We start from the raw sequence: 72,089 nt of genomic DNA on the forward strand, positions 1-72,089 counted from the left end.
CTTGATAGAAACTCTGAAAATTCAGATATAAAATCAGAGTACGGTCCAGGAGCGCGGTACACTATAACAAATAGAACTGGCTGCAGTGTTTTCCAGTTTGGGTGAGAAAGACTAAGAACAAGGCTTTCAAATGAATTATAATTTAGTTTAGGTTTAGGGTCCATTAAAACGCTCAAATCATATATGGCTGCCACTCCACCTCCTCGGCCAGTGCCTCGAGGAATGTGAGTATTAATATGACTGGGGGGGGTGGATTCATTTAGGCTAACATACTCCTCGTGGGACAACCAGGTCTCAGTAAGACAAAGTAAATCAATATCATAATCTGATATTAATTCATTCACTAAAACAGCTTTAGAGGACAGAGACCTGATATTTAACAGCCCACATTTCATTCTCTTATTTTGTGCTACTGAGGAGTTGGTTTTAATTTTTATTAGGTTTTTATGTTTAACTCCTTGTTTTTATTTCTTTAAATAATTTAGGTGGTTGGGGGACAGACACAGTCTCTATGGGGTTTTGGGTGGGTGACTGTTCTAAAGAAAGCGCAGAGAAGTGTGTAAGACAGCAGCTCTGCTTCCTGGTCCTAACTCTGGACTGTCAGGTTTTAGAAATAAACTTCGCCATATTCCTAGATAAGAGAGCCGCTCCATCCAAAGTGGGATGGATGCCGTCTCTCCTAATCAGACCAGGTTTTCCCCAAAAAGGCTTCCAGTTATCAATGAAGCCCACATCGTTTGCTGGACACCACCTCGACAGCCAGCGGTGGAATGACGGCATGCGGCTATACATGTCATCACTGGTCACATTGGGCAGGGGGTCCAGAGAAAACTACGGTGTCCGACATTGTCTTAGCATAGTTACACACCGACTCCACATTAATCTTAGTGACCTCCGATTGGCGTAAACGGGTGTCGTTACCGCCGACGTGGATAACAATCTTACTGTATTTACGTTTACCTTTAGCCAGCAGTTTTAGATATGATTCAATGTCGCCCGCTCTGGCCCCAGGGATACATTTAACTATGGCCGCTGGCTTCGCTAACTTCACGTTTCTGACTATGGAGCTGCCAATAACCAGAGTTGGTTCCTCAGCGGGTGTATCGCTGAGTGGGGAAAATGTATTAGAAACGTGAAGCGGTTGGTGGTGACCTGTGGGCTTCGCCGTTCTAGTCTTCCTTCGCTCAGTCACCCAGCCTCCCTGTCTTCCCGGCTGCTCGGGATCTACCGGGGGAACTACCGGAGGAACTACCGGGGGATCTACAGAGCTAACAGAAGCTACCTTCGGTCGGACCGCACAGGCTACCGGGGGCTGGCTAACTATAGCGGCTAAAGATATCTCCGTGGTGCGGTGCCGTTCCTCTAACTCACTAAGCCTCGCCTCCAGCGCAGTAAATAAACTACATTTAATACAGGTACCATTATCTTTAAAGGAGGCAGAGGAATAACTGAACATCTGACACACTGAGCAGGACAGAGGAGAGGGAGAGGGAGAAGCCATAGCTAACTGCTAATGCTAATGAAACTAGAGTGTATGAAAAACTTTGAAAGTAGTGAAAAGTCCCTAAAAGAGGGAGAAACTCCAAGTGTTTAAGTAGAACTAGTCTACGTTTAAATGTTAAGCGGGTAAATAACCGCTGTAACGAGTAAAACTAATTTATATTTAGCGTTCACTGACAGAGCTACAGCACCAAACAGTGTACACAGAGCAGGAAGTAAACCGGAAGTGAGTCAGTACGCTTACCGTAGCACGTCACTTTCTTTATTATCAGGATATGTACCACAGTCCTTTAAAGTAGCTGTAATTAAACCCCTTCTTAAAAAGACCACTCTTGACCCAGGGTTATAGCCAACTATAGACCGATTTCTAACCTCCCTGGAGAAGATTCTGGAGAAAGTAGTCGCCAAACAGTTGTGTGACTTTCTACATAGCAATAGCTTATTTGAGGATTTTCAGTCAGGATTTGGAGTTCATCACAGCACAGAGACAGCTCTGGTTAAATTTAATAATGACCTTTTGATTGCTTCCTACAATGGACTTGTCTCTTTACTTGTATTATTAAATCTTAGTACGGCATTTGACACCACTGACCATAATATTCTTTTATAGAGACTTGAGCATCAAATTGGCATTAAAGGAACTGCACTAAGCTGGTTTAAGTCATACTTAACTTTTAACAAACTGAGAACGATCTGATAACGATGAATCCTCCATAAATACTAAAGTCAGTCATGGAGTTCCACAAGGTTCTGTGCTTGGACCACTTCTATTCACCATATATATGATTTCATTAGGCAAAATTATTAGGAATCACTCCATTAACTTTCACTATTATGCAGATGATTCCCAGTTATAACTATTGATCAAGCCTGATGAAATTAATCAATTATCTAAATTACAAACATGTCTTAAGGACATAAAAACTGGATGAGCTGCAAGTTGTTGTACTGGGCCCCAAATACATCCTAGAGTCACTGTCTAAAGATGTAGTTACTCTACATGGTATCACCTTGGCCTCTAGCACCACTGTCAGGAATCTTGGAATTATCTTTGATCAGGACATGTCCTTTAACTCCATCATAAAGCAAACCTCCAGGGCTGCCTTAAGTTATATTGCAAAATCAGACACATCCTGTCACAGACAGATGCAGAAAAACTTATCCATGAATTTGTTACTTCTCGGCTGCATTACTGCAACTCCTTATTATCAGGCTGCCCAAATAAGTCGATTAAGATGTTACAATTTATTCAGAACGCTGCAGCACAAGTACTGACAGGAACTAGGAAAAGAGATCACATCTCTCCTGTACTAGCTTCTCTGCACTGGCTCCCTGTAAAATGTACAATGTAATTTGATCATCATCATCATCATCATCATCATCATGATCATCATATCATCATCATCATCATCATCATAAATCATTAATACTAGTATAGTTGTTACTACTGTTCTTGCTGTGCACCTTTGTCTCTGTCTCTGTCCTTCTCTCTTTACCCCCTCATTCTGCTGACTGGGACTTAAAATCACCTGCAGTTCCTAGGACTTGGGTTAGCTTTGGGTCAGTGTCAGCACACATTCATCAGGAGTCTTTTACCTTCACGAGCCACTGATGAGTCAACAGGAGTCAACTTAACACAACAAAATATAATGCGGTTGTGTGGATGTGGTAACAATATTTACTGGAACTGGTATGAAAAAGAGGAACCTGAATAAAGTGAAGTTGAAATTTCACTTCTGCATACAGACACAGCCTAACTACAGTTCCTCATTGTTCATTTATTTTCAACTTATTTGACCTGAGTGCAGCAGGTAGACTGTTGGGTGACTGGACCAGGTTCAAATGTTCTCCAAACTCTCACAGTAAAAGTACGGTAAGTAAGTCTTGTGTTTTTCAGTTCATGATGTGCATAACTTTGATACAGTGACTGTTAGCATTTAATGTACTTGAAAAGTAACTATCACCTTAGTTTTCATCCTGCACCATTATCAGATCCACATATTTATTTATTGAATAAATAGCTCTGGTCTACTCTGTTTTCAGACCTCATATGCTGAGAAAGATCTGTCTATTGAATTTGTCTATTGTCTATTTTAAAACAGTTACAAAAATTGAGCTAAACCAGGCTCTCTGTTTATGCCAGTGTGGTAAGTGTGAGCACTATGGTGTCAGCAGTTATGTGGCCTATGTGTGGGGGCATAACTCATACATCAATGATCCGAGATACAACAAGAAGGATTCTGTAGCAATATCAACAGCGCAATGAAAATGCATGTGTCCAGAGTCAAACATATCTGTATCAGCAAAGAGGAGTGCTAACATTGTTGAACACTAACAATTGAACAATCAGTGACGATATTCAGATAAATGTTAATAATCACCCCAGTCTTTCAGCATCTGTGTGTTGCTTGGCAACCAATCTGCTAAATGTCACCGAAGAACTACATTACTTGGTAGCAAAATGATTGTTTGTTATCAATACATTCTTGCACTTTTGTTGCTGTACATTTATTTTATGAAACCTTGATATGTATAGTAACTGTTTACAATAGCAAGCAGGAGACAGTGATATACAGTGATTTTTAGAACAGCTAAGGGGGTTTGTATCCTGCCTAACAATGCCCCTAGTTGTTCTAAAATCACATAAAACTATGGCCTCTTGAGCCTTATTGATAAAGTGTCCAATATTTTGGTTTATGACCTGCAACTCTAATGACGTTCCCATCACCCTTGATTGGTAATTAGACTTAATTATCTAACGTTAGCATGCTAACATACTAAAAAAGAGTGAACATGGTAAACATACAGTGGTGTTTGAAGTCATGAAACTTTATTTCAAGAACTCAAAGCTAGTGAAACAACAGAAAATTTAAATCTGAAATAGCAATGCAGCTTGTGTGTCACCCAATCAGAACTACTGTCTGATTTTAGCAGGAAGTCACGATGACACCAGAGGACGTTTTGAACACTCTGAGGGATTTACGAAACGAAGAATTCAGGGACTTTAAATGGTATCTGCGGCAGCCTGACATCCTGGAAGGGTACCAAACCATCAAAGTGTCCGAGCTGGAAATGGCAGAAAGGCGGGACACAGTGGATGTGATGATGAACACCTATGAACTTCATGGAGCTCTGAAGGTGACCAAGAAGATTTTAGAGAAGATAAACAGGAACGATCTGGTGCAGAGTCTGCCAGACACCAGCTCAGGACCAGAAGGTCAGTCACACTGTTCTGTTCTTTTATTTTTATCTTCAGGTAAAAAGAATCCTGTGCCAACTTTAGGTCCAGGAACCTTGTTTAGAATCACGGTTCTTTCATATACACTCAGGGCCATGAATATTTGGACAATGACATCATTTTCATGATTTGGCATCTGCATGCAACCACATTGGATTTGAAATTAAACAACTGAGATGCAATTGAAGTGCAGACATTCAGGTTTAATTCAAGGGGTTGAACAAAAATATCCTATGAAACATTTTTATACAAAGTTTCTTCATTTCAGGGGCACAGAATAATTGGACAAATTAACATTACCATAAATAAAATGTTCATTTTTAATACTTTGTTGAGAATCAATGACTGCCTGAAGTCTGGAACCCATGGATATAACCAAACGCTGGGTTTCCTCCTTTGTGATTCTGTGCCAGGCCTTCACTGCAGTTGTTGCTTGTTTGTGGGTCTTTCTGCCTTAAATATTGTCTTAAGCAAGTGAAGTGCATGCTCGATCAGGTTGAGATCTGGTGATTGACTTGGCCATTGCAGAATATTCCACTTCTTTGCCTTAAAAAACTCCCAGGTTGCTTTCGTAGTATGTTTTGGGTCATTGTCCATCTGTACTGTGAAGCACTGTCCAATTAACTTTGCTGCATTTGGCTGAATCTGAGCAGGAAATATATTCCTATACACTTCAGAATTCATCAGGCTGCTTCTGTCTTCTGTCACATCATCAATAAACACTAGTGACCCAGTGCCGTTGGAAGCCATGCATGCCACATGTCACACTGCCTCCACCATGTTTTACAGAAGATGTGGTGTACTTTGAATCATGAGCCGTTCCAAGCCTTCTTCATACTTTCTTCTTCCCATCATCCTGGTACAGGTTGATCTTAGTTTCATCTGTGCAAAGAACACTCTTCCAAAACTGGGCTGGCTCCTTTAGATGTTTTTTTGGCAAAGCCTAATCTGGCCTTTCTATTTTTTAAGCTTATTAATGGTTTGCTTGCTTGTGGTGAACCCTTTGTATTTGCTCTCATGAAGTCTTTATGGTGGTTTTGAGTTCCTGAGCTCACCAGTGCGCTCTTTATTTCTCAGGATGTACCAAACTGTTGATTTGGCAGCTAAACAGCTAAAATCACAAAACTTGTGTCAGTGTCCAAATATATATGGACCTAACTGTATGTAAGTAGGTAGGAATCTTCTCAATTTAACACCTATTAAGTTACAAATTAATGATTTTGAGTTTCCTTTATTTTTGACTGACAGGCAATCACGTTGTGAGGCCATTATTGCTTCACTAGTTGCAGGCTCATGGTTATCTGCTCAGTTTGGACACTTTCGGGGATTGTTTGAAAAGTTCAGATTTTTAACTGATCACGTCCTGTGTTGATGTATGAGTACAACTAAGGGTTAAGAGCAGTGTGGATAAGGTTAAAAGCTTAGAGCATTTTTTATTAATTAAAGGAGGTTTTGATTGACTGTGTGTTGGATACAGTGATGTATTGGCTAACAAATTAAAGATGGTTGATCCTCTGTGAGCAGTATTTTCATGTCAGTCAGCAGTACATCCTTTTTTGCTGTTTTGTTTATAATAATCATGTTATCAGTAGGAATTCAGAAGTTACAGATATAGTAAATTTATAGTCAATCACATCCTTTATTATTTTGTTGTTGTAGTCTTTGTTACACAGAGATCACACTCCAAACAACATGAGGGATGTGTGGAGTGGCATGAGAACCATCACCGGCTTCCAGAAGACTGGTTGAATGGGGTTGGACGGCTGTGTGGACCGGGACAATGAACTGAACCTATTTTTCAACAGGTTTGATACTGCCCCTGTAACGGATGTGGGTAGGGCACGAAAGGAGATGACTCAATGACTTGTTTTCCAGCATTTATTTGCTCCTGCAGAAGACAGTAATGCACATTAATTGCCTTCTGGTCTTTTTCTGCACCTCTGTTCCCTCAACATGCAAGGCGGTACTGTGAGGGTCAGCCGGGGCTACGGAAGCTTAGAAGGTACAGAAAAGGTGACATAAAGCAAAGTAATTTCCGCAGATAAGATAAAATTCACACATACTCAACAAAAATTAAATGATAAATAAAATTGACAAATACAAACTGGACATAAGAATTGATAAAGTGCATTTTTAACTCTGTTACATCCACCCCCACTGAATTTTATCGAATATGAGCACCAGCTACACAGTATGCACTAAAGAAAACACTACAAATTGACAAATTACAGGGTCAGCATCAAGAAAACCAACACCAAATGTATCCCATAAGGATGAAGTGGTATGAGAGTAGCGCTTATCCCTCAATCCAGCAACTGGCAACAGGGTGCCTTGTACACCCCACAAAACAACATCACATAGTGCAGTGTAGGCCCACGACAGAAAAGAAAATGAGAACAGAGGCACATTATACCAATACAAAAAAAAACTTTTCAGTGCCATAAAGGCATAGGCCATCTGATTAAGGTTTTAGTCAGCAAAAGCCCTGAGAGATGTACATTTGCAAACAATCTATGTACATTGAACTTGTCTTGAACAACATCCTGTCTGGACATGGTGTGTATGAACCTGTTCACAGGTTTGACTAGGCAACCAAATCTTGACCTGACCAGTGTCTGCGCATCTGAATGACCCCAGTGCGTGAGTGAGGTCTGGCAGTCTCACATGTGCTGGAACGTCCACAGCAGTCACAAGGCCAGAATCGCAGGTCACAGACTGATCTGTCATGTGGTCCTCAGGTGAAACTGAGGGGTCCTGGGGGTCACATGTCACGCTTGTTATGTCTGTAGCGTCCGCCTCTGACAGACTTGGTGCAGACAACTGTGTAATCCATTCTATGGTCCTCCTCTCAGAGTCCACAGGTTCCGGATCAGTCAAGGGACCCTGTCCCTCTCCCACAGTCACAAATGAGTTTCTGTCACTTTCGGTGTCAAGGCGTCCACTAGCTCCACAAAGAGTCTCACTCTCTCCCTCGAACAAGGTCACTCCCGCCTCTCCCGCATCATCAGTTCCTGGAGCTGAGGATTCTGTAACAGGCATGGATGAGGTAATATCAGACATTCCACATGTGTCTCCCACAGGGAGGAAATTGGCCAGCATCAGCAGGTTTCTGTGGATCACCTCCTGTCCAGTGCTCATGTCCACCACAGTGTAGATGGTTGATTCCCACCGATCAGCAATGTTTTTTTTACCTCTTTCCTTCCTGTTGGCCAAGAGCACTCTGTCACCGATTTCAACCCGTGACCCCTTCACTTTCTTGTTGTACAGCTGAGCATGTCTATTCTGCTCTTTCGGGCAATCACCATCGCTTCCCTCAGAGCATCGGCGAGACACGCCACGTACTTATCATAGCTCGTCACAGCAGAGTCATGAAGGACAGAACGGAAGAGGACATCAAGGGCGGCTGTGGCTCAGAGGCAGAGTGGGTTGTTCCTTAATCGGAAGGTTGTGGGTTTGATCCCCGGCTCCTGGTGCCACATGTCGAAGTATCCTTGAGCAAGATATTGAACCCCAAATTGTGTGTCGCGCAACACACAATTTGTGTATGAATATTAGTTTCTGTTCGATGGACTTTTCGATGGACTTTGCCATCACTGAGTGAATGTGTACGAAAGGGTGAATGTCTCACGTAGCGTAAAAGCACTTTGAGTAAGAAGAAAGGCGCTATACAAGTACAGGTCCATTTACCATTTACCATCAACAGGTAGGTGAGGGACACGGCCAAACATGAGGTAAAAGGGGGGATAGCCCATCGTCTCATGGGCTGTGCAGTTGTACATGAAAGCCAGAGTCTGCAAGCGTCGCGGCCAGTCAGCTTTCTCTTCAGGGGACAATGCACGGATCATGCCACCCAAGGTCCGAATGAATCGTTCCACACGGGTGGTGTGGGGTTGTGTGTGATTTCTTGACACCTGAAACCCTGAGGAGCTCACTTATCAGCCGGCTCTCAAAGTTAGCACCTTGGTCACTATGGAAAGACACAGAAATACCGGTCCCAGAGAACCCTTGCCACCTGCTTAGCCGTCTGGTCTTTACATGGAAACGCCTGGGCCATTCTTGTGAAATGGACATCGACAGACTTGTTTCTGGAGTCTTCAGCAGACCAAAAGTCAATACAGACCAACTCCAGTGGCCTGGATGATGTTTTGCTTTCCAGGGGAGCCCTTCCCTCAGGTTCAACAGTCTTGCTGACGATGCATCGCTGACAATGACGGACATAGTCTCCTACGTCTCGGTCAAGGTTTGGCCAGAAAAACCTCTGTCTCGTCAAGCTTAGGCTCCTGCACTGAGCTTGATGTCCGGCTCTGTTGTGAACTCCCTGCAGAACTTCAGCCTTGAGCGAGTCAGGAACAACATACTGGAAACGCTTTGCCTTGGTTTTCTGGTCCCTTGAAATCCTGTACAGCACACCATTGCTCACAGTGAGCCTATCCCAGTTCTTCAAGTATCTTGTGACAGACACAGACTCTTTAAATCTTTCCCTCCGAGAAGGCCTCCGACGTCTCTCAACATAGGACAGAACACGAGAGAGAGTCCTATCCTCCAACTGCTTATCACGGAGGTCCTTTTCGGTGTAGGCAGGTAAGGCGTCCTGTCCAGGTGGAACCAACTGAGGTAGGTACTGCAACATTTCAACAGCACGGGCCCTTGGACCAGCATCCCATTCAACATGCGACTGTAGCACAGCAGACACGTTCTCCATTGCGACAGACTGAGTGTGCATGCGAAGTGGACTGCATGAGGACTGGGCAATGTCACTAGCTGGAGAGGGTTTCTTGTGACCACTGGATGACTGGAAGGCATTCTGGACAGAAGTACTGGAAATATCTTTGACATCAGCGAGAAGACCTGCATAGGGTTCAGCAAGCAGCCTGTGGCCAACACTCTCCTTGACAAATGGCACACGGCTCAGTGCATCAGCTACAACGTTCTGCCGACCAGGAACTTATTTGATATCCAAATGGTAACTCGCCAAATTGGCCACCCAGCACTGCTCATAACAGTCCAGCTTTGGCTTTGTCAGGATGTGAGTCAACAGATTATTGTCCGTCCAAACTGTGAATTTGTGGACTTTCAGCCAGTGACTGAACTTGTAGCTGACAGACCATTTCAAAGCAAGAAACTCTAAACGGGCTGAAAAGACAGTTGCCTCCCAGCGCAAAACAATCTGCCTGGTGAGGAAGGGGATGAGTGTCCTTCAGGGTCCTCTTATTCAACCAGCGAAAGTCTGTACAGATGCGCAGATCTCCGTTTTTTTTCCATACAAGCAGCAATGGAGATGCTTATTCACTGGTTGATTTTCGGGTGATTTCTTTTTCCTCCTTCTTGCTCAGCACCTGGCATAGCTTCTGGTACTGGCCAGGGGGCACTCTCCTGTATGGAAGCCTGAATGGTCTGCTGTCTGACAGGTGTATGTGGTGTAAAAAGTCCTTCGCCTCCCCACAGTCAAGATGGTGGCGTGAAAAGACATCCTCGTACTGCAAAACAAGGTCAGCCATCCTCCTCTTACAGTCTTCTGACACTTCACATGACTCAACGTCAAGAGTACTGAGCCCAACTGACCTGAGCTTGTCTTTGGAAGAATTTGCATCAGCAGACGGTGGCACAGCTGATTGGGTGCAGAAGACCAGGGGAACTTCTGAGCTCTCAGCAACGTCCATGTCCTCAAACGCTGCACAGGGGTAGACATCAGCCAGTGTTGCATTGCGCCTTACCAGCATGTATTGATGAGCTTCAGTGGGACCCACCTGTCTCCCCACAGTGTAGTTACAATCTTTGCAACCAAAACACTGATGACGTGGGCTCTGTCATGACGGTGCTGCCTGGGGAAACAGCAGTGTTTTTGGGCAGTTTTCCCCAGATGAGATACTCACGGCCAGGCTCGAGTAAGGTGGCTGAGTTAATTCAATTAAATTCAATTCAGTTTTATTTGTATAGCGCCAATTCATAACAGAAGTTATCTCAGGACACTTTTCAAATAGAGCAGGTCTAGACCGAACTCTTTATAACATTATTTACAGAGACCCAACAGTACCACCATGAGCAAGACCTTGGAGACAAGGGCAAGAAAAACTGCCTGTTAAAAGGCAGAAACCTAGGACAGATCCTTCGGCTCTAGGTGGGTGGTCATCTGTCTTGACCAGTTGAGGTGAGAGAGAGAGAGAGAGAGAGAGAGAGAGAGAGAGAGACAGACAGACAGACAGGTGCACAGCAACAACAGTATTGGCAATGGCAATCTAGCAGGACCATGGCAGGAGGCTCCACCAGGATCGATAAGAACCTGCGAGATGAGAAAGCACAAGAACTCCGGGGAAGAAGTGAAGTTAGTAACATGCATTAATGGGACATGAATGAGTGCAGAAAGAGAGAGGAAGAGAGGAGCTCAGTGCACCATGGGAAATCCCCCGATAGTCTAGGCCTATAGCAGTATAACTAAGGGATGGTTCAGGACTCACCTGATCCAGCCCTAACTATAAGCTTTATCAAAGAGGAACGTCTTCAGCCTACTCTTGAATGTGGAGAGGGTGTCTGTCTCCCAAACCACAACTGGAAGCTGGTTCCATAGGAGAGGAGCTTGGTAACTGAAGGCTCTGGCTCCTGTTCTACTTTTAGAGACTATAGGAACCACAAGTAGCCCAGCATTCAGAGAACGTAGTGTTCTAGAGGGGTAATAGGGTACTATGAGCTCTTTAAGATATGAAGGGGCCTGACCATGAAGAGCTTTATAGGTGAGGAGGAGGATTTTAAATTCTATTCTACATTTTACAGGGAGCCAGTGCAGACAAGCTAGTATAGGAAATATGTGATCTCTTTTTCTAGTTCCTGTCAGTACTCGTGCTGCAGCGTTCTGAATTAATTGGAGCATAGGGTTAGTGGGGCAACCTGATAATAAAGAGTTGCAGTAATCCAGCCTTGAAGTAAAAAATGCATGGATTAGTTTTTCTGCATCTGTCTGTGATAGGATGTGTCTAATTCTTGTGATATTACGTAAATGAAAGAAGGCAGTCCTGGAGGTCTGCTTTATGGGTTTAAATGACAAATCCTGATCAAAGATAACTCCAAGATTCCTGACAGTGGTGCTAGAGGCCAAGGTAATGCCATCTAGAGTAATTATATCTTTAGACAGTGAGTCTCTAAGGTTTTTGGGGTCAAGAACAAGAATTTTGTTTTTTTCTGACATCAGAAAATTGCAGGTCATCCAGGATTTTATCTCCTTAAGACATGTTTGTAATTTAGATAATTGATTAATTTCATCGGGCTTGATCGATAGATATAACTGCGTATCATCTGCATAACAGTGAAAGTTAATGGAGTGATTCCTAATAATGTTGCCTAAAGGGAGCATATATAAAGTAAATAGTATTGGTCCAAGTACAGAACCTTGTGGAACTCAATGACTAACTGTAGTATTTATTCAAGATTCATCATTAACATATACAAACTGCGAACGATCTGATAAATATGACTTAAAGCAGCTTAGTGCGGTTCCTTTAATGCCAATTTGATGCTCAAGTCTCTGTAAAAGAATATTATACCACAAATAAACTATTGTTATGTAGAAAGTCACACAACTCTTTGGCGACTACTGTCTCCAGAATCTTAGAGAGGAAGGGGAGGTTAGAGATTGGTCTATAGTTGGCTAAAACCCCTGGGTCAAGAGTGGGCTTTTTAAGAAGGGGTTTAATTACAGCTACTTTAAAAGGACTGTGGTACATATCCTGACAATAAAGAAAGTTTAATCATATCCAGTAAAGAAGTGCCATTTAAGGGAACAACTTCTTTAAGCAGCCTAGTTGGGATCGGGTCTAATAGACAGGTTGATGGCTTCGATGAAGAAATTATTGAAGTTAACTGATGAAGATCGATAGCAGAAAAACAGCCTAAATATATATTAGTAAAAGTCCCTGAACTTGGAGAGCCACTGATAACTGTTGATGGCAGGTGGTGATTAATTTTCTCTCTAATAGTAATAATTTTATTATAAAAGAAGCTCATAAAGTCGTTGCTACTTAAGTTTATGGGGGTATGTGGCTCAATAGAGTTGTGCTTCTCTGTCAGCCTGGCTACAGTGCTGAAGAGGAACCTATGGTTATTCTTATTTTCTTCTATTAGTGGTGAGTAATAGGCTCCTCTGGCATTACGGAGGGCCTTTCTATAAGTTTTAAGATTATCTTGCCAAATTGAGCGATATTCTGATCATTTGGAAGAGCGCCATTTCCTTTCAGATTTTCTAGCTATTTGTTTTAACTGGCGGGTTTGGTGGTTATACCAAGGTGCTATTCTCCTATGTTTTAATAATTTCCTTTTTATAGGAGCGATAGAGTCTAATGTTGATCGTAGTGAGCCTGCAGCACTATCGACAAGATTATCAATTTCAGAGGGACTAAAGTCGTTTATAGGACTCTGTTAAATTCAGACATGGCATTGAATTAAACACTGAAGGAATCTCCTCCTTAAATTTAGCTACAGCACTGTCAGATAGACATCTGCTGTAGGAAGTTTTGCCTAATGGCTTATAATCTAATAGTATGAATTCAAAAGTTACTAAATAATGGTCAGATGGGAAAGGATTATGTGGGAAGACTATTAAATGTTCAATATCAATGCCATATGATAGAACAAGGTCAAGAGTGTGATTAAAACAGTGAGTTGGTTTATTTACACTCTGACAGAAGCCAATTGAGTCTATTAATGATATAAATGTGTTACTAAGGCTGCCATTGTTAACATCCACATGAATAATAAAAAAATCACCTACTACTAAAAACTCTGAGAATTCAGATATAAAATCAGAGTACGGTCCAGGAGCTCGGTACACTATAAGAAATAGAACTGGCTGCAGTTTTTTCCAGTTTGGGTGAGAAAGACTAAGAACAAGGCTTTCAAATGAATTATAATTTAGTTTAGGTTTAGGGTCAATTAAAACGCTCAAATCATGTATGGCTGCCACTCCACCTCCTCGGCCAGTGCCTCGAGGAATGTGAGTATTAATATGACTGGGGGGGGTGGATTCATTAAGACTAACATACTCCTCGTGGGACAACCAGGTCTCAGTAAGAAAAAGTAAATCAATATCATAATCTGATATTAATTAATTCACTAAAACAGCTTTAGAGGACAGAGACCTGATATTTAACAGTCCATATTTCATTCTTTTATTTTGTGCTACTGAGAAGTTGGTTTTAATTTTTATTAGGATTTCATGTTGAACTCCTCGTTTTTATTTCTTTAAATAATTTAGGTGGTCGGGGGACAGACACAGTCTCTATGGGGTTTTGGGTGGGTGACTGTTCTAAAGAAAGTGCAGAGAAGTGTGTAAGACAGCAGCTGACTGTACCGACCTTGTCAGGAATATCTTCACCCTTCCAGGGGCTCAGACCAGAAAGCATAGACAGGAACAGTTCAGTTTCTGGGTCTCTGGTTGGGCAGGGGCTGGACACTGTCTCCCAATAGGACTCACATTGCTTAGACTGATGCAGGGTGTGTTTTATAACACAACAAGTGTGGGGACCAACATCTTACAGACATACACTTCCATCTCCACATCAAAAGCACTCTTTGGCTTAACACGAAGTCCGCCACATCCAACAAGGACTACATTCACATCAATCTTTTTTTGGTCCGTTATCACTCCAGCCTCTCTCAGTTTCATCTCAGCTGTCTCACTGATGCTGCAGGCCATTGAACCACTGTCCAACATTCCGTCAATTTCCACAGTTCCACCCATCACCACAGGTGTGTAGAAAAGACTGTCACTGCTGCCAACTCTGTGAATGTTCTGATAAACAACAACGTCAGAGTCATTACATGAGTCTCTCACAGATGTGTCAACTGTCTCAGCATCAGACATGTCATCAGTTTGGGAGTTTGTGGTGTGACCTGTACTGCCTCCCTCTGAATACAGGTCAGCTAGTTTCTCTGCTGCTGGCTGCCTAAAAACTACTGCCACTCTGCCTCCCCCTCCTCCCCCTCCTTTCAGACCCCCTGTCTGCCCCTCACCACCTCAATTCACACCCATTTACTCCACCCCTCCCCCCTGCTCTGCATCATGTCCCCCACAACCTGAGGACCTCCCCCCTCCTTCACTGTCACCTCTACAGTGTCCTTCACACCTGTCCTGGATTGTTGATTACCTGATGGGAAGACCACAGTACGTACGCCTACAGAACTGTGTATCTAACAGGGTGGTCAGCAACACTGGGGCCCCACAGGGGACTGTCCTCTCTCCCTTCCTCTTTACCCTCTACACCTCTGACTTTAACTATTGCACGAGTCCTGCCACCTTCAGAAGTTTTGTGATGACTCAGCAATTGTTGGTTGTATTGAAAAGGGTGATGAGAGTGAATATAGGACTGTGGTGGGCAGCTTTGTCGCTTGGAGTGAGCTGAATCATCTGCAGCTCAACGTGACAAAGACAAAGGAGCTCATAGTGGATCTGAGGAAGGCGAAAACACCTGTGACCCCTGTTTCCATCCAGGGGGTTCCTGTGAACACTGTAGAGGAGTAAAAAAGCCTACTCTTTTTGTTGAGCCTTGTCCTTCAACATCTGCCGGACGATGCTGAGGATTTTTTATGAGTCTGTTGTGGCCAGTTCGATGATCTTCGCTGCTGGGGCAGTGGGCTGAAGATCGCAGACACTAACAGACTAAATAAACTTCTCAAGAGGGCTGGTGATGTCGTAGGGGAGGAGCTGGACACCCTGACGACCGTGGCAGAGAGAAGGATGCTGTCCAGGCTTCAGTCCATCTTGGACAATGTCTCACCCTCTCTACGACACACTGGCCCAGCAGAGGAGCACCTTCAGCAGAAGACTCCTCTCACCCAAATGCACCACAGAGCGCCACAGGAAATCATTCCTGCCTGTGGTCATCAAACTCTACAACGCCTCCCTCAGAGAGTCAGACACCCCCTCTCTGTAATCTGACCTCAAACACAGACAATCAGAAACTGCACAAGGTCACTGTACATATGGACACTTACACATGGATACTGTACACATGGTCACTTTACACTTGCCATTTTTGCACATTTGAAAGTGTGACTTTAAACTGTACATTGTATTTTTAAACCTTTATATTCTTAATATATTGTATGTCTGTTACATCTGTATATGTAACGAAAGTAATTTCCCCCTGGGATTAATAAAGCATTTCTGATTCTGATTCTGAATGTAAAAAAGTAATTAACAAGCACTGAATAACTTATTGATACATAATAAATAATAAGTCAAATTGAAAGTATAAGACATAATCTCTCTCTCTCAGGGTCAGTGGATGTCAATGATGCTGGAAAGACTTCAGAGAACAGAGGACCTTCCTCCTCTCAGTGTGAAGGTAAAGCTGCTGTATTTTCTGGTGTGTTTGGAAGCCGTGAAAGACCAAGTGTTGTTCCTACTCTGTGAGACATTATGACTCCATTATATCTGAGTGAAAGAAAAGACGGGGGAATCAGTCAAAGCAGTGTCAGAGTATCTGCTTCCTCAAAAAATACACATTTACATAAGTGATTGTTAGTAAACTAAAGTTGGATAATTGTGTGACGGTGGATTGAGCTGCAGGAGGCTGTTCAGTAATTTTTTCAGCTCCAGATAGCACCATCATTTCAGTGTCCCTGCATTTTGTAGACCAGATTGGGAAAAACGATTGGCAGCACTTCCCTACTGCCAAAGGTGCGATCAGGCTGAATGGGAGGCAATTCTTCAAGGCAGCACTATTGCAAACAAAGAGGAGACACCTTGGGGTTGCTTGCCATTTTTCAGCTTTCCAAAGAAATTTTTTTTCATGTAAGCACCCTGATGCAAGCAAAGTGAGAATAATAGGAATATTGGTCTTTGCAGACAGTGTCTTTCATTGTCAGGGATCCTGTCCTGCTACTTGATCCTCAGCAGTTTCCTTAGACAGCTCAGATGGAAATGGTTCAATTTCCTAGCATGGTGTTGGTAGACTTCGCACCCATATATAAGAGTTGGTATTATGACAACCAGGTAGACTGGTGCAGAGTTTCCTGGGAGCAGGTTGGTACAGGACTGTTGCAAGCTGAAGAGAAGTGGTCCATACGGGCCTGTAGTTGTGTTGAGCCATCAGTTCCAAAACACTGACTTCCTCCACTTTAGTTTTTGGCTTGCGTCCTTCGCAGATTAAATCGTCAGAACAGTAAATTAAGCTAATACCAGTGTTGTTAGTCTTTCCTCCAAATAACTTTATTTATATAGCACATTTGAAATCAAAGTTACAAAGTGATTTACATAAAAACAGAAAATGACACAATTAAAAACATAAAAAAAAGTAATGAGCTCCTGAACAGAAAATAGAAACAAGATAAATCTAGACCTGCAAGCCGGTATTAAAGGGGGCCAAGCCGCCAGTGCAAGCCACAGCTGTTAATCTGTTAACATGGGCACCAAAAAATAAAAATCAAGATGTTCCACCACGCAGATGCAGGTGGTATGAACAAGCTGTACCCTGTCATGCACTCCAGCAACCAGTCTTCAGTATTGTAGCCCAGTTACTGGCCTCTGTTCCTGTTCTCTAGACCAGTCAGAAGCTTATCCAGCAGCTTCCCCCAACCTGCAGCCAACTCTTCTTGTCTCTCTTTAAATATGAATTTGCTCATTTTGTAAGATTCAGTTATTATGACAGTCACTTTCTGTTACTTCTCCTCAGGTCACTTCCTTTTTCTGTAAAGTGAGACGCCCTAATTATGCAGTGACCATTCATAACAAAATTCCTGGTCATCACAAATCACTCATTCTCTCATCAGATCTCTCATTGTTTTACTATGTTTGTTGATTTGCATGTTTCGCTTTGAACATTTTTCGAGTAATAGTGTCACATTCCACACGGTTTTACTTTGTCACCTTTGTCTCCAGCCACAGCCCTTGCACAGGTTTGGTGTGTGGTTTCTAATCCACTGATGATCATTTCACCTTCTTCCATTTGCATCAATTCACTGTTCCAGGTCTTCGATCCTCTAATCTTTCCCCTTAATTAGGATTTCAGCTGATCCACCTCTTCCATTAACTTAAATAAATTAACTTGTTGTTTGCTAATCTATTCCAAAAATAAAGTTGAACAATTTACTGATTGCTTCCATATCCTCCCCTTGCATTTTTCTCTTAAATTGTGAAAACGGGAAGATTTCAAAGTTTATCTCCTGTTTGCTAATGCAGCAGCCCACTGCATGCCACTGTGTTTCTCCAACTGTTACTCCTGTAAATTCAGTTTAGACTGCAGTTTAGTTGTTTTTTGTTTCTGTTTATGTCACACAGATGAGATTATTCCAGTACCAGAACCACGACACATCTCATATTACCAACACCTGCTTCATTCAAACCTCCAGGATAAGTTTATGTGTGCACAAGAGGGGTGGATGGAGAAGAAGGATGAGCAACTTCTGGTCGATATCTACACAGAACTGTACATCACAGCTGGAGGTGACATACACATCAACAAACAGCATGAGGTCATACAGATTGAGGCAGTGGGGAAGCCAGCAGAAACAGAGACACCAATTAAACCCAGTGACATATTCAAGCCTCCCTCTGGAAAAAAGAGAATCATAAGAACAGTTCTGACAACTGGAATCGCAGGAATTGGCAAAACATTTCTTGTGCTCAAGTTTGTGTTGGACTGGTCTGAAGGAAGAGCCAATCAAGATGTTCATCTCATATTCCCCTTCAGCTTTCGCCAGCTGAATTCATGGAAGGGAGAAAGGTTCTGTTTGGCAGAGCTCATTCATGAATGTATCAGGGAGACCAAAGACATCCCAAAAGAAGCTCTTAATCACATCTTTACAACACTGCAGTCATCAGGAAATACCAACTATGACAGAAGTAAATTCAAACTTCTGTTTATTTTGGATGGACTGGATGAGAGCCGCCTTCAACTGGACTGCTCTACCAATAACAACCAGGCAGTTAAATTTGATGTGACAAAGTCGTCCTCCGTGGATGTGCTGCTGTCAAACCTCATCAGGGGGAAACTGCTTCCCTCTGCTCGCCTCTGGATCACCACACGACCTGCAGCAGCCAATCAAATCCATTCTGATTTTGTTAACATAGTGACAGAGGTCAGAGGGTTCACTGACCCACAGAAGGAGGAGTACTTCAGGAAGAGGTTCACAGATGAGGAGGAAAAGGCCAATAGGATCATCTCCCACATCCTGACATCACGAAGCCTCCACATCATGTGCCACATCCCAGTCTTCTGCTGGATCACTGCTATAGTTTTGGATGGTGTGTTGAAGACCAGAGAGGGAGGAGAGCTGCCCAAGACCCTGACTGAGATGTATATAGTATTCCTGGTGTTTCAGATTCATCAGACAAAAGAGAAGTACGGCCAAGAACAGTGCGTTCAGTATATTAAGTCATTAGCAAAACTGGCTTTCCACCAGCTGGAAAAGGGCAACCTGATCTTCTACGAGAAAGATCTGAAAGAGAGCGGCATTGATGTCAGTGGAGCCTCAGTGTGCTCAGGAGTGTTCACAGAGATCTTTAAAGAGGAACATGGGAAGAAGAAGGATGAAGACAAGATGTTTAGTTTCATCCATCTGAGTGTTCAGGAGTTTTTGGCAGCTTTATATGTGGAGATGTCGCTCGTCAACAGGAACAAGAATGTGATGTCTGAGCCAGCAACTGTTTGTGAACATCTGGAAGCATTTTTTAAAACATCAATGACCAAGGTCCACAGGTTTGCTATTGACAAGGCCTTACAGAGTCTCAATGGACACCTGGACTTGTTCCTCCGCTTCCTCCTGGGTCTCTCTCTGCCGACCAATCAGACCAAACTCCCTCAAGGCCTACTGAAAAAGAAACAAATCTCACAGACCAATCAGAAAACAACTGAGTACATCAAGAAGAAAATCAGTAAGAATCTGTGTCCAGAGAGAAACATCAATCTGTTCCACTGTCTGAATGAACTGAATGATCATTCTCTAGTGGAGGAGATCCAACAGTTCCTGAGTTCAGGAAGTCTCTCCACAGATAAACTGTCTCCTGCTCAGTGGTCAGCTCTGGTCTTCATCTTACTGTCATCAGAAAAAGATCTGGATGTGTTTGACCTGAAGAAATACTCTGCTTCAGAGGAGGCTCTTCTGAGGCTTCTGCCAGTAGTCAAAGCCTCCAACAAAGCTCTGTAAGTCTGCAGATAACTACAGATAAAATATTTACATTTTGATTAGTTGACCACCAAAAAAATTTATTGTTTCTTAAGTTTCATTTTACCTCCTCAGATTAATGCATCAGTGCCATAGAACAGATTTCCTGCATTGTAGTTTTTTCATATTTGAAATTAATATGCGTAAATTATTGGGATCCCAGAGATGTTACTAAGAGAAGAATTAAATTCAATTAAATTCAATTTTATTTGTATAGCGCCAATTCATAACAGATGTTATCTCAGGACACTTTTCAAATAGAGCAGGTCTAGACCGAACTCTTTATAACATTATTTACAGAGACCCAACAGTACCACCATGAGCAAGACCTTGGAGACAAGGGCAAGGAAAAACTGCCTGTGAAAAGGCAGAAACCTAGGACAGATCCTTCGGCTCTAGGTGGGTGGTCGTCTGTCTCGACCAGTTGGGGTGAGAGGGGAGGAGAGAGAGAGAGAGAGAGAGAGAGAGAGAGAGACAGACAGACAGACAGACAGACAGACAGATAGACAGACAGACAGACAGACAGACAGACAGGTGCACAGCAACAACACTATTGGTAATGGCAATCTAGCAGGACCATGGCAGGAGGCTCCACTAGGATCGATAAGAACCTGCGAGACGAGAAAGCACAAGAACTCCGGGGAAGAAGTGAAGTTAGTAACATGCATTAATGGGACATGAATGAGTGCAGAAAGAGAGAGGAAGAGAGGAGCTCAGTGCACCATGGGAAATCCCCCGATAGTCTAGGCCTATAGCAGCATAACTAAGGGATGGTTCAGGACTCACCTGATCCAGCCCTAACTATAAGCTTTATCAAAGAGGAATGTCTTAAGCCTACTCTTAAATGTGGTGAGGGTGTCTGCCTCCCGAACCACAACTGGAAGCTGGTTCCACAGGAGAGGAGCTTGGTAACTGAAGGCTCTGGTTCCTGTTCTACTTTTAGAGACTATAGGAACCACAAGTAGCCCAGCATTCAGAGAACTAGTGTTCTAGAGGGGTAATAGGGTACTATGAGCTCTTTAAGATATGAAGGGGCCTGACCATGAAGAGCTTTATAGGTGAGGAGGAGGATTTTAAATTCTATTCTACATTTCACAGGGAGCCAATGCAGTGAAGCTAGTACAGGAGAGATGTGATCTCTTTTTCTAGTTCCTGTCAGTACTCATGCTGCAGCATTTTGAATTAATTGGAGCATTTTTAATGGACTTATTGGGGTAGCCTGATAATAAAGAGTTGCAGTAATCCAGCCTTGAAGTAACAAATGCATGGATTAGTTTTTCTGCATCTGTCTGTGATAGGATGTGTCTAATTTTTTGTAATATTACGTAAATGAAAGAAGGCAGTCCTAGAGGTCTGCTTCATGTGGGAATTAAATGACAAATCCTGATCAAATATAACTCCAAGATTCCTGACAGTGGTGCTAGAGGCCAAGGTAATGCCATCTATAGTAACTAAATCTTTAGACATTGAGTCTCTAAGATTTTTGGGGACAAGTACAAGAATTTCGGTTTTAAAAGAAGAAGACGCTAAAAGTATTTTTGTCGCTTGAGACCACAATCCTTGATAGTTTGACTCATTGACTCAGTGTCCTTCAGAAACATGACTTTTTTTTTTAATTGCATACAACAGAAACAGTCACAATGTTTGTCTTCATCTCTAACTCTCCTTCAGGCTGAGTGGCTGTAATCTCTCAGAGATAAGTTGTGAAACTCTGTCCTCAGTTCTCAGCTCCCAGTCTAGTCTGAGAGAGCTGGACCTGAGTAACAACCACCTGCAGGATTCAGGAGTGAAGCTGCTGTTTGCTGGACTGAAGAGTCCACACTGTAAACTGGAGATTATCAGGTCAGCTTTTTTTTAACGGATTACTATTTTCTCATTAACAGTCTTGTGGCCATGTGTCACTTAGAGACAACGCCACAGATAATTATTATTGCTGTTTTTATTCAGTCTCCCCACTCTCATCTACACCTTTTCAGCAGCAGCAGCCAGTTGTTTTCATCAAACCGGCCAGTGTACGGTACCTCCCCAGCAGCAAACAGTGGACAGACACAGTTAGATACTGCATAGCTGATAAAGTCAAACATCGAGCAGCTAAAGAGCAAGACATTTTATTATTTTAAATATTTACAGACTCTGCCACTCTATTCTACTCTACTTCTCTGCTGCTCTAGTTTTGTCAGGTTAACACAGAAGTAGGCTAAGACATTTGCAATATGCTGCCACGTAACGTTCCAGGAGCAGTTAGGGGCCTTGCTCAAGGGCACCTCAGCAGCAGCACAGGAGGTGGAGCTACCAGTCCACACTCCATACTGTAGTCTGTGCTTGATTCGAACTGGTGACCCTCCGGTTCCCAAGCCAAGTCCCTACAGACTGAGCTGCTGCTGCCCCAAAGCAAATAAAATATCACCCAGTGGGTTACTGTCTGTCTCCAGACTGTCAGGCTGTCTGATCTCAGAGGAAGGCTGTACTTCTCTGGCCTTAGCACTGAGATCCAACCCCTCCCATCTGAGAGAGCTGGACCTGAGCTACAATCATCCAGGAGACTCAGGAGTGAAGCAGTTGTTTGCTGGACTAGAGGAGCATCCACACTGGACACTGGACACTGTCAGGTAGGAACAGACAGCGGTGTGTGGTGTTAATAATTTAAAGATGACTAATATACACATTCTTTTGGACAAATGCACTCAACTATTTATAAAAAAGACAATATATATTATGTGATGATAGAAAAATGGATATCATTTCCTTTTATGTTCTGTTGTTTTTAAAGTGGGTCGCTCTGAGAACCATCTAAAGAAAAAGAAAAAACTGAGACTTTCCAGCCAGCAAGTTCATTAATCTGCTACCTGTAGCACTCATGGATCGTTGGTACTCTACCCTAAATTTTCGGGTTCCTACCACGGGCCCCTGTACGTTCACACCTCGCTCACTGGCTTCATCCCTGACCTAAAGCTGACTTATGAGCACTGAGGGTTGAGGAAGAGGGACTGGCCTGCCTCTGGTAATCCTCCGTCTCGAGAGCCCTGCAAAGATTTATACCCCTAAACCTAAGGAAAACCAGTATATAAACAGTTTACAGTTTAAATAAAACTTTTGTTATGAATTAGTGCTATACAAATAAAACTGAATTGAATTGAATTGAATTGAATTGAAAAACCTTGTTTTAAGAGGCAGAAACCTCGGACAGACCCCAGCTCTAGGTGGGTGGTCGTCTGTCTCGACCAGTTGGGGTGAGAGAGAGAGAGAGAGAGAGAGAGAGAGAGAGAGAGAGAGAGAGAGAGAGGTGCACAGCAACAACAGTAGCAACAACTACACTAATAGTAGTGACTGATGATGATAAACGTGAAGAAGATGATGACGTCGACGGCGACAACAACGATGGGGGACAATGAGCAGTGATAAGAGTAATAATAGTAACTGTAGTAATAATAATAATAATAATAATAATAATAACACTAATATCAGTGATATTAGCAATGGGAGTCAAGCAGGACCATGGCAGGAGGCTCCACCAGGATCCATGAGAATCTGCGAGACGAGAAAGCACAAGAACTTCGGGGAAGAATTGAAGTTAGTAACATGCATTAATGGGACATGAATCAATATCATAATCTGATATTAATTCATTCACTAAAACACCTGATATTTAACAGTCCACATTTCATTCTCTTATTTTGTGCTACTGAGGAGATAGAAGAAAATAAGAACAACCCTAGGTTCCTCTTCAGCACTGTAGCCAGGCTGACAGAGAGTCACAGCTCTATTGAGCCACATATCCCCATAAACTTAAGTAGCAATCACTTCATGAGCTTCTTTTATAATAAAATTATTACTATTAGAGACAAAATTAATCACCAAATGCCATCAACAGGTATAAGTGGCTCTATAAGTTCAGGAACTTTAACTAATGTAAAATCATATATATATTTAGAATGTGTTTCTGCTATCAATCTTCATCAATTAACTTAAATAATTTCTACATCGAAGCCATCAAGTCTGTTGGACCCGATCCCAACTAGGCTGCTTAAAGAAGTTGTACCCTTAATTGGCACTTCTTTACTGGATATGATTAATCTTTCTTTATTATCAGGATATGTACCACAGTCCTTTAAAGTAGCTGTAATTAAACCCCTTCTTAAAAAGCCCACTCTTGACCCAGGGGTTTTAGCCAACTATAGACCGATTTCTAACCTCCCCTTCCTCTCTAAGATTCTGGAGAAAGTAGTCGCCAAAACGTTGTGTGACTTTCTACTTAATAATAGTTTATTTGAGGATTTTCAGTCAGGATTTGGAGTTCATCACAGCACAGAGACAGCTCTGGTTAAAGTTAATAATGATCTTCTGATTGCTTTTGACAATGGACTTGTCTCTGTACTTGTATTATTAGATCTTAGTGCTGCATTTGACACCATTGACCATAATATTCTTTTACAGAGACTTGAGCTTATATCTATCGATCAAGCCCGATGAAATTAATCAATTATCTAAATTACAAACATGTCTTAAGGACATAAAATCCTGGATGAGCTGCAATTTTCTGATGTTAAACTCAGAAAAAAATGAAATTCTTGTTCTTGGCCCCAAAAACCTTAGAGACTCACTGTCTAAAGATATAGTTACTCTAGATGGCATTAACTTGGCCTCCAGCACCACTGTCAGGAATCTTGGAATTATCTTTGATCAGGATTTGTCATTTAACTCCCACATAAAGCAGACCTCTAGGACTGCCTTCTTTCATTTACGTAATATTACAAAAATTAGACACATCCTATCACAGACAGATGCAGAAAAACTAATCCATGCATTTGTTACTTCAAGGCTGGATTACTGCAACTCTTTATTATCAGGTTGCCCCAATAAGTCCATTAAAACGCTCCAATTAATTCAGAACGCTGCAGCACGAGTACTGACAGGAACTAGAAAAAGAGATCACATCTCTCCTGTACTAGCTTCTCTGCACTGGCTCCCTGTAAAATTTAGAATAGAATTTAAAATCCTCCTCCTCACCTATAAAGCTCTTCATGGTCAGGCCCCTTAATATCTTAAAGAGCTCATAGTACCCTATTACCCCTCTAGAACACTACGTTCTCTGAATGCTGGGCTACTTGTCATTCCTATAGTCTCTAAAAGTAGAACAGGAGCCAGAGCCTTCAGTTACCAAGCTCCTCTCCTGTGGAACCAGCTTCCAGTTGTGGTTCGGGAGGCAGACACCCTCACCACATTCAAGAGTAGGCTTAAGACATTCCTCTTTGATAAAGCTTATAGTTAGGGCTGGATCAGGTGAGTCCTGAACCATCCCTTAGTTATGCTGCTATAGGCCTAGACTATCGGGGGATTTCCCATGATGCACTGAGCTCCTCTCTTCCTCTCTCTCTCTTTCTGCACTCATTCATGTTCCATTAATGCATGTCACTAACTTCACTTCTTCCCCGGAGTTCTTGTCCTTTCTCGTCTCGCAGGTTCTCATGGATCCTGGTGGAGCCTCCTGCCATGGTCCTGCTTGACTACACTTGCCAATATCACTGATATTAGTGTTATTATTATTATAAGTATTATTATAGCTACGGTTACTGTTGTTGCTGTTGTCACTGCTCATTGTCCCCCATCGTTGCTGTTGTCATGTTCATCATCATCAGTCACTACTATTAGTGTAGTTGTTGCTACTGTTGTTGCTGTGCACCTCTCTCTCTCTCTCTCTCTCTCTCTCTCTCTCTCTCTCTCTCTCTCTCTCTCTCTCTCTCTCTCTCTCTCTCTCTCTCTCTCTCTCTCTCTCTCTCTCTCTCTCTCTCTCTCTCTCTCTCTCTCTCTCTCTCACCCCAACTGGTCGAGACGGACGACCACCCACCTAGAGCCGAAGGATCTGTCCTAGGTTTCTACCGTTGTCGCCAAGTGCTTGCTCATGGTGGGACTGTTGGGTCTCTGTAAATAATGTTATAAAGAGTTCGGTCTACACCTGCTCTATTTGGAAAGTGTCCTGAGATAACTTCTGTTATGAATTGGCGCTATACAAATAAAATTGAATTGAATTGAATTATAATCTAGTAATATGAATTCAAAGGTTATTAAATAATGGTCAGATAGAAAAGGATTATGTGGGAAGACTATTAAATGTTCAGTATCAATGCCATATGATAGAACAAGGTCAAGAGTGTGATTAAAACAATGAGTTGGTTTATTTACACTCTGGCAGAAGCCAATTGAGTCTATTGATGATATAAATGCGTTACTAAGACTGTCATTGTTAACATCCACATGAATATAAAAATCACCTACAATAATTACTTTGTCTGATTTAAGGACTAAACTTGATAAAAACTATAAAAATCAGAGTACAGGCCAGGAGCGCGGTACACTATAACAAACAGAGGTGGTCGAGGTACAGACACAGTCTCTATGGGGTTTTGGGTGGGTGACTGTTCTAGTGGAAGAGCAGAGAAGCGTGTAAGACAGCAGCTCTGCTTCCTGGTCCCAACTCTGGATTACTGAATCCCAAATTGCTCCCTATGCTGTGCATCTGTGTGAATGTGTATGAATGAGTTAGTTTCTGTTTGATGGGCTTTGCCATCACTGAGTGAATGTGTGTGAAAGGGTGAATGTGGCTCTAGTGTAAAAGCACTTTGAGTGGTCGGAAGACTAGAAAGACGCTTTACAAGTACAGGTCCATTTACCATTTACAAAATGTGATATACGTGTGTTGTTATATGTATCGTTATCTGGATATGACATTGCACAGCCCTAACTATCAGTGTTTATCTTTATCTCTAACTCTCCTTCAGACTGAGTGGCTGTAATCTGTCTGATAGAAGCTGTGAAGCTCTGTCCTCAGTTCTCAGCTCCCAGTCCTCTAGTCTGAGAGAGCTGGACCTGAATAACAACAACCTGCAGGATTCAGGAGTAAAGTTGCTCTCTGCTGGACTGCAGAGTCCATATTGTACACTGGAGGCTCTCAGGTCAGAATGAAAAATAAAATGTGTCACATTATGTTGTCATTTATAAGTTATTTTACTACTTTTCTTTTTAGACATTGCTATGAAAGCAGTGTGTACTGTACAAATACAGAAAGAAATGTTTTTACATGCTGCATGAACTGTATATATTTTGTAGGTTGAGTGTCTGTAATCTGTCAGAGAGAAGCTGTGAAGTTCTGTCTTCAGTCCTCAGCTCCCAGTCCTCTAGTCTGAGAGAGCTGGACCTGAGTAATAACAACCTGCAGGATTCAGGAGTCAAGATGCTCTCTGCTGGACTGAGCAGTCCCCACTGTACACTGGAGACTCTCAGGTTGGGATAACCTTTTAAATGACTCTTGACATACACATACATACAAGTTAATATGCATTTTAAAAAATACCAAGCATTTGTATGATTTAACAGTATAGATTGTACTCAAAAACAATATAGTAACATATTTTTAAGACTTTATAACTTGTATTGTTATAATTCTGAAGCCAATGTAATATTCAGCATTCGTTAAAGCTGATCTATGCCGTACTTCTACAGCAGTGGGTGAAGTGGCCGTGTGAACTGTGAAATGTGTCCCTCATAATGACAAACCTCATTGTCTTGTTTTCATGACCAAAAATGTACTGTTTTGCAGTTTTGGTGGAGACCCCTTTCTTAACTTAAACCCTACGTACAATTGTGTGTCTGTGCATGTTGAAACATATTTTTGTCATTTTACAGATGTCAGTTGTCTTTTGGAAATGATAAATGCTTTTCTGGGGCAAAATCAACTTTTAAATCCAATATTTAGACAGACATCCATTCAAATTTGACTTTTCACTTTGGCAGTTCACAGTAGAGAAAGGCTAACAAGACATTCATAGTGTAAATTTAATGAGGTGTTAATAAATCAGTGTTGTGTTTTACGTCTTGTTGTGCTGTCCCTCGGTGTTCATGAATATTGTAGCAAGTCTTCCGACAACCGTGAGTCCTGGCAGCACACAAACGCTCAGGCCAGGTGGTTGGTTCACTTAACTTTTATTGTAGTTTCGGCATTACCAACACAAACAACACGCAATCAGTTCAGCTACTCTGCAACTCTCATTCTCAGTAGCATCTCCAGCCCCAGGTCCAGCACACTACTGCAAGATAAAGGGTTAGAGTGATTAGGCAACGATTAGCAGCTGAGGTAATCAACTCACCTGGTGCTGCTCTCACAAGCCTTCCCCACACCTCTCTCTCCTGCAGCTGAGTGCAAACCACACCCACCTCCACAAATATATTACTGCAAATTTAAGTCTAAATATTTTGTTGATTATGGGTTCTGGTGTCAATTGACTTTACAGTAGCAAAATAGTGGACTGATTTAACATTTAGCTAATTTTAAACTGAGAATTCACACTGACAAGGACAGATTAGATGGGAAAAAATGAAATATTAGGTGTGTGTGTCTCTCCAGACTGTCAGGCTGTCTGATCTCAGAGGAAGGCTGTACCTCTCTGGCCTCAGCTCTGAGATCCAACCCCTCCCATCTGAGAGAGCTGGACCTGAGCTACAATCATCCAGGAGACTCAGGAGTGAAGCTGCTGTACCCTGGACTGGACACTCTCAGGTATGAACAGATTGGACTGTTTGGAAGTAATTATTTTTGCAATATGTGGCTGCACTACTTTTTTTTGTTTTTTTAAAAAACTTTTGATTTTGATTGCGAAACATAAGAAGATATACTTTTTTTTTCTTTGGTAAGTGGCCATGGTATAAGTGGGATAATGCCCTACAAAGTGTCCATAAACAGGAAATAATGGCCTTTACGTCATCCATTAATTCCTGATAAAGTACACCTAGGTGACAGCAACATGTACTACATGGTCATCTGGATTTAGAGAAAGATTACCAGACTTGAATTGAATTGAATTGTTTTAAGCCAATTGGAAATTAAAGTAACTCAAACTTGATATATAAAGTTTTGGTTTTCAGATGTTCTTTTCCAGAATGAAAAACACTGATTGCCTAAAAATCTTATTGTTAACCTGAGATCCCGATACTTGATTGTTCAACTCATAAACTCAGTAAGAGCAACCATAGAAATGTGTTCTATATTGTAGATGACAGAAACAGTGTCAGTGTCACATGTAAGGTAATTCTTAACTAATGAATGTCTTAGTCTCAAGATTTTGATTTTGATTTGTTGATCAGTTGGATACTTGTATAGTATCAGTGTTTGTCTTTATCACTAACTCTCCTTCAGGCTGAGTGGCTGTAATCTGTCAGAGAGAAGCTGTGAAGCTCTGTCCTCAGTTCTCAGCTCTCAGTCCTCCAGTCTGAGAGAGCTGGACCTGAGTAACAACAACCTGCAGGATTCAGGAGTGAAGCTCCTGTCTGCTGGACTGAAAAATCCACACTGTAAACTGAAGTCTCTCAGGTCAGGATTAAAAGAAACGTAAAGGATGAACCGTAACTGTCACATTATGTTGTAATTTCTCTTAAGTAATTGTACCACTTCTCTTCAGAAAACAGTGTGTACAAAAATAGAAGCCCAAGTCAAATCAAATACAGAGAGAAATGTTGTCACACACTGTATCTCCTGTACATATTTTTTAGGCTGAGTGGCTGTAATCTGTCAGAGAGAAGCTGTGAAGCTCTGTCCTCAGTCTTCAGCTCCCAGTCCTCTAGTCTTAGAGAGCTGGACCTGAGTAACAACGACCTGCAGGATTCAGGAGTGAAACTACTGTCTGCTGGACTGAAGAGTCCACACTGGAACTGGAAACTGGACACTCTCAGGTCAGGATTCAACTTTACCTTTTAACAGATGAATATTAAAATTGAGCAAAGAGATTCAAAGAAGTGGTCTGATGGGAAAATATAACTAGCTAATTTTAATCAGTGAATTCACACCGACAAGGAAGGAATAGATGAAAATAAATGAATAATTATTCTGTGTGTGTGTGTGTCTCCAGACTGTCAGGCTGTATGATCACAGAGGAAGGCTGTACTTCTCTGGCTTCAGCTCTGAGATCCAACCCCTCCCTTCTGACAGAGCTGGACCTGAGCTACAATCATCCAGGAGACTCAGGAGTGAAGCTGCTGACTGCTGGATTGAAGGATCCAAACTGGAGACTGGACACTCTCAGGTATGAACAGATTGGGATGTAATTATTTTTGCAATCTGAGGCTGGACTACATGTTTCATTTCAATAAAGTTTGAGCTTTAGGTTAGTGGAGGTGGTGAGCCACTTGAGTATTTTAATTGGATGGTAAATCAATAAATTATTCCAGGGTCAAACACCCTAAACAACGTTGTGTGCTGTTGTGATTTATGATAATAGGTCATAGACATGAAAGTGACTTGACTTCATACATTTTAATAAAAAATAAAAACTTTTCTGTTTACCACTGATGAGAGTTTTAAAATCTATACTGTAAATTATATTTTTTATGTTTTTTTAAACTTCTAGTATTTTAATGTCTTTAATTTTTGGATGTTTCTATTTGTCTGACTTATTATTTCATTGTTGTTTTCTTCTGAACATTTGTTATAAAATTGAATTGAGTCTGTGTATGAAATGTGTTTTTTTTTAAATGCAGCTGCTAATGTTGGACCTGAGTGAAGGTTTATGGAGATCATTGATGAGGAAGCTTATGAAGGTTCATTCTGACTCTGTTTCTTCCTCCAGGGTGGAACACTGTGGAGAGCAGAGACTAAAACCTGATGTGAAGAAGTGTAAGTGTGTGTGTTCGCTTTGATTCATTATAACAAGGCAGCACATGTTAACGGCAAAATTATGTCACATAGTTTGGCTCCATGATCCACACGTCTTCAAATACAAAGAGCAGTTTTAGAAGCGGGGCATCCATGCACGTAGCTGCCAGTAGCTTCTGAAAGGACACTTATGAGGCACAGGTGCATTAGCTTGAAGCCTAGCCAGATGGATTCTTGCGTGATTTCAAGATCTCCACGTTTATCTGCATTCAACTGTAGATTTGAAAGAAGATCCAATCCAATGAGTCATTGTGAAGTTTTGATCTAATTAACAGTCAGTCTGTTAATAAAGCAACAAATAAAGCCATCAGCTGTATTAGATGATAAACTGCTGCTGTATTGAGTCTTGTTCTCTCCATCAGATTCCTGTGAACTCACAGTGGACACAAACACAGTGAACAGAAACCTCAAACTCTCTGACAACAACAGGAAGGTGACATCAGTGAAAGAGGAGCAGCCATATCCTGATCATCCAGAGAGATTTGACTACTGGCCTCAGCTGCTGTGTAGCAATGGTCTGACTGGTCGCTGTTACTGGGAGGTCGAGTGGAGAGGAAGAGTTGATATATCAGTGAGTTACAGAGGAATCGGCAGGAAAGGAAAAAGTGCTGACTGCAGGTTTGGATGTAACAATCAGTCCTGGAGTCTTTTGTGCTCTGATGATGATGGTTACTCTGTCTGGCACAATAACAGAAGAACACGCCCCTCCTCTTCCTCCTCTGTCTCTAACAGAGTAGCAGTGTATGTGGACTGTCCTGCTGGCACTCTGTCCTTCTACAGAGTCTCCTCTGACACACTGATCCAAATCTACACCTTCAACACCACATTCACTGAACCTCTTTATCCTGGGTTCAGGTTCTGGTGGTCTGATTCCTCAGTGTCTCTGTGTTCACTGTAGGATGGAGAGTCTCCTCCTGTTACAGAAACACTGCTGACAAACACACATAATGTTTTAAGTCAACCTAATGCCGTATCAGAGCACCCAGACAATCCACCCTACCAGAACAAAAGAGGGAGAGGAACGGGGACGTGGACCAAGATGTGACAGATGAAGATGAAGAAGAAGGGAAAGAGAACTTATTCACCAAAACATTGTAATCTTTCCCATAAAGAAAAGAAGTGCCTTGGAAGTGTGGTATCTGAAGGCTTATAAATTTAAATTACATTTTATTACAGGTTCAAAGGATGTTTTGTTAAACATATGTAGTGTTAGTAGTTCATGAGGTTAAACACGTAATTCTTACTATGGAATATTTACGGCTTCTCAATGGCCTCAACTGTTTATGGCTTAATCCTCTTCTGTTTATGGCCTCTGACCTTTACCTGATAATCCCCACCTCCCCTTATCACTTTACATATCTGGATTGGAATGTTTGTTTTGATCTTTTGGAGTAAACCACAGACCTATATAAACCTGTGTTCGAGGTGAAATAGACAGAGCTTTTCATTTGGCAGGATGCTCTCCAAGCTCCCGGGGCTTGAAATGATGCTGTACCTTTTTTGTAATAAACCTTTTTTATATACAATCAAGATGGTGTCAGCGGACTTCTCTTCAATACATCTTCACATCATCGCTACTTAAACAACAGAAACATTATCTAAAGAAAGAAAAAAGGTAAAGAGGGTGCTATTGTGATTTGGGGTAAGGACATGTATATCAAGAGGCTCATCGTCAACAAAACAACACTTCATTTTACCAACCTTTGACACATAAAATGAAGAGTTTCTTCAAATAAAAATAAAAATAGTGGTGAATCAGCAGCACCGATCTCAGAGAGACTGATTTTGACTCCTGCTGACATTCAACATTATCCCACTTCCAGATATTTTAGTAATTATCAATGTCTCTGTCTTCTGGAATTTTCCCCTGCAGAAGATATCTCTACAATACAGCAAGTAGAGCATACAGAAATCTAAGAAAATGGTGTCACACCTTCGGGAACAGGGATGTAGAACCATTACCTGACAGAGGGCATACACTAGAGCCAAACATATTGACAGACATACTTTACTACAAAGAAATGTGCCCTTGTATTTGCCACAACAGTACAGAAGCAGAAAACAGATTATAAATAGGAACTGGAGTATCATTGAGAGTGATGGTTTACTCTGTCCACTGCTCACAGCTCCTCCTCTGGCATCCCACAAGGATTCACATTGGGCCCATTTCTATTTAGCTTATATGTTAATGATCTACCATCCGTATACCCAAAAAAGGGACTCAAATGTATGCTGACAACACTGTAATAAATGTACACAGCAACACAAAATGTCAAGTTGCTTCCATCCTAACCAACGCAACAGCACATGTTACTGAATGGTTAAAACACTGTTGTCTACATGTGTCAATAACCACTAGCATGTATTACCCAAAGAAAGCCAGCCATACTGAGCTACATATACTTGAATCTAGACAAAGATTATAAATTGTAAATGAATTGTACTTATATAGCGCCTTTCTAATCGTCCGGCCAGTCAAAGCATTGTACACTGGTGCACAGCGTGGGGAGCTATTTGGGGTTCAGTATCTTCTAAATCTGATCAAACATGCAAATATTTGTCTCAGCTATTTAATTATTTAATAATAATAATTTAATATTAATTATTAATGACACGGCTCCACCCTCACTCAGTTGCTTTATCAACAAATACAAATCAGATTACAAGAGGAGCCTCAAGAGGAAACCGTATGGTACCACTTCAATCTGACCTTTCAATTAAAGCAGCACATGATTGACTCACGATTTACATGTCCTTCTCTAGCAGTTAAGGACATGGCTTACAGGCCACCAGATCGGTCAGCACTTGTCTGGATGCCTCCATAATTTGGAAAATATCCTGCCTGTTGTTTCACCTGCCTTTATGCAACCATTGTCCTGTTGCTCTATGGTCTCAATCATTTTCTTTTTTTCCCATATCTGTCCTTGTTTTTAAAGTTGAGGTTGCAAATTTTTACACCTGGCCAGGGACTACAGATGTAAACCAGCCTTTTGGCTTATTCATATGCATGCATTGTCCCTAAGAAATAACAAAATTACTAAAACTCAACCCTGTTTAAGCTGTAAGACACACACACACACACACACACACACACACACACACACACACACACACACACACACACTGTGGCACAGGCTGAAGGTTTTATCTCCACCAGGGAGCCTGGTCGATGACATCCAGAAGCATATGGTGGATTTCTTCTGGACTGGACAGCACTGGATTCGAGCTGCAGCTCTTTATCTTCCAGTGGAGGAAGGAGGACAGGGACTGGTGGATATAAGAGCAAAAATTATGTCCTTCAGACTGCAGACTGTCCAGAGGCTGCTGTACCAGTGTGGTCTGCGGTGGCAGGAGACTGCGGAGCAGCTACTACAGAGAGTAAGTAGACTAAGATACAGCCAACAGCTGTTCCTGGTCCAGCTGGATGAGGTGGATCTCACCGGCCTGACACCTTTTTATACTTCAGTCCTAGAGGCGTGACAGGGTCTGAAACACACCAGGGACTCTGCTGCTTCACCTGGCAGGTGGCTCTTGCAGCAACCATTACTACATAATAACTTTATAACATCACAGATACTGTCATCCTCCAGTCTGTGCTGTGCTCTGCAAAATTCTGTTGAATTCTGTTATGAATTGGCGCTATACAAATAAAATTTAATTGAATTGAATTGAATTTAGGCCAAAGATCAATTAATCGACTTTGTGGTCATATCATTATGACCACAGAGTCGATGAAAACGATCGAAAGTAAGTCGATGCTTAGTTTCAGTTCTGGTGAGCAGTTGGCACCTTGCATGGCAGCCACTGCCATCAATGTATGAATGTGCACGAATGGGGTGAGAGTAGAATGTAGTGTACAGCGCATTGTTCGAAGGACTAGAAAGGTGCTATATAAGTACAGTCCATTGACCATTTATCTATTGTGCTGTGGTTTAAATCATATTGATATTTAAACATTATTTAACTGATTTACTGAAATGAGAGAGTAAAAGAAAGAAAGTGGACATGCAAGAGAGAGAATGAGAGCCCATATATAAACAGACAGAATAACGAAACTGATCTCACAGAACTTTTGTTTGTGACATTTCAACCAGTAGATGGACACCAACAAAACCAGCAGCTGCTCAGTGGTCAGCAGTCCAGGGCTGTTGTTGTATTTCGCAGATCCTTGTTATCACATGTTTAAATGTTGTAAAGCTTGAGGTGTAAAAAAGAACAACAACTTAACAACACCCTAAACTTTAACTGTTACACAATTTCATATCACTGACTAGTAGAATACTGTCCAAAGGCAACTTGCTCCGACGGTAGTTTAGTTGTTTTTTTGTTCCAGTACCTGAATCACGACACATCTCATATTACCAACACTTGCTTCAATCAAACCTCAAAGACAAGTTTATGTGTGCACAAGAGGGGTGGATGGAGAAGAAGGATGAACAACCTCTGGTCGATATCTACACAGAACTGTACATCACAGCTGGAGGTGACATACACATCAACACACAGCATGAGGTCAGACAGATTGAGGCAGTGGGGAGGCGATCAGAAACAGAGACACCAATTAAACCCAGTGACATATTCAAGCCTCCCTCTGGAAAAACAAGAGCCATAAGAACAGTGCTGACCAGGGGATTTGCAGGAATTGGCAAAACATTTCTTGTGCTCAAGTTTGTGTTAGACTGGTCTGAAGGAAGAGCCAATCAAGATGTGCATCTCATATTCCTCTTCACCTTCTACCATCTGAATTTATTGAAGGGAAAAAAGTTCTGTCTGGCAGAGCTCATTCATAAATGTATCAGGGAGACCAAAGACATCCCAGAAGAAGCTCTTAATCACATCTTTACAACACTGCAGTCATCAGGAAATACCAACTATGACAGAAGTAAATTCAAACTTCTGTTTATTTTGGATGGACTGGATGAGAGCCGCCTCAACTGGACTGCACTACTAATAACAACCACGCAATTAAGATTAATGTGACAAAGTTGACCTCAGTCGATGTGCTGCTGACGAACCTCATCAAGAAGAATCTGCTTCCCTCTGCTCGCCTCTGGATAACCACACGACCTGCAGCAGCCAATCAGATTCATTCTGATTTTATTGACATAGTGACAGAGGTCAGAGGGTTCACTGACCCACAGAAGGAGGAGTACTTTCCTCCTCATTCACAGATGAGGAGGAAAAGGCCAATAGGATCATCTCCCACATCCTGACATCACGAAGCCTCCACATCATGTGCCACATCCCAGTCTTCTGCTGGATCACTGCTATAGTTCTGGATGGTGTGTTGGAGACCAGAGAGGGAGGAGAACTGCCCAAGACCCTGACTGAGATGTATGTAGAATTCCTGGTGTTTCAGATTCATCAGACAAAAGAGAAGTATGGCCAAGAACAGTGCGTTAAGTACATTAAGTCATTAGCTGAACTGGCTTTCCACCAGCTGGAAAAGGGCAACCTGATCTTCTACGAGAAAGATCTGAAAGAGAGCGGCATTGATGTCAGAGGAGCCTCAGTGTGCTCAGGAGTGTTCACAGAGATCTCTAAAGAGGAACATGGGAAGAAGAAGAAGGATGAAGGCAAGATGTTTAGCTTCATCCATCTGACTGTTCAGGAGTTTTTGGCAGCTTTATATGTGGAGATGTCGCTCGTCAACAGGAACAAGAATGTGATGTCTAAGCTAGCAGAAACTGTTGGTGAACATCTGCGAGCATTTTTTAAAAGATCTGTGAGAGCCGTCCACAGGTTTGCTGTTGACAAGGCCTTACAGAGTCCAAATGGACACCTGGACTTGTTCCTCTGCTTCCTCCTGGGTCTCTCTCTGCCGACCAATCAGACCAAACTCCCTGATGGCCTACTGAAAGAGACAAGAAGCTCTGAGACCAATCAGAAAACAGTTGAGTACATCAAGAAGAAGATCGAAGAGACTCCCTCTGCAGAGAGAAACACGGCTTTGCAAAGGAGAATGAATCGATTCGAAGACCAGAATGGACAAACAGAGTAAGTCGTGTCTATTGAAATGCTGCTGCTGCTGGAACAACTCCTCCAGGAGATCGCTGCAGTGAGATGCTCTGCCCTATTCCTCCCTACCTTCCCTCACGGACACCTGTTGATAGTTGACTCTGTTTAGGACCCGATCAGGGACGTCTCCATGGCAACCTGCTGTGTTATCGCGATGACACCATGTGAACTGAGGCACTGATTGAGAGGCTAGACGAAGCGACTCTCCAGGCTTATGTGCACACACGCACCCATGGACACTTACACATGCGCATATGCAACACACCCCTCTACCCCCCCTGATTGGTCAGCTTTAGTCTTCTTCTTACTGTCATCAGATAAAGATCTGGATGTGTTTGACCTGAAGAAATACTCTGCATCAGAGGAGGTTCTTCTGAGGCTGCTGCCAGTGGTCAAAGCCTCCAACAAAGCTCTGTAAGTGCACAGATAACTGCAGACACTAACTGTATCACGTGTGGGGTCATTCTCAACTAATTAAAGTATTAGTCAACTGATTTACCTCCAAAGATGAACATGCAAGTCAAAAAAACAATCTTGTCACTTGGGATCCTAACAAATAATAGGATAGGTTCCACTCATCAACTCAATAAGGACAACCATAGAAATGTGATGTTTCTTACACTGTAGACGACAGAAACAGTGACAGTGTTTGTCTTTATCACTAACTCTCCTTCAGGCTGAGTGGCTGTAATCTGTCAGAGAGAAGCTGTGAAGCTCTGTCCTCAGTTCTCAGCTCCCAGTCCTCTAGTCTGAGAGAGCTGGACCTGAGTAACAATGACCTGCAGGATTCAGGAGTGAAGCTGCTCTCTGCTGGACTGAAGAGTTCAGACTGTAAACTGGAGACACTCAGGTCAGATCACACTGATGCTTTTGTGTAATGCTGGGTTGTACTTCAAACATGAGATACTTTATAGCTAAACTACTAAGAAGTTATTCTTAGCAGTTTTTTATTAGTTTTTTTTTCTTTTCTATTTGATATCAGTTTCCACATTATTTGTTTCCCCTAATTCAAAAATCATTAATGTATAAATAAAAAACACAATGCGATTTCCTTCACTCTCCTCCAGTGAAAAGTCCATTCCTGCTATATGTGCACTGGGGCTTCAAGTGTGCACATCACTGTTGTAAATTGTAAAGATTTAGGGTGAGTGTAGCAGTACTGATTCCACAGATCTCAGCTGAGGGAGGAAGGAGCCTGAGAACCAGTTCCCAACCCCATAATAACAACAAAATCACTTCACAAAACAAAAAAGACAGCAAAGTAATCTCAACAATAACCAGAGTTTCTGACTGACAGTATCTGCTAAAGTGAGGTCTGCACTGAACTGAGGAAGGATCAGAGTGCCCTGGTGTGCAGTTCGACTGAATAAGTCTCCTATCAACTCAGAGAGATTTTGACATTCAGCTGAAATTAATTGGAAAAACTGGAAATTAACTTTGAAATTACAGCAAGTACAAAAAAATGAGCGACTGCTAAAAGAGAAACTTTTCCCCTTCAGTTGATGAATGTGAATACAAACATCATTGGTCAGGAGTACTATGTAGGAAACTACTTGTAAAACTACAAAAACTAGAAACTTGCAACACAATGGTATTAGATGAGCATACTCTACTGTCTCTACTGTAGACTGACGATCAGGCACTGAGTAGGAGGAGAACCCGGGTAGATGTCCTCTTGGGCTGATTGGAGGCAGGTGAGCAGACTGGGACAGTTAATTGCAATTGCACTTAAGTGTGTGGAGCATAGCTGGAATGCAGGAGGGAAAACCACACCAACAAAACACAGGAGATACAGGGAAGGGGGAAACACAAGAAAAACACAAGGAAATTGTAATTGTAATAAAAACTATGAAAATGGACCAGGATCAATAGATATTGTAATACAGTGACTGTATGTGTACTTTCTAAACTCAAAAAGTGGATTTAGTAATCCTTTAATACATGTTTTGATTATTAAACTGTTAGTTTACACTTTAAATCAAATAGAAAATTCTGTTTATATAGTCTGATATCATAAAAAACTTATCTTATAATGCAGGTCTAGACTCCATATGAAATTATAAAACTGTAATTATCATAAATTGCAAAAGTCAGTACTGCTCACTAACACTGAACAAGTTTAGGATGCTTAACAGGAAAATAAAAGTTTATTTTTTGTTTTTATTGATTACTATTTTATTTTATTGATCTTATTCATTAAGTATTACTGAACATATCAGCAATGTTATGGAAAAACATAAAGACAATTCGTTTTATTTTGTTTTTAATCAGGTTAAATCAATCTGGGCTCACAGAGAAATGCTGTCAGGAGTTCTCTGCAGTTCTCAGCTCCCAGTCCTCTAGTCTGAGAGAGCTGGACCTGAGTGACAACGGCCTGTAGGATTCAGGAGTGAAGCTGCTCTCTACTGGAATGAAGAGGTCACACTGTACACTGGAGACTCTCAGGTTAGATCACACTGTAATGCTTTTTTGTATGCTGTATTTCCCTGTTGGTAAACAAACATATGACAGATAAGGCTATGCAATGTGACCAAAATTTAATATCCTAATAACAACATCGCTAAATGACACATTTGCTGTAAATTCAATGAATAAATGACCAATGGAAATCTTATTATATACTCGACAAATAAAGATATTTTTTCATATTTGATTATTTTCCTCCATTTACTGAGGCCTTTGTGCAAAGCTTAATTAAGCATGTAGAAAAAAAAATAATAATATTATTGTCTCAGTGTCTCCCACATAAGAATTGCCTTGGGCGGGTCACCTAGGTATTTTAACGTCCAGTGACTCATTTAACATAGAAAAACAGAGAGAGAGACACGAGACATAAGTGTCATCCAGTACTCAGAGATGGTGATATTGTACAAGCACAGACCAGGTAAAGTATTCGGTACCATCTTGGTTTTACATTTTAAAGTTTCCACTGGCTTATTAACAACAAGCCTCAGCTGCTTTTATGAAAACAAAATTGCTGGCGAAGAGGTGAGCAGATTAGTACTTTAGGAATAAATACTAGTGAAATGCTTTTCTATTGTCACAATATATATCGCTATATCATATATGACAGACATGAATTCCTTTGGTTTCTACTGTGTTGTTGATCATATGTTTGCACTTTGAATCATGAGAATATTCCACAAATTCACTTGCTTGCTGATTGATTACTAAACATAAATGGGATGTAATGGTAAAAAAAAACTAAGACAAAAGGTGTTTTTATTTTATTTTTATTATCAGGTTAAATCAAACCAGGCTCACAGAGAAATGCTGTCAGGATTTTTCAGCAGTTCTCAGCTCCCAGTACTCTAGTCTGAGAGAGCTGGACCTGAGTGACAATGACCTGCAGGATTCAGGAGTGATGCTGCTCTCTGCTGGACTGAAGAGTTCAGACTGTACACTGGAGATTCTCAGGTCAGGATTAAGCTTTTATTTAACAGATGACTGATTAATTCTTAATGATAATTGAAAAACATACCTTAAGTCCATATGATTAAACTGTGTAGATTATTATTAAAAACACAGCAGTAAAATTTTTTCTAAAAAAATAATTGAATTCTGCTGTTGTTCATAGTGACAGACCCACAGACAATGATCACATTACTTTGCTCATCCCCTCAGCTCTTGAACCGCAGAGGAGTCTTTCTGCTCATTATGTCTTTGTATTACCAAAAATTATACTGTTTTGATTCACTCTCACCGCTCTCATCAGAGCCTTTTTCAGCAGCAGCAGGCAGCTGTTTTCATCAAACAAGCTCGGATGAACCCACTGTACACTACCTGTCCAGCAGCAAACAGCAGACAGACACAGTTAGACATTAGTCGGTGAACATAGTGGAACATTTAGCAGTTAAAGAGCCAGATATTTCTCTCAAGAGCTGGTGGAGACTTTTAACCTCAGCACTCTGTATCATACTCTGTGATTCAGTTAGCTTCCCAGTGCAGTCAACTTTTAAGGTACATTAAGTAACAACATTAATCCAGTGTTTAACATTTAGGAGGATCTATTGTCAGAACTGTGATATAGTATTTTACAGGTATGCTTTCATTAGTGTATAATCACATGGAAACAAGAATCATTGGGTATTTGTTATCTTAGAATCTACAGAGGGTGCAGGTCCTCTCCTACGGAGTCCGCCATGTTGAACCACCATGTTTCTACAGTGACCCAGAACAGACAAACTAAATACTGGCTCTAAATAGGGACTGTTGCATTTTCCTTAAGTTTCACAGCCAACATAGTTTCTCCTACATGCTTGGAAGGGTGAGGGGTATTCTGTTGGTTGCAATCTACAATATCACTGCTAGATGTTACTAAATCCTACAAAGTGATTATTTGAATCCAGTTTTTCATCTGCTCTTTCTTAGTCTTCTTCTCCCTATGCTAGCTTCAGCAGGCCATCACAGCAGTACGCAAATGTTTGCTGAAACATTCGTAACATGAACTGCATATGGTGTTAATAAATAAGACTTGAGTTTTACATCTTATTGAGCTGCTCCTGAGTAGTCAGAAGTATATTAATACAGATTTGTATGTGTGTCTGTGTCTCCAGACTGTCAGGCTGTATGATCACAGAGGAAGGCTGTTCTTCTCTGGCCTCAGCTCTGAGATCCAACCCCTCCCATCTGAGAGAGCTGGACCTGAACTACAATCATCCAGGAGACTCAGGAGTGGAGCTGCTGTCTGCTGGACTGGAGGAGCCACACTGGAGACTGGACACTCTCAGGCAGAGACGCCGCAACGGGGCAGGCAACCCAGGCAATTGCCTAGGGCCCCGAGCTGAACGGGGCCCCGAGGGACGGCTGACGTCAATGACAAAATAATGGAACTGCTTTAGACGCTGCAGCGACAACGCATTGGAAATGCCCCGCACAGGGCCCTTTCCGAGTTGTCACTGGCTATTTGCTAGTAGGGGGCCCCAACAGACGGCTGATATTGCTCCATATCAGCGAAACAACTTGAAACCCCCGTAGACACTGCAATGACATGTCGGGAATCTCCCTAATGGGGCCCCCTTACTAGCCAGCATCGACGCGCGGTCCCGGTCAAACACACAGATGAAAAAATGAAGCGAACATCTTTCTGGGCACACAAAAGAAAAAAAAAAAAAACAAGAAGAGGATGAAAAGAAAAAACGTGACAGTGGTAAGTGGGAATGTGTAACCTATGTGTGTTACATTATTAAAAAGTAGTGCTGCCAGCCAGCCTGCCACTTTATCCCAAACTCCCAGTCATCCACCAAGCACCAAAAAAGTTTACTGCACATTAAAGTCTGTGTAAAGTGAATCCAGCCATTTTCTTCTAAACACATTCATAGCCACACAATAAGTTAGTCCTTTGCTGCCATGCCAAATATATTTTCTCCCAGAATAAAGCATTTGTTGTCAAATGTTAAAACTGATACCAGCATCAATTCTGCTGTCAGTTTAGTCTAAACTGGTGCTAATTTGTATTTGGAATTATGTTTTTTAAATGTGAGCTGCTGGACGACTGAATTTCCCTTCAGGGATAAATAAAGTATATTCTATCCTATATATCCATACATTTTCTGCTATAGCCTAAATGTTACATCAAATAAAATGGTAACATGAAACATTAAAGTTGTTACTGCAAATGGATGTTCATTAATTATTCCATACAGATCTCAAATGTTGTGTTTGTGTAGCATGCACAGTTCTTTACTTTATGCAAGCATACCAAATACATTGTGCTTTTTTCTTTTTTCTTCCTCAAGGTGCTTTGTTTAAGTTTTTTGGTCCACAACAACAACAACAACAACAACAGCAGCAGCAACAGCAGACATCTACACATCAAAGCAGGAACTTATTTAGTTTCCTTTTTAAATTTAAGATTACAGTGACTTGCTCTCCCATTTAAAATATATCATGGGATCTATCTGATTTAATATGACTACACAAATATTGTTCTTAAACAATTGTTTCTTATACTATTTTCGTTCTAGCAATATCAACCTCAGATCATGAGGGGAGAATTGGAGATCAATTCTGCTATCTACACTTTTCCAGACCATGCCTCCACCTGCCCAAATGACATGTTAAACTACATTTACAGTGAAAACCTTCTGGATCTGTACAGTAATCTAAGCATTGCATTGTGTCTCCTCTTGACTCTTGTTGTCTCTGGTGAGAGGAGCTTTTCTGCTTTGAAGTTGATCAAAACCTATTTGAAGTCAACCATGTGCCAGGAGAGGCTCACAGGACTGACACTGATTTCAATAGAAAGAGATGTTTGGAGTTCCTAAGATATGGAAGACATAGTGGCTGCATTTGCAGAAGCCAAGGCCCGCAAGCAGCAGTTTTAAGAAAAAAAAGGCACTACTATTGGACTGTGGATATAGGACCAAGGTGTCACAGCAAGTCTTAAGTTCTTCCTTTCCACTTCAATAACTTGTTTGTTTGTTTTCTTACTTGGTTGCGTTTTTATCGCTCTGAAAATTTTGCACATTTCAGTTATGTTTGTTTTTCTGTTATTTATATATTGTATGTAAAGTTTGCATTCCGATAGTTATGTTATTTATTATTTATTTTATATATTAATTGTTTAATAAAAGATCTCTTTACTGATCCGTAGTCCTGGACTTCATTCATAATGATTCTGGGGGGCCCCATGGTCCTTCTTGCCTAGGGCCCCCAGTGGGTCTAGAAACGACCCTGCTCTCAGGTATAAACAGACACCCAGAGCTCACACACTGTTTCTGCTGGCAGTGGGCTTTAACAGATGTAGAGACCTTTGATGGAGTTTGTGTCTGCACACATGTGAACTGTACTAATATTAATAAAGACACGGTTATCAGAGTTAAAAACCACAGCCACTGAGATTGCTCTAACTTTCAGAATCTAATGTTATTGAATGTTTTGTATTCTTCAAGACCAAATCCAAATAGTCACACTTAGTCCAGGTTCATATGGTGAAACTGAAATATTTGAAGTCGTGTAGCGGTACGGATTCTGAACTTAAGAAAAAGGAACCTAAGAATCAGTTCCAAACCGCATCTTAATAATAATAAAAAACACTTTATTTTAGTAATGAAAAAATGCCTCTTCAAAATAGGTAAATGGGTTATAGGTTTAATTAAAACAAATGAATAAACAGAAATTAATAAACCTGCAGGCAGCAGGTATTTGTGATACAAGGAAATACTTGCACAAATTACACCACAGAATGCTCTGGTACAGGCACTAAGGAGTTCTACATTCACTCTGTGTCCAGTTACAGAATACTAAACAAGAGAGACAGCAAAGAAATCTCAGTTTATCCTAAAGAATGGAGTTTCAAGCTGAAACAGGGTACATTCCAAGTTTCTTATTTGACATTTCCTCTTGAACCGCAAGATGCCATCTTGCAGGCCGTCCCAAAGCCCTTATTTCTGCCCAGAGGAGCGAGGATCGAGAAGCGATTGCTGAGGAGCGAGGATACACGAGAGTCCCCTATCCTAATGAACTCATGTGTTGGGGAAAGCCATGAGCCTGTGGCTGGTGTGGCCTTCAGCAGCAGTGGCTCATCATCTCCTGGTGGAGCCACAACTTGTGACCAGGCATGTGAGGAGGAAGAAGAGTCTGTGAAGCCTGGCACAAGAAGCTGCACCAGCAGACAGGCAGATGATGAGCCATCAACCTCTGGTTGCCCCCAAAAGGGGGCCCTGCTGGACTTCTTGCAAGAGGAGGCCAAAAAGGAGGACAAGAGATATAGGGCTGGCCAGGAAAATGCCGAGCCCTTTCTGGATTTATTTGAAGAATTAGTAAAATCAAACAAAGAAGGAGTTCACTATGTCTGGACAATGAGCAGTGACTATAGTAATAATAGTAACTGTAGTAATAATAATAGTAATAGTTAAAGCTGCAAGCAGCGATGAACGGGCCCTCGCACTCCATGCAACTCGGGGTGTGCTGCGACCACAACATGAAAATTTCATGTAAATCAGATCAAAATCTTATCAGACAAGTGAAGCTTGGAGCGCAATGGACAATGTACAATGTTTTGTGGTGGTACATCATAATTTGATGGCATGCCACAGACACACCCTTTGACAAAATCTCACCACAATTATGAAATATCATCAACAACATGCTTTGCATTTCCCGACTACATTTCAGCACGATCTGATCATCCTGCTAGGAGTAGAGCATTAAAGTATAAAAAATGACATTTCCGTTCACCACTAGGTGGCGCTCTCACTATTACTGAATATTATCACATAGACGTGTTCAGGGCGGGACTCTTATCAGACATGTGAAGTTTCGTTGAGATCAGATCATGTATGCAGAAGTTATGACAAATCCCTCTTTCATGGCGAGTCGTTGAAATTCCATACCAAGGGCACGCAGTTCGACGGAATGTCGTAAATAGCACAACTTTTAATCGTGAATGTATTTAGTTTGCTGTGTCCAAATCTGAAGACGATCCAATCAATTCCCTAGGAGGAGTTCGTTCAAATACAACATGTGCAAATCGCCAGAAATGGCCGCTAAATCCAAAATGGCCGACTTCTTGTTGGGTTTGGGATATGGTGTCCACTTGATTTTTTGTTCGTCTAGATAAGATCTATGCGTGTGCCGATTTTTATGCATATCGGTGAAAGGGGCCCCGGATGGTATAGTTTATGGGACCCTGAGGGGCCATTTTGCCATGCTCATAGTGGACCCCTAGAAAATACAAAATTTTTCGAGCATGTTGCGGCCTCCAAATATGTTTGTTTAGGAGGAAAAATAAGAAGAAAAAAAAAGAATTCCTTCAATTGCAATAATTACCTTATAATAATAACAATATCAGTGATATTAGCAATGGCATTAATAACTTTAACCAGAGCTTTCTCTGTGCTGTGATGAACTCTAAATCCTGACTGAAAATCCTCAAAAGCTGTCTTCTGGCTGTTCTTGATCTTAAACAGTAGTAATGATCAGGAATATGAATATATGAATGTATATAGGCAACATATGGTTTTATTCAGGTGTAACAATAGTATTTTAACCTTTGTCCCCTTTTATATTGGGCATTTTTTTTTCATTTATGCATGCATTTTCAGGCAATTGAGCCGTGCTAACAGAATACACTGAATAGGCTAACATGATTTTAGCCACATAATTAAGAAAGGTTTCTTCCCTTTCCAGAGGAATGTGAATGTTAGGAGGAAGTACACAATTCAAACTTAAGGAAATACATAACTGAAACAAAAAGTATTTATGGCACATGGCTTACCATAAAGTGTCACGCCACATTAACGAACGCCCTGGAAAGTGAAACTAACTTTAACTTGGTTTACTCACTGCGGGCTGGCTAATATTCTTAACAACACATTTTTTGTATACTAAGGTCAGTAATTTACACTTACAGAACTACTGTGTAAAACTGAAGTTCATGAAACGAACTACAAAGCAGAATGGTGCTTGTCTAAACAATTAGCTACAAAACAAAACGTATTACACTTAACACACATTTACAAACCAATTTATGATGCATTCACATTTTCTATGTTCTCTCCGGGAACCATCACCTTATCGCGGTGGAGAGGTTTGGGTGCTTCTATGAACCTGAGAGCAACATGCTCCTGGTAGGGTCTCCCAAGGCAAAGTCGTCTCAGGCGACGGGCCAGACTAAGAATGGTTCACAGACCACTATGGAAAAGCATGGAAGATGCAAAGAGACCCGGCCCGGAGGAAGCCTGGGGCCCCCGTCTGGAGCCAGGCCTGGAAGGGGGCCCCGAAAGAGAGCGCCTGGTCGCTGGGCTTGCCACGGAGCCCGGCCAGGCATAGCCCGAAGGAGTGACGTGGCCACATCTTCATCCCGCAGGCCCACCACTCACGGGACAAACCATTGGGGTCGGGTGCGATGCCAAATGGGTGGCAGCAAAGGCAGGGGGCCTAGACAGATCAGACCCAGGCAGCAAAAGCTGGCTTTGGGGACGTGGAATGTCACTTCGCTGGGGGGGAAGGAGCCGGAACTGGTGCGGGAGGTGGAGCGCTATCGATTAGATCTGGTGGGGCTTACTTCTATGCACAGTCGGGACTCTGGATCCTTACTCCTGGATAGGGGTTGGACTTTATTCTTCTTCTCTGGAGTTGCCCAAGGTGTGAGGTGGCAGGCTGGTGTGGGGATACTTACTAGCCCCCGGCTGAGCGCCTCTACGTTGGAGTTCACCCCGGTGGACGAGAGGGTCGCCTCCCTACGCCTACAATCTGTGGGGGGTGGAACTATGACTGTTGTTTGTGCTTATGCACCAAACAGCAGTGCAGAATATTTGGCCTTCTTGGAGACCCTGAATGAAGTCCTGTATAGGGCTCCAGTAGGGGACTCCATCGTTCTCCTGGGAGACTTCAACGCACATGTGGGCAATGATGGAGATACTTGGAGGGGTGTGACTGGGAGGAACGGCCTCCCCGATTTGAACCAGAGTGGTGTTTTGTTGCTGGACTTCTGTGCTAGTCATGGATTGTCCATAACAAACACCATGTTCATACATAGGGATGCTCATAAGTGTACGTGGTACCAGAGCACCCTAGGCCAAAGGTCTATGATCGATTTTGTGATTGTATCATCAGACCTGAGGCCGCATGTATTGGACACTCGGGTAAAGAGAGGGGCGGAGCTGTCAACTGATCACCATCTGGTGGTGAGTTGGGTTAGGTGGCGGGGGAAGCCACTGGACAGACCTGGTAAACCCAAACATGTAGTATGGGTGAACTGGGAATGTCTGGAGGAGGCCCCTGTCCGAGAGACCTTCAACTCCAACCTCCGGCGGAGCTTCTCCTACATTCCTGTGGAGGCGGGGGACATTGAACCGGAGAGGTTGATGTTCAAAGCTTCTATTGCTGAAGCTGCGGCTGTGAGCTGTGGTCTTAAGGTCTTGGGTGCCTCACGGGGGGGGTAATCCTCGAACACGGTGGTGGACACTGGTGGTCAGGGAAGCCGTCCGACTGAAGAAGTAGGCCTTCCAGGATATGTTATCCCGGGGTACTCCTGAGGCAGTTGCAGGGTACCGGCAGGCCCGAAGGACTGCAGCCGCAGCTGTGAGGGAAGCAAAACAATGGGTGTGGGAGGAGTTCGGAAAAGTCATGGAGAAGGACTTTCAGACAGCACCCAGGAGCTTATGGAAAACTGTCCGACACCTCAGGAGAGGGAAGTGGGGAACCATTCAAGCTGTGTACAGCGGGGATGGGACACTGCTGACCTCAACTGAGGAGGTAATTGGGCGGTGGGGAACACTTTGGGGAACTCCTGAACCCGACTAGACCAACAAATAGATGTGATAGAGGCAGGGCTGGAGTGTGATGGGGGATCTACATCAGTTTCCCTGCGGGAAGTCACTGAGGTAGTCAAACAACTCCACAGTGGCAAAGCCCCGGGGATTGATGAGATTCGTCAAGAAATGCTGAAGGCTCTGGGTGTTGAGGGGTTGTCTTGGTTAACACGCCTTTTCAACATTGCGTGGAAGTCAGGGACAGCGCCGAAGGAGTGGCGGACTGGGGTGGTGGTTCCCCTATTTAAAAAGGGGGACCAGAGGGTGTGTGCAAATTACAGAGGCATCACACTACTCAGCCTCCCTGGGAAAGTTTACTCTAAGGTGCTGAAAAGGAGGGTCCGGACAATTGTCGAACCTCTGATTGAAGTAGAACAGTGCGGGTTTCGTCCTGGTCGTGGAACAACAGACCAACTCTTTACTCTCTCAGGTGTCCTGGAAGGGGCCTGGGAGTATGCCCATCCGGTCTACATGTGCTTTGTGGATTTGGAGAAGGCATATGACCGGGTTCCCCAGGATATCCTGTGGGAAGTGCTGCGGGAGTATGGGGTGAGGGGGCCACTTCTCAGGGCCATCCAAGCCCTGTATTTCCAAAGCGAGAGTTATGTTCCGGATTCTTGGTCGTAAGTCGGACTGGTTTCCAGTGGGTGTTGGCCTCCTCCAGGGCTGCGCTTTGTCACCAATCCTGTTTGTCACTTTCATGGACAGGATATCGAGGCGTAGTCGTGGGGGGGAAGGGTTGCAGTTTGGTGGGCTGAGGATTGCATGGTTGCTTTTTGCGGATGATGTGGTCCTGATGGCATCATCGGCCTGTGACCTTCAGCACTCACTGGATCGGTTCGTAGCTGAGTGTCAAGCGGCTGGGATGAGGATCAGCACCTCTAAATCGGAGGCCATGGTTCTCAGCAGGAAACCAGTGGATTGTCTACTCCGGGTAGGGAGTGAGTCCTTACCCTAAGTGAAGGAGTTCAAGTACCTCGGGGTTTTGTTAATGAGTGAGGGTAGAATGGAGCAGGAGATTGGCCGGAGAATCGGGGCAGCAGGGGCGGTATTGCGGTCCCTGTATCGCACTGTTGTCATGAAAAGAGGGACTCGGAGTAGAGCCGCTTCTCCGTCGAAAGGAGCCAGCTTAGATGGTTCGGGCATCTGATGAGGATGCCTCCAGGGCACCTCCCGAGGGAGGTGTTCCTGGCACATCCAGCTGGGAAGAGACCACGGGGCAGACTGAGGACCAGGTGAAGAGATTATATCTAAACATTGGCCTGGGAACGCCTCGGGGTCCCCCAGTCAGAGTTGGCCGATATGGCCAGGGAAAGGGAAGTTTGGGGTCCTCTGCTGAACTTGCTACCCCCGCGAAATGACTCCGGATAAGCGGATGAAGATGAATGAATGATGAAAAAAAATGATAGAAAAAGAGTTTTGCAGTACCCGTGGCTTGATAAAGAGGACAAAATTTAACGTCTTTCTGGTTCTGATAGAAAGGGGTCAGAACACACAGTGCAGAGCAGTCTGTTGGTCTGGGACCAGGCAGGGAGTCCATGCTGACCACTGTTCACTGTTGAAAGCCCCTACAATGAGCATGTGAGCATCAGAACTGGACCACGGTGGACCCTGGTCTGATGAATACAATTTGCAATGTTGTTATATTTTACCTTTATCTTGTGGATGGTCAGGGGTGTATGCGTAACTTACCTCGGGAACACCTGGCACCAGGATGCACCTCCGATGGAGGCAGTGTAAAAGGATCTGCTGCTAACATGTTGGTGCCAGATACCACAGCACACCTTCAGAGGTCTAGTGGAGTCCATACCTCAATGGGTCAGGGGTGTTTTGGTGGCAAAAGGGGGACCTAAACAATATAAGGCAAGTGGTCATAAAGTTATGGCTGGTCACTGCTACACCATGGGCCTATAATGTACAAAGGCAAAAGAAGTCCATTGTCCATTCAAACTTGTATCGTGTTGTATTTCCTAAGGTTTATTTCTTCCAAAGCCAACAAAAGAACAAATAACATTGCGGTTTCTGCCTGTCTCTCCTGCACAATTGTGATTTCATTTTGTTGCCTATGTTGCCTCCTCCTCCTTTCATACCTTCTATTCTTCCAATTGATAATTCAAGAGAAAGAGTCTTGTGAAATGTTGAAAACCAATAATGTATATTTAGATCATGCAGATATTTCAACCTTATTACTACCATTTAGTTGCTGCAGTTATTCCACAGAACAATATATTATTTTTAATATCTTGATACAGTAAAAGATGTTCAATAAAATAATATTTGGTTGACATGGTATGTTTACGTCCATTAAATCTGATAAGGCTGTTGTTACTTGTATCCAGTAGGTACTGACTCCTGGACATAATTTAGTAACTGATTGTTGTAATTACATTAAATGAGTAGAATATTATTCCAAACTCTTCTCCAATTTATGTTCTGTCCTTAGCTTTTAAGATCCATATTCCATACAGCCACCATGCCCAATGAAAAACTCACTTGGTGTTGGATTTTCTTGTATACATTTAACACAAAGGCCCTGCTATGTTTAAAACCAGTTGACTAGGTAATGAGTCTATGGAACACCATATGTGATCATTGTAACCCTAACTATAAATAGAAAAGAAGGATGATGAAGTTATACATTTCTCTCAGTTCTTGGAAAGATCTTAAACCATCATTATTGTAGATATCAGAGAAGGTGTGGATACCACGGTTTTGCCACAGCTGGAATCATAAAGTTTTTTTCACCTATTAGGAAATTATTGTTGAATATTGATATATCTATAGGCCCTTTTGTTTCCTATTGGGCATTTTTTCCTAGTTGTTGCCACATATAAATCGAATGACTAATAATAGGTCCAAATTGAATGCTACAATATTTATGTGATAAACCTAAAACTTGTTTTTTGTAGACCAGAAAGCAGAGCATTACAGTAGTCTAGCCCGTTCTAAAAGAGTCCTTCAGTCTCTGTGTCACTCAGAGAGAAATGGCCTCACTCTGGAGATGTTCTTCTAATCTTAAAATGCTGTTTTTGTGACACATGAAATTAAACTCAGAGTCAAACATCACTCCCAGATTTCTTGCTGTTTTAGTTCTAAGGCCAGTTTGTCTCTCTGAGCCTTTGGACCAATGATCAGAATCATCAGAATCTTCTGTCTATGGAGATCATTGATGAGGAAGCTTCTGAAGGTTCACTGTGACTTTGTTTCTTCCTCCAGGGTGGAACACGGTGGAGAGCAGAGGCTGAAACCTGGTGTGAGGAAGTGTAAGTGTGTGTTCACTTTGATTCATGAAAACATGTTAAAGTAGTTTAAATCAAAAGCTTGTGTATCTGCATTCAACTGTCAGTTTGAAAGAAGATCCAAACAGATGAGTCATTGTGAAGTTTTGATCTAATTAACAGTCAGTCTGTTAATAAAGCAACAAATAAAGCCATCAGCTGTGTTAGATGATAAACTGCTGCTGTATTGCTGTACTGCAACTTTTAGTGACACAGAGCGAAGATTCATTAGTTAGCTAGCTAACAGCATGGCTAGCTAGTGGAGCTCACTGATTACTGTACAAACACAACTTTATTAACACTGTACAAACACAACTTTATTATCACTGTACAAACACACCACTTTATTAACACTGTACAAACACAACTTTATTATCACTGTACAAACACACAACTTTATTAACACTGTACAAACACAACTTTATTATCACTGTACAAACACAACTTTATTAACACTGTACAAACACAACTTTATTATCACTATACAAACACAACTTTATTAACACTGTACAAACACAACTTTATTATCACTGTACAAACACACCACTTTATTAACACTGTACAAACACAACTTTATTAACACTGTACAAACACAACTTTATTAACACTGTACAAACACAACTTTATTAACACTGTACAAACACAACTTTATTATCACTGTACAAACACAACTTTATTAACACTGTACAAACACAACTTTATTATCACTATACAAACACAACTTTATTAACACTGTACAAACACAACTTTATTAACACTGTACAAACACAACTTTATTAACACTGTACAAACACACAACTTTATTATCACTGTACAAACACACAACTTTATTAACACTGTACAAACACAACTTTATTAACACTGTACAAACACAACTTTATTAACACTGTACAAACACACAACTTTATTATCACTGTACAAACACAACTTTATTAACACTGTACAAACACAACTTTACACATCAACAGTTGGTTGAGTTTGAGTTGGTTGAGCGCTGTGTGCTTGTTTATTATATCAAAATGTTTATTTAGTTGTTTATTGTGGGTGTTCAGTTGATTATTAAGTGGCATCAGCCGTATTATTATATTATATATTATATAATTAAGTCATTTTTAGAGCAAGGCCACTTTGGCCTTTGATGAATACAAATGTATTGGATTATCGCAGCCAATACGTAGGACACCGAGGCCAAAACTACCCAACAGTATATAAAGAATTAGCTAAACCTTAATACAGACCTATTATATATGGAAGACCATTTCTGCCAATATGACAGACCTAAAGTCATTATAATAAGAAACTCTCTCATTATAATGACTGACACTACTTACTCTTTTTCTTGTTTATGTCACATTGGCAGTAACAGGCTTCCAGTTATGAGCCTGAACAAACAGAGTGAGTTTGTTAATGTACCTCTCTGTTTACCACAGCGTAAGTGATTCGCTGGATTAGAAACTGATTGACAGCTGGTTCAGGCTGTGTATTGCTGGAACTAGAGGATTGTAAGCCTCTGATTGGTCAGATTAGAAACGATAACTCCACCCCTTCAAAGTGTCGGTCTGCCGAGACACAGAGTTGAACCCGAGCAGTAGTTGAGATTAAAAGACGAGGAAGTCAAGGCAGGCAAGTAACTTTTTACGGTTTGACTTTCCTCTCTGCTCTCTTTCCTCTCATTAACTGGACTCACAGGAAGAAAGAGGCTGTGTGACATAAAACCGCTAACCCTAACCCTCTTTTCCTTCCTTGTTTTTATAGAATGGGGAACTGGTTTTCGGCTGAATCTCCGACAACGTCACAGCATGGTAATGTGGTTTCTAACGCTCCTTCATGTGCCACTGATTTGTTTACATACTTCCAAAGAGAGAATGAGCCATCTGGTTTCTGTTGCTGGGACCGGGACTTTGTGAGCTCCGTCTGCAGCAGGAAGTCAGCAATAGTTCAGTATGAGTCAGATCTGACGTGACCCAACGTGTTCAGTGGAAGCAGACTGGTGTCAGTCCGTCTGTGTGTTACTCTGATGAATGTGGGACAGTAAATACTCTAAAACATCATGAGTGTGTGGAATCAAATCATTTCAGTTCAAGTTAAGAGTTGAAGCTGAGCAACAGTTGGTTTGTTGCTCAGCTAGTTAGCTTCCTCTTACTGGGGTTGTTTCTTTTTGCTCTAAAGACAGAAAAGTAAACACAGAGCTCAACTTTTGCACATGTACAGTACATGAGAGGTTTCCTGTGTGGAACAAGCAGTCTTTAGGTAAGTTATTTACATTTGTCAGCTGTGATTTCATTGTTCACAAATGAATTCTGGCAGGCTAATGCTAATGTTAGCGATTTCTTTACATCATCTTCTTTACAACACAACACATGATAATAGATCCTTAATATAATGGTTCAGATTTGGTCTGTTGACATTTTCCATCCTGTCGCACTCGCTCTCTGAGCTTTATCTGTAAATATGAGTGAGCAGAAGAGGAATGATTGACAGGAGCAGCAGCAGAGTGTCAGACTGCAGAGTGACCAGCAGGAGGCAGCAGATCCACACAAACACACACAGAAATAACATGAGAGACTTCAGAGGTGGATTCAGAGTCACATTAAAACCTGTTGAGAAGTCAGTTTGTTGCACTTTCTGTCAGATTAATGAAGCTTTTACTTTACAGATGACTCACTGTCAGTGTTGTGGAGTGGCCAGGCTGCTAGCTCAACTGCATTTAGCTTAGATATCTATTGTTTCTATGACAGACCAAATGTTACATTACTGTTTTATTTTCTCTCACTCTGTTGCTGGGATCCTTCCTGGTGGACATGGTGCCCCGTGTGCATCCTCACTGCAGTGGCCCAGGGTTCAGGTCCAACCTGTGGCACTTTGCTGCATGCTCTACCCCCCCCTCTCCCTTTCCTGACGCTCTTCCGTCCATGTATCACATATTAAAACCAACTTTATTTGTTCTGGATCTTTCCTCAATCAGCTCTAACTAAACAGAATATCTGAACCCCCTCAGAGACGGTTCAGGTGTGGACGAGTTCCTGGTTCCTGATCGTTTTGTCTTTTCTCAATCAGCTGAAACTCAGAGGGACGCAGGACGCTCGCCAGTCAGCGCCCACAGCGGAAGTGTGGTCAACACACCTCAGCTCTCTGATGTTAATGTGGGAGGGAATATAAACATCAACACATATGGTAAATATAATTCATGTTTAATTACGTGTTAATGAAATGTCTTTCATTATTTTGCATTTCTTAAGAGATGTTTCTGTTTCAGTCCAACCTCCTGCCAGCACAGGACAGACTCACCACATTTCTCCGACAACCGAAGGTATTTCTATTGTTTACACATAAAGATACAACTTATGTTAAACTTACATATATATAATGCTCCTCTAATATTGATCACATGGTAACAGGAAGTGGAAATGGCTCCTGAGTCTTTTATCGAATCCAACTGTGTATTTGCTTCGGTGTACTACTACTACTACTACACAAGTAAAACGCAGTGATAACAGTTTAAAAAGAAGTCTATAGAAGTAGGCATACACGTGTACCTATTTATTGGTTGTAAACCTCGAGATCTGTGTAAAGAGTTATTGAACAACAGTGTTTGTTCTGTTTGTCTCTTAGATCTACATAAAGACCGTCAGAGGGAGTCGCCACAGGGGAGGTTGTTGTCAGTTCGGACACAGTTTGTTGAGTCAGTGTCTGAATCTGTTCTAAAGCAGCTGCTGGATGAACTTTTTCAAAAGCAAATCATAACTCAAGAAGAAATGGATACAGCCAGAACTAAAACCAAGGCTGACATGGCTCGAGCTGTGATTGACACGGTGCGAAACAAAGGACCAGAAGCCAGTTCGTTCCTGATCGAGGTCTTCAGCAGGCTGGATCCATACCTCGCCGCTGAGCTGAAGTGGAAATGAGAGTCTGAGTTTGCTTCAAGTTTTAAAGCTGTGTTTGACTTTGGTTTGGGGACCAGGGAGGATAAGTCTGTTTTATGCTTTTATGTTGCACTCCTGCCCCCCTAGACTGGGGCGTAATAGTCCTCTTAACATTAATTTGGCCACAGTAACAATTCGAATTAAGTAGAATTTAGTTTGTTTTACAGGAAATAAAAAAAATTCTGATACATTTTTTAGTTTTATTTGATAAATTCAGGAAGTATTAAATCAAAACATCCACAGAGCAATTGATCATATACCTTTCCACTACCCTACCTTATCCCCATGATCTATAAATCCAGGTGAAATCTGCTATAATACAATAATCAGACTTACAGTTACAGCAGAGTGCTGTTATTATTGGATTGTTATTATTTTAATGTGAATGTTAAAAGTTATAGAAGTGTAATAAAGTCATTATCTGTGAGATTACAGTAATTATTGCTGTTTACACTGATAACAACTGTATTTGGACAGTTTACCAATGTTTATACACTGATAAACAACATTTATTCAACTTCCATCATTTTTTTTTTTTTTTTACAGTGTATCATCAGCTGTCTTTATAAAATAAAAGCATAAAAAACCACACAGGTTGATACACTTTATAATCTTATTCCAGTTCCCTTCCTCAACAAACTCCACGAAGCTCCTCCAGATATTTTCAAAGACTTCCAGCTTTCTTTCAGCAATGTTTGTTCATGTTTCCAACACATGATAATAGATCCTTAATATAATGATTCAGCTTTGGTCTGTTGACATTTTCCATCCTGTCGCACTCGCTCTCTGAGCTTTATCTGTAAATATGAGTGAGCAGAAGAGGAATGATTGACAGGAGCAGCAGCAGAGTGTCAGACTGCAGAGTGACCAGCAGGAGGCAGCAGATCCACACAAACACACACAGAAATAACATGAGAGACTTCAGAGGTGGATTCAGAGTCACATTAAAACCTGTTGAGAAGTCAGTTTGTTGCACTTTCTGTCAGGTTAATGAAGCTTTTAATCACAACTGATGGATGGATTAAAATCACTGTGCAGCAGCTGAGAAACATTATTGAAAAAGACTCTTTATTTTACTGAATGGTTGGATGGATGTATCTGTATTCTGTTTAAAATAAGATCATTACAGTTTATCAACCACAGTCTGATCCAGTGCTCCAGCGCTGTGTGTGATGGGTCCGTGTATGTTTTGGTCATTGGATTTTCCTTTCAGAAACGGGTATTAAAAAACAGAAAACGAGTGCTTATTTGATTTTCGTTTTAAAATACAAAAATTAAAATTGAAATACAAGGCGTTTTTCTTTTCATGGTCAGAAAGGGATGAGCGAAATTTAAAAATTGTTCGATTTTCATTTTCTATTTCATATAACAAAAAATAAAATCACTAGAAAACAGAAACGGAAAAAGGCCTGTTTTTCATATTCTGAGACCGGATGTTGTCATTTACAGGACGGTGCTGTGTAGAAGAAACAGTAGGCTAGTAGACTGCGGTCAATCCAGCCGTGAGTCCGATCTCTGTGGTCAAAACAGCCGCACTTAAATTTAGTGTACAAGTATTCTCAGCATTATGGTAAATGCGGAGAAACAGCGTATTTACTTCTGGTTTTCAAAATAAAGGTATTTAGAACAGTAAGCTATAATTAAAATATGTTACATTAAAGTCTTGTGCCACTGATGAATAAAAAAAAACTTTATATCAAGTATCTTTACTGCACCAGTGTGGAGAAATGCCAAAATAAAAGTCTCATATTTATGCCTCCAGAGATTGCATATTTGACCATATTTGAGGTACTGTAAAAACATATTGCTCAGTGTTTCCTGGCTACTGATGGTGTATTTGACTTTTACACATATGAGAGTACAAACATACTTAATATCAAGCATTTTTACTGTACCAATTTGGAGAAATTGAAGAATAAAGTCCCATATTTATACTTCCAGATTCCATATTTTCTTATATTTTTGAGCTACTGTAAAAACATATTGCTCAATATTTCCAGGCTATGGGTGAAGCATTTTCATTATACTTCAATAATGCTGCAGTAATCATGACAAAATTTCACACAAATGTTTAATAACATCTTGATAATATAAACACTAAACACTAAACACTAAATCCTACACAATTCTAATTTGTTTACTTTTCACACAAAATGCAATGCCAGTCCACATTCTTCTTATTTTGCAGCTCTGCTGTGTCCATTTGTAGGTAAAAGGGAAAAATAATTAGTTTTAACTTCAAAACACCATTGTACCTACTGTCTCTTCCTCACATATTATTTTTTATATTATTCTGTGACAGCTGTTGCAGGTGGTTCCACATACAGTTTACATTTTTACAGCAGCTCAAATATAAGAAAATATGGAATCTGGAAGTATAAATATGGGACTTTTATTCTTCAATTTCTCCAAATTGGTACAGTAAAAATGCTTGATATTAAGTATGTTTGTAGTCTCATATGTGTAAAAGTCAAATATACCATCAGTAGCCAGGAAACACTGAGCAATGTGTTTTTACAGTACCTCAAATATATGAAAATATGCAATCTCTGGAGGCATAAATATGAGGCTTTTATTTTGGCATTTCTCCACACTGGTGCAGTAAAGATACTTGATATGAAGTTTTTTTATTCATCAGGGCGCATGAAACACTTTAATGTAACATATTTTAATTATAGCTTGCGGCTCTAAATACCTTTATTTTGAAAACCGGAAGTAAATACGCTGTTTTCCGCATTTACCATAATGCTGAGAATACTTGTACACTCTAAATTTAAGTGCGGCTGATTTGACCACGGAATCGGACTCACGGCTGGATTGACCGCAGTCTACTAGCCTACTGTTTCTTCTCCACAGCACCGTCCTGTAAATGACAACATCCGGTTTCAGAATATGAAACAACAGGCCTTTTTCTGTTTCTGTTTTCTAGTGATTTTATTTTTGTTATATGAAATAGAAAATGAAAATCGAAAATTTGTTTTTAATTTCGCTCATCCCTTTTTGACCACAAAGAAAACGCCTTGTATTTCAATTTTAATTTTTGTATTTTAAAACGAAAATCAAATAACCACTGTTTTCTGTTTTTAATACCCGTTTCTGAAAGGAACATCCAATGACCAAAACATCACGGACCGTGATGGACCTTTTATTTTATACATTTTGTTAATGAAATTGCTGTAATATGTTTCTTCTGGGTCCGTGTATGTTTTGGTCATTGGATTTTCCTTTCGAAACGGGAATTAAAAACAGAAAGCAGTGGTTATTTGATTTTCGTTTTAAAATACAAAAATTAAAATTGAAATACAAGGCGTTTTTTTTTCATGGTCGAAAGGGATGAGCAAAATTTAAAAAACGATTCGTTTTCATTTTCTATTTCATATAACAAAAATAAAATCACTAGAAAACAGAAACGGAGAAAAGGCCTGTTTTTCATATTCTGAGACCGGATGTTGTCATTTACAGGACGGTGCTGTGGAGAAGAAACAGTAGGCTAGTAGACTGCGGTCAATCCAGCCGTGAGTTCGATCTCCGTGGTCAAATCAGCCGCACTTAAATTTAGTGTACAAGTATTCTCAGCATTATGGTAAATGCGGGAAACAGCGTATTTACTTCCGGTTTTCAAAATAAAGGTATTAAGAACAGTAAGCTATCATTCGAACCTACATTTAAAATAAAATATGTTACATTAAAGTGTTTCATGCGCCTCTGATGGATAAAAACACGTTATATCAAGTATCTTTACTGCACCAGTGCTCGTATTTCCAGGCTATGGGTGAAGCATTTTCATTATAACGTTACTTCAATAATGATGCAGTAATCATGACAAAAATCGTCTTATTTTGCAGCTCTACAGCTTTCACACTGAATCTGTAAAAGGGAAAAATAATTAGTTTTAACTTCAAACACCTACTGTCTCTTCCTCTATATTATTTTTCCCTTTTACAGATTCAGTGTGGCAGCTGTTGCAGGTGGTTCCACATACAGTGCCTACAAATGGACACAGCAGAGCTGCAAATAAGAAGCATGTGGACTGGAATTGCATTTTGTGTGAAAAGTAAACAAATTAGAATTGTGTAGGATTTTGTGTTTAGTGTTTATATTATCAAGATGTTATTAAACATTTGTGTGAAATTTTGTCATGATTACTGTATCATTATTGAAGTATAATGAAAATGCTTCACCCATAGCCTGGAAATATTGAGCAATATGTTTTTACAGTTACTCAAATATATGAAAATACCACATGGAGGTACAAATATGGACGACTTTTATTGTTGAATTTCTCCAAATTGGTACAGTAAAAATGCTTGATATTAAGTATGCTTGTAGTCTCATATGTGTAATAGTCAAATATACCATCCATAGCCAGGAAACACTGAGCAATATGTTTTTACAGTACCTCAAATATGGTCAAATATGCAATCTCTGGAGGCATAAATATGAGGCTTTTATTTTGGCATTTCTCCACACTGGTGCAGTAAAGATACTTGATATAAAGTGTTTTTTATTCATCAGGGGCACAACACTGTAACATATTTGAATTATAGTTTACGGCTCTAAATACCTTTATTTTGAAAACCGGAAGTAAATACGGCTTTTCTCCGCATTTACCATAATGCTGAGAATACTTGTACACTCGAAATTTAAGTGCGGCTGATTTGACCACGGAGATCGGACTCACGGCTGGATTGACCGCAGTCTACTAGTCTACTGTTTCTTCTCCACAGCACCGTCCTGTAAATGACAACATCCGGTTTCAGAATATGAAACAACAGGCCTTTTTCTGTTTCTGTTTTCTAGTGATTTTTTTTTTGTTATATGAAATAGAAAATGAAAATCGAATCATTTTTTAATTTCGTTCATCCCTTTTTGACCATGAAAAGAAAAACGCCTTGTATTTCAATTTTAATTTTTGTATTTTAAAACGAAAATCAAATAACCACTCGTTTTCTGTTTTTAATACCCGTTTCTGAAGGAAAATCCAATGACCAAACATACACGGACCCTTCTGTATTTGTTTCGATACAAAATGTCATTAAAAGAGAAACTAATTATACAACCCTTTTTAGTCCACATAAGACAAGCTACTGTTTAACCTGTCTGAATTGTCCTTTCTACCCCTTTACCTCCTGGGGGTGTAAGACTCATCACCAGTCTATATTGCCTACAATCCTAACCACTATTTATTTGCCCTCTGAGCAGGTCTCTCCCTCCAAGAGTAGTAGTTGAGCCGAGTACTTTCTGTGTTGGGGGAGACTCCAGTTTGGTTCGTCTGGGCTCCCTTTTGCTTTGGTCAGAGCCCACTGGGACTGAGCACTTTACATCTGTGTTTGCATGTGGTTTGTCTAACAATGAGGGTTGGTTCGCTTCCTGTTTGTCATGTTGTTGGGGATCGGGCCTTGACGCAGACACCGACCTGATACAGCGTTTGTTTTGACATACAGTTGTCTTATGTCCTCTGCTTTGTCTCTGAGCCTGGTTCCAGCTGGCTTTAGAATGAGTCTCTGGTGATCCGATCACAAGTGGTTGCTTTAAGTACGTCAGTTTACACCTGTCTGCTCTATAGAGCTGTACCCTATTCAAATGTTGTCAGTCCATTATTAGTGTCCTTTTGTTCGGTTCAGAGACACACTCTCCGTTACCTGCACTATCAGCAGCCCTGCAGGAGAGACGCTGCTTCACACTGCCTCACAGACGATGAAGATGACAGTAACAGTGTGCGTCCTGCTCCCACCGCAGGGGGAGAGTCTGGTGATATTGTGATTCAGTGCGTTCACAAACATCTGCTGCTGATATCTGATATCTGATATATATATGATAGGTATAAGAGCATAAACACATCATTTACATCACAGTGCACCGAACACTTTCTGGGTTCCTACAGGACATCAGTCAAAATGTTTATTCATCCATTTCTGCATCCAACATTAGGGGTCACCAAAGCTTCCTGGGGGGGTCACAGTATGTACACAGTAGGCCTACATCTCAGTGTTTGGTTCACTGAACAAATGAGTGATCTAATAGAACAATAGTGAAACTTCAGGGAGGCAGCTGTACGGTACAGAGGTTACAGGAAAGAAAGATTAATAAAGGTTAAAGGTTGAAGTCAGAGTATAGTTTACTGTTTAGTTAATAGAATAAAGCATTGAATTAAAGTTTAATACTGTTAATAACTTTCTAAAATTATATAAAATCAGTGACATTAACAGTAAAAAGTATTAGTTGTGTAACTTTAATGTATTAGTGAGTTAACTGACAGATATGTTGTATAATGATGGAAGTTGAATAAATGTTGTTTATCAGTGTATAAGGTAAACTGTCCAAATACAGTTGTTATCAGTGTAAACAGCAATAATTACTGTAATCTCACAGATAATGACTTTTATTACACTTCTATAACTTTTAACATTCACATTAAAATAATAACAATCCAATAATAACAGCACTCTGCTGTAAATGTAAGTCTGATTATTGTATTATAGCAGAGTTCACCTGGATTTATAGATCATTGTTTACACTGTAAATATCTTTCATTAAACATTTAAAAAACAATTACACAAGGTTTTATGTAAAATTAAGGCTCAAAACTGGATTTGAATCATAGAAAATGACTGTATTTATTTACTGTTGTTTTACAGTATTCTTTGCACCCAGCTGCAGAAACATTACTGTATTTTTACAGTGTGTAGTTAATGGTCCTGCTAACAGTGGATTCTGTAACATTTGACTGATATAAAGAGATATTATGGTCTGTTGATGCTACACTGAATACACAATGTCAATAATAATGAGCATTATAACTTTTAAAACTAAAAACCTTTCCATGTAAATGTGTTCAACCTGTCCACACATAAAGAAAGTGATGAACACCTTTAAAGGGTGAAGAAGGTTTCTGGGTCCACGGACCAGATCCCACACTGAGGAATAATCTGGGCGGGAACAACAGACACTTCCTGGTGTGCACATCATCAAACCTGAGCGGCGGTTGAGGCTGAAAGAGAAGGAAGTTACCGTCGGTTACCGTCCGTTACCGTCGGTTACCGTCCGTTACTGGTACAGTGTGTGTTCCTGTGTGTGTACCGGTACCGGGAGAGGAGCTGCTGGCTGAAGGAACAACGGGAAACCGGACTTCAGCTCCAACGTCACAGAGCGGTAAGATTGTTTCTTATTGTGTGTCACTGGTTGGAGCCGCGCGCTCTCAGCGACCGGAAAACGGTGTGGTTACTATGGCAACGACCGCCAAAACAAACTCAAATACCGTCACACAGTCTGTGTTTAATATCGATCCACCTGGATCCTAAATACACTGTATCTGTATAGATTATTGATCAGTATACACTGTATCTTTATGGATTATTGATCAGTATACACTGTATCTGTATAGATTATTGATCAGTATACACTGTATCTTATTGATTATTGACAGTATACACTGTATCTTTATAGATTATTGATCAGTATACACTGTATCTTTATTGATTATTGATCAGTATACACTGTCGTAGTATAATGTATCTTTATAGATTATTGATCAGTATACTTTTTACTGTTATCACTTTATTTATTGATTATTGATCAGAATACACTGTATCTTTATAGATTATTGATCAGTATACACTGTATCTTTATAGATTATTGATCGTATACACTGTATTTTATAGATTAGAGATACACTGTATCTTTATAGATTATTGATCAGTATACACTGTATCTTTATAGATTATATTAAAATAAATACACTATTTTTTTATTAATAATATTAAAAAATAAAAAATATATTTTTATTGAAAATAAAAAAAAAAAAAAAAAATTTTTTATATAAAAATAAAAAAAAAAAAATTTTTTTTTAAAAAAAAAAAAAAAATGTATCTTTATGGATGATATTGATCCTGTATTGACTAGGGATGGGCATCGATTTTCGAATATTCAAATAGTCATTAAATCATAAAAAATCAAATAGTTCATCGTATCTGGAAAGAAATATGTTGTATTACTGGCGCCTTCCGCACGGGGGCAGCGTAGCACTTGATGATACACAGTGTGGCGGGCTAGATGCCAGGCTGTAGAAGGAAACAAACAGAGAAGAAGATATGATGGAGAGATTACTGAAGCAACCGTCAAAAAGTTCCCTGTGGAGCTATTTCAAAAAAACAAGTGACACAGAGGTACAATGTAAACTCTGCGAGGAAAAGCTTTCGTATAGCTTTTATAGCTTTTTGTTCTGGTGGAAAACTAACGACAACAAATATCCCCAACCGGCAAAATTAGCGAGTGCTTCCTTGTGTGTGCCCGCCACATCTGTGCTGTCGGAGAGGGTGTTTTCCACGGCGGGACTTATTGTAAATAGACTTCGCTCCCGTCTTCATCCCGAGCATGTGGACATGCTCATCTTTCTAAATAAAAGCATGTAATAGGCTGCAGTCGTAAACTATTGCTCTGGTTATGAAGACGGGCGGGCATGTTAAAAATGTTGACGTCAGCGATGCTGTCTCTCAGGTATGTTCAGTTGTTCAGTAAAATATTATTATTGCTGGAAGTCACTGCACTATGTGTACAGTGTAACAGCTCTATAATGTTGTGCTGTGAAATGCATCACTGTCAAAATAAAAAGACAGAGCTCTGAAAAATCGCGGCGGATCTGTTTCTGGGGGGGTATTATTAGATTAATATTTACGAATATTAATCGATTAGTACCACACGATTATCGAATAGTACTTTTGCCTGAAATGCACATCCCTAGTATTGACAGTCAGACTGTGGACATATGACGGCCTTTAGCTCGTGTTTCTAGAGTTACGTGTTGTTACGAACACGTTAGGAATTGTTAAAATGTGATATTTCTTAAAGGGAGTTTGGTGCAGGGAGCTTTTAGTTGGATTCAGACTGATTTGTGCATTTTTTATTGTTTTGTTATTAAAGTTGAGTAACATTATTATTTTTATTGTAGTGGGGATTTAAGTCCATAGGAATGTCTTATTGTGTTTTAATGCAAACCTAATCTACCTGACCTGACGGCATATTTTCAGTCTAATTAAATCTGGTTGAACTTATGGACCAATCGTAGGAAGCTTCGTCTTTCATTCACAGCTCCAACCGCTGTGCGAGCACTGCAGGGCTTCAGAAGTGAACTAAAACAAACTATGACTCAGCAGTCACTTCTCTCTGTGGTTTCCTGTTCAACAGCACAGACCAGTTTCCTCTGCAGGTCTGAAGCCAGCAGACACAGCTGGTACATGAATGTCTGTCCAAGGTGTCTCATACAGAAGTTCTGTAACACTGACGGGCTCATCATCCTTATGTTTTAGTGTTGGTTGTGTTCAGATGACTCACCCTCAGCATGAAGCCGGACCAAATGCTACATTACTGTTTTCTCTTGAAGGACAAAAGCTTAAAATGTTGCTCAGATTCACATACCACATAATCAGGGGCGTTTCCAGGGGGAGGGAAACATGAAATCCTTTGCTCTCCTATTCTCTTTCAGAGGTTGCAGCGGGCTCCTCTTAAAGCTAGAGTGAAGATCCTTGTATCATATGGAACTAGAAGAACTAACGCATCCATGTCATGTTAGTACATTTTGGTGATGGATAAACTAGCATGGCCCATGCTAGTTTATATGTATATATATATATATATATATACACATATACATATATATGTATATATATATATATATATACACATATACATATATATGTATATATATATATATATATATGTCTATAATTATATACATTGTATAGATAGCAGGCTACTTCGGGGCTTGGTCTTGAACACAACATCATTATGTGATCTGTAACAGTTACAGTTGCTGGCGGGGGGGCGGAGCATCCTCTGTGTCAGTGCCAGAGTTTTCCCTAGACAACTCTTTTGTGACCACCACTGTCTGCTCCTCTTCGTCGGTCTCATAAAAACGTATCGAGAAAGGTTTCTTTCAACATCTTTGCATTCTGAATTAAATCCTTAGGTCTAACACTAGCCAAGCGTAAAGCGTGAAGGCAGCATCAACCCCGCCCATCCTATGGTCGTTAAAACTTTCATCACGTGATGGGAAGTCATTCTGTCCATTTGTTATTTTTAGGGACCGGGCCAGCGACCACTGGAGGTCCCTATTGTATTTGCTACAATTCTTCTTACATATTATTAGTTTTAGACCCTTCGACTGCATATTTGGAGGCCACAACATGTTCGAAAACTCATGAAACGCGGCGCACATGTCAGTCGTGGTGAAAATAGTCGGATTTTCTGGGGGTCCACTTTGAGCATGGCAAAAAATCCAGTGGGCGCCATATCCCAAACCCAACAGAAGCCATTTTTGGCGATTTGCACACGTTGCATTTGAACGAACTCCTCCTAGGGAATTGATTGGTAAACTTCAGATTTGGACACAGCCATCTAAAGACATTCACTATTAAAAGTTGTGCTATTTACGTTATTCCGTTGAACAGCGTACATGTAAGATAAGATAAGATCTACGTGTGTGTCGATTTTCGGGGAAAGGGGCCCCGCGTGGTACAGTTTATGGGCCCCTGGGGGGCCATTTTGCCATGCTCATAGTAGACCCCTAGAAAATACGAAATATTTCGCCATAACTGATGTGAAGCCTCTTAATATGCGTTTGTTTGGGAGAAAAAAGAACAAGAATTCCTTCAATTACAATAGGGCCTTCGCATGGTCAGTGCTCAGGCCCTAATAATTATTTGAGAGTTTTAGTGTCAATGTGTCAGCTATCTGTTGGCTAGTGTCAGTCGACCTCTCGGTCTCTCTGTTGATCCAGTTTGTGTTGAGTTTCTCCCTCTCACATTCAATCATTTACCTGTTTTTCTTTCTCTTCTTCTTTTTGGGGCTTCAGTCTTCCTGCACTAATTATTCTATGATATGTGATTTTTTGGACAAAATTAGCCTTTTTCATGTTCACTTTAGTCTGATTTAATCTGCACCAGCAAACAATTTAGATTATAATCTGATTTGACGTCACTGCTGAGAGCTGAGGGAGAACTGGTCAGCTTTTGACTGAAACTTGATCAGCTGTTTATTCTCTGACTGTACATAACTACACACACAGGCCGCCCTCTCTCAGGAGCCAGGAAATCCTAATATGGGCAAAGAGGGTGGGGCCTGGGTGAAGCTGAGTTGTGATAGGCTGAGACAGTTTGTGTTGTTCTACAGGACTACCAGTCCAAGATAAGACTGCAGATAACTTCTGTCTGTATGTGTAGTAAATGTGTTCCGATCAGGGTTTTTGAGACCGATCACTGGATCTATTTAAAGCCTTATGTCTAACAATGTAATGTAGCTTTATTTATTTATTATTATTTACTATTCTTAACAACATTGTATAAATTAAGTACTAAAATTCATTAGCTATTAAATGATGAATTGACAACTGTGCATTCATTGGCAGGCAACATGTCCATCATGAAAGTTAAACTGCAGCCTGTTGTTGGTCTCATTACCGTCCATTAACGATGCAGTGTGTGTTCCTGTGTGTGTATCCCGGTACAGTGTGTGTTCCTGTGTGTGTACCGGTACAGTGAGAGGAGCTGCTGGCTGAAGGAACAATGGGAAACCAGACTTCGGCTCCAACGTCACAGAGCGGTAAGATTGTTTCTTATTGTTTATCACTGATTGATAGCCAAGCGTAAAGCGTAATGGCAGCACCAACCCCGCCCATCCTATGGTCGTTAAAACATCATGTGATGGGAAGTCTTTCTGTCCATTTGTTGTTTTTTTAAAATATATTTTAACAGTGTAGAAATAATATTAAGTTTTGTTGAACTTGCAACTAGGGATGTTCTTTCAGCCCCCGATCCGAATCATTCAATGTTGTTTGGAATTTAAGAACTTCTTCCCCCTCTGACAGTTTTCCAGAAGCCACAGTTCAGTTCTTCCTCCTTCAAACTAAATGTTTTCTAATTTGTTATATTTTTGGGAAAGCACATGTTACCTATGACGGAAATAGTCTATAATATGATGAATGCCGTTTCTTTCTGTGACGAGAATCTTAAACAGAGAGTTTGATATTTGTGCAATGAACCTGACGCAGAGACTTTCTACTCAAGTCACATATTAACATGTCCTAGCATAACATTACCGTCCTAGCTCTGCAGGTCAAGGAAGGTACAACAAATATTCAAATATTCCTGGTTCCTGATCATTTAGTTTTTTCCCAATCAGCTGAAACTCAGAGGGAAGCAGGAAGCTCGACAGTCAGTGCCCACAGCGGAAGTGTGATCAACACACCTCAGCTCTCTGGTGTTAATGTGGGAGGGAATATAAACATCAACACATACGGTAAATATACTTCATGTTTAATTACGTGTTAATGAAATGTCTTTCATAATTTTGCATTTCTTAAGAGATGTTTCTGTTTCAGTCCAACCTCCTGCCAGCACAGAACAGACTCAGCACATTTCTCCCACAACCGAAGGTATTGTACTGTTTAAACATAAAGATACAACTTGCGTTAAATTGATTGATTTATGATAAAATATTTACCTTCTGCTATTATATATAAACATAACTATATAACAAAATATTATGTAGGTGGTATGGAGAGGACAAGTTCATTACCACCAACACTTTTCAGATAAGCATAATTTTATAAGATAAACAAAAATCATTTGTGTTAACTCATGTGTGCTCCATCAGTACCAGGTGCTATTTTGTACAAATGTGAAACGACTTCGGTATAATTTGACTCTGAACGGACGGGGTGCTTTATTACTGTAGTGGAAGTGACTTCTGACAGTTCAACCTGATTTACCTCTATATTGAAAAACTCTACTTCAGGATGAGTTAAAATACTAAATCATTTGTCAAATGATCATAAATAAGACACTTAAAACAATAAACACAACAGTATGACAGATCAACGCCATTTTCAGCAGTTTTGGTGTTGTGTGCTGTTCGTACTGACGGACTCACAAGGGCGTTATGTTTGTACTACGTTACTTTTGGTTCTTTGGTTCGTCTGTATGTCTAAAAGCCTTGCATACATACATACAGTGTGATCTAACTTGGAAGAGTATGAGAAAATAAATGATAATAGATGATGTAACTGATTTTATTCTTCTTTCAGAAAACATCCAAAAGTGCCAAGCTGATCTCAAATCTTACCTCAAATCTCAAACTAAGAATCTGCTTCAAGGAACAGAGGAAGATGGATCCCAGACTCAATTAAACAAGAGCTATACGGAGCTTTACATCACAGAGGGAGGCAGTGGGGAGGTTAATCATGAACACGAAGTGATTGAATTAGAATGTACAAGGAGTTCCAGTGAGGAGAAGAAAATCCACCTCAATGACATTTTTGAACCGTTAATAAAGGAAGACGATCCTCCACAGAGAGTTCTGACCAAGGGGATCGCTGGCATCGGAAAAACAGTCGCTGTGCAGAAATTCACCCATGACTGGGCAGTAGGAAAAGCCAACCAAACCATTGAGTTCATATTTCCGTTCACATTCAGAGAGTTGAACTTAATAAAAGATAAGGATTGGAGTCTTACAGAGTTAATAGCTTACTATTTTAAAGTGGGGGATTTAGAAGCCTCAGACTACAGCAACAAAAGTATCTTGTTCATCTTTGACGGTCTGGACGAAAGCAAACTGCCTCTGGACATTAAGAAAAATAAGATGTGCCACAGTGTTACTGACACCACAACATTAGACGTCCTACTAACCAACTTAATCACAGGGAAACTGCTGCACAAAGCCTCAGTCTGGATCACTAGTAGACCGGCTGCAGCCACTAAGATTCCTGCCAAGTTCATCGACAGGGTAACTGAGGTGCGAGGCTTTAACGACGAGCAGAAGGAGGAGTACTTTCAGAGAAATGTTAGTGACAAGGATGTGGCTCAGAAGATCTTTGATCATCTTCAGTCAAAGCCTCTGAGAAGTCTGTACATCATGTGCCACATCCCGGTCTTCTGTTGGATTTCAGCCACGGCTCTCCAGAGTCTCCTCACCAAAACTCAGAAAGGTGAGCTGCCCAAGACTGTGACTGAAATGTACACACACTTCCTGATCGTCCAGACAAAACGGAACAATGAAAAGGATTATCACGAAGGTGAAACAGACACAGATGTGATCATGAAGTTGGGAAAACTGGCATTTGAACAGCTACAGAAGGGCAATATAATCTTCTATGAAGATGATTTGAAAAGTTGTCAGATTGATCTGACGCAAGCTGCCGTTTATTCAGGGGTTTGCACACAGATCATAAGGAAAGAATTTGGCCTTCACAAACAAAACATTTATTCTTTTATACATTTAAGTATTCAGGAGTTTCTTGCAGCTCTGTATGTATTAGAGACGTTTATAGATAACGGAAAAAATCTGCTTTCCAAAGTGAAAGTGAAAGTTGTGTCAGACAAAGGAGAACTTCCCCTAATCCTCCTCCACAAGAGCGCAGTGGATATGGCTTTGGACAGCGATTATGGACAATGGGACTTGTTTGTGCGCTTCCTTCTCGGTTTGTCACAGGTTCAAAATCAGGAACTGCTTCAGAAATTCTTTCAATTTAAAGAAAGACCCCCACAGAGCAACAAGATGACAATCACCCGCATCCATGAGAAGATCAAGAAACTGTCCTACACTGACAAAAGTATCAACCTGTTCCACTGTTTAAATGAGTTGGGGGACCAGTCTCTGGTTGAGCAAGTCCAAAAGTACCAGAGCTCAGGAGATGTCAGTAAAATCTCACCTGCACATTGGTCCGCTCTGGCCTATCTACTGCTGGTTTCAACTGATGACCTGGATGTGTTTGACCTGCAGAAATACCACAAATCAGAAGAAGTTCTGAAGAGGCTGCTGCCTGTGCTCAGAGTAGCAAAGACAGCTTTGTAAGTATTGGTCCTGAAGAAACCCAACTGCTCTGAAGCTCTGTTTAAGAGAAAAGTGTGTGTAGATGTTAACATTTGCTCTTCACTTTAGGCTAAGTGACTGCAACCTTGTGGACAGTTGTTGCCACAATATCTCGTCAGTTCTCAGCTTTAAGTCTTCTCGTCTAGAGGAGTTAGACCTGAGCAAAAATAATCTGCAGGACTATGGAATGACGCTGCTATCTGATGGTCTAAAAAGTCCAAACTGCAAACTGCAGAGACTCTGGTAAGTAATGTACAGGCCTTGCAGTTCATGGGGCAGTATTTTATAGATGCACAGTATCAGTAATAATAAACGGTGGAACACTTAGCACTTGGCACCAGCCGAGCATAGCTGGCCGCCCTCTACTGGTTCAAACTGACTTTTGCAATTGAATTTAGCTATTGGCTGATCTGGGGTGACGTACTGTATGTGGTGGCAGATTTCGTTACCAACCAACTCCTGCTTCTGTAAAACCAATATCTCCACTGTGCAGACTGTGGCTAGTGTAACACTCTGCCACAGACACCGGAGAGTTACGGCTTGTTCACCCAGCCTCCGTCTGCGTGGTGGAACATCTCGATTTTTATTTCAGAGCCCATGTTAACAGATTAGAGACTGAGATCATAAACTCATCAGGAAACTGTTTACTGAGCTCATCAAGAGAATGCTTGTTTAAGAAACTTAATATCTGGAAGCTCTGTCCACTAATGACTTATTTTGTTTTGTTTTTGTGTAGTTTACAGGACTGTGGCATTACAAAAAAAGGATGTCAAGCTTTGGCCAGTGGTCTGGCTTCAAACTCCTCCCACCTGAGAGAGCTGGATCTCAGCAACAATAGATTTCTTGATGAAGGACTGGAGCTACTTTCAAGAGCTCTCAACCAATGCACATTGGAAACACTGAGGTAAACCCAACATGGGATTTATTTGTTCTTAGAGTAGCCATTAAACTCTAAAGGGTTCATCCTCTAGAGAGGTATATGCCACTAAGATTCCTGTGTACAAGTGGAAATTCTGTACTCTACAGAGTTCAGCTCCAGGTGTCTTTCCCGTCTGCAGGTTATGTGAGTGTGGCCTCAAAGGAGAACCTCCAGCTTCAGCTCTCAACTTGAACCCATCTCAGCTGAAAAACCTAGATCTGAGCAGGAACCATTTTACAGAACAGGCAATCACTCAGCTCTGTAGCTTTCTGAAGCATCCTGACTGCCAGCTGGAGAAATTAGGGTAAGCTTCGGAAAAGAGTAATGGCAAATGGACTGTACTTGGATATTGCCTTTCTAGTCTTCTGACCACTGACCACACACATTCACCCATTCACACAAATTCATACACCCGGCAGTCTGGGGTTCAAATTTCTCTGTTGTTAGTGACAGTAAAACAACGTCTCTTCACTTGTGGGAGTGGGATCAAACATTAAAACAGTCCTGACCAGGGCTCTATTTAGAACCTCCTGTTAGTTACACCAGCATGGAGCTCATTGTCGGCAGGTGAAAAAGACAGGGTTCCCACGGTCATGGAAAACCTGGAAAAGTCATGGAATTTTAAAATAAAAATTTCCAGGCCTGGAAAAGTCATGGAATTGGTAAAATTCTTTAAAGTTTTGGAAAAGTTATGGAATTTTGTTTTGTGAAATGAAATTAATTGTTACAGTGGATAACCTTCCACGTAATGTAACATAACGGCAGGAACGGTAGGATTTGCCGTTAGCGGTTTGTAAACAGAGAGCTCGGTTGCCAGGCAGCAGAACACAGCCCAGTGTACCACCTGCAGCATCACATACCGACAAATGACTAACTACCTGCAGGAAAATGAGTGATGATGTATCTGTATCTGTATGTTGAACAGGTGTATTGATAAAGTATTGGCTTTTTACTTGCGAAGGTTTTATTGCACTTGCAGTAAAGAGCGTAGTTGGAGGAGCTCCTCTCCTCTGCTCTCAGGGTCGGGGCTGTCATGGACACAGAGCAGCACAGAGAGGCTGCAGATGATAATTAAAATTACACCAAAACGTTAAAAAAAAAAAAAGTACACATAAGCTTATAAGTGATAATTGAGAGGGATTTTTCTAGTCTATACATTGTTTTTTAGGAAAACCCTACTCTTGCCTTTAACGTAGCTCTAATATGCGGCGACACGTGACTAGATGACAACTGCACGTCAT

The 72,089-nt window shown here is 41.1% G+C and overlaps 3 protein-coding genes and 1 pseudogene across 15 annotated transcripts in view; all 4 read left to right on the forward strand.

Annotated features, from left to right (window-relative positions):
* Positions 1-3,266: 3,266 nt before the first annotated feature.
* On the forward strand, positions 3,267-32,120 carry LOC127353126 (NACHT, LRR and PYD domains-containing protein 12-like). Of its 2 annotated transcripts, XM_051382137.1 has the most exons (14): positions 3,267-3,373; positions 4,435-4,717; positions 16,003-16,071; positions 18,006-19,869; positions 21,563-21,733; positions 22,324-22,500; positions 26,668-26,841; positions 26,996-27,169; positions 28,290-28,442; positions 29,079-29,252; positions 29,432-29,611; positions 29,788-29,961; positions 30,505-30,551; positions 30,953-32,120. In XM_051382137.1, the coding sequence occupies exons 2-14, from the start codon at positions 4,444-4,446 to the stop codon at positions 31,486-31,488; spliced, it is 4,167 nt and encodes a 1,388-aa protein (XP_051238097.1). In that variant the 5' UTR covers positions 3,267-3,373; positions 4,435-4,443; the 3' UTR covers positions 31,489-32,120. The 2 variants fall into 2 exon arrangements, with proteins under 2 accessions (XP_051238097.1, XP_051238098.1); XM_051382138.1 differs by lacking the exons at positions 28,290-28,442; positions 29,079-29,252; positions 29,432-29,611.
* Positions 32,121-33,881: 1,761 nt separating this feature from the next.
* On the forward strand, positions 33,882-41,435 carry LOC127352620 (NACHT, LRR and PYD domains-containing protein 12-like; annotated as a pseudogene).
* An 11,240-nt stretch (positions 41,436-52,675) lies between these two features.
* The window catches only part of LOC127353127 (NACHT, LRR and PYD domains-containing protein 14), a 35,740-nt gene continuing 16,326 nt past the window's right edge, over positions 52,676-72,089 (forward strand). For 4 of the 11 annotated variants that reach the window (XM_051382139.1, XM_051382143.1, XM_051382145.1 and 1 more), the window contains exons 1-8: positions 52,676-52,767; positions 52,900-52,946; positions 54,202-54,318; positions 67,441-67,494; positions 68,146-69,907; positions 69,999-70,172; positions 70,666-70,833; positions 70,988-71,152. In XM_051382139.1, coding sequence (XP_051238099.1) covers positions 52,901-52,946; positions 54,202-54,318; positions 67,441-67,494; positions 68,146-69,907; positions 69,999-70,172; positions 70,666-70,833; positions 70,988-71,152 — 2,486 coding nt within the window. In that variant the 5' untranslated portion in view covers positions 52,676-52,767; position 52,900. The other 7 variants (XM_051382144.1, XM_051382147.1, XM_051382140.1 and 4 more) reach the window with 6 other exon arrangements.
* Positions 71,159-72,089, forward strand: part of LOC127353140 (uncharacterized) — a 10,118-nt gene continuing 9,187 nt past the window's right edge. For both annotated transcript variants that reach the window (XM_051382175.1, XM_051382176.1), the window contains exon 1: positions 71,159-72,089. This exon is cut by the window's right edge and continues 1,378 nt beyond it. The gene's annotated coding sequence lies outside the window, so the exon portion shown is untranslated.

This window comes from Dicentrarchus labrax, unplaced genomic scaffold (genome assembly GCF_905237075.1).
Source record: "Dicentrarchus labrax unplaced genomic scaffold, dlabrax2021, whole genome shotgun sequence".
NCBI classification, from domain to species: Eukaryota; Metazoa; Chordata; class Actinopteri; family Moronidae; genus Dicentrarchus; species Dicentrarchus labrax.

Bases quoted from the DNA above. Each gene is read 5' to 3' on its own strand.
- LOC127353126 (XM_051382137.1), top strand. From the start codon at position 4,444: ATGACACCAGAGGACGTTTTGAACACTCTGAGGGATTTACGAAACGAA. The intron at 28,443-29,078 runs GTATGAACAGAT...ACTCTCCTTCAG, and splicing joins CCTGGACTGGACACTCTCAG to GCTGAGTGGCTGTAATCTGT. The intron at 29,612-29,787 runs GTCAGGATTCAA...GTGTGTCTCCAG, and splicing joins TGGAAACTGGACACTCTCAG to ACTGTCAGGCTGTATGATCA.